The sequence below is a fragment of the Spea bombifrons genome, chromosome 10, assembly GCF_027358695.1.
Source record: "Spea bombifrons isolate aSpeBom1 chromosome 10, aSpeBom1.2.pri, whole genome shotgun sequence".
Taxonomy (NCBI): Eukaryota; Metazoa; Chordata; class Amphibia; order Anura; family Pelobatidae; genus Spea; species Spea bombifrons.
Window position 1 is genome coordinate 28,151,531 of NC_071096.1, and position 65,161 is coordinate 28,216,691.

General features: G+C 38.7%; 1 protein-coding gene across 2 annotated transcripts; it reads left to right on the forward strand.

Annotated features, from left to right (window-relative positions):
• The first annotated feature begins 1,723 nt into the window (after positions 1-1,723).
• On the forward strand, positions 1,724-35,157 carry NKD1 (NKD inhibitor of WNT signaling pathway 1). 2 transcript variants are annotated; one of them, XM_053449574.1, is made up of 10 exons: positions 1,724-2,025; positions 2,151-2,183; positions 4,955-5,070; positions 22,848-22,905; positions 25,774-25,868; positions 28,072-28,167; positions 29,290-29,437; positions 29,871-29,955; positions 32,685-32,815; positions 33,011-35,157. In XM_053449574.1, exons 1-10 carry the CDS (start codon positions 2,001-2,003, stop codon positions 33,586-33,588), a joined length of 1,365 nt encoding a protein of 454 aa, XP_053305549.1. In that variant the 5' UTR covers positions 1,724-2,000; the 3' UTR covers positions 33,589-35,157. The 2 variants fall into 2 exon arrangements, with proteins under 2 accessions (XP_053305549.1, XP_053305550.1); XM_053449575.1 differs by having other exon boundaries at positions 25,777-25,868.
• The last annotated feature ends 30,004 nt before the right edge of the window (positions 35,158-65,161 follow it).

Sequence of the window (65,161 nt, forward strand, 5' to 3'; positions counted from 1 at the left end):
TAGGCAAAATGAATCTGTAACATATTTGTAGGTCTGATGTGCAGGAAACCTACGGAATCTATTAAGTAATCTCTCTCGCGCACACAGCGAGGGTACATATTCAATTCAAAACTCCAGTATTTAAAGAGTTAAGCATGAGGTTTATATAGTATTTAAGAAATAGCCGACAAACGGGTAGATTTGATGTTTTTTTTTACAGCTCCCCTTGTTAGCGAGCTGGTTTTCTGCTGGAGCAATGTAAATACATTTTTCGCTACTAATTTAAATCCATAATTTAAGATCATTATTAGCTGCCTCTTTATTCTCTTCATTGTAGCCCTAATCTTCAGCATCAAAGGAATTTTTCCCCGTCCCTGCCGTGTGTTAGCCACAGTTTACACAACTGAATGCAGTTTAACGGTTTCCCCCTCTCTCCCTCTTTTTTTTTTGGTTGTCCCTCCTTGGGTTGATTGCCTGCGAGCATTGTTTTTAGATGCAGACATACACAACTTATTAGAACTGAACATCAAAGCCGATATCCCACAGTCTTTGCTGTCAAAGGCTCCATTGTGTTTCTGTGCAGGAAAAAGCTGCTGGAGAAGAAAAACACTCTGTTCAAAGAGACATCCAGAGGGGGCAGGAAGAGGAGTAGATGAGGTGGGGGGCTTCTGTTGGCAGAGGAGGGGTGCTTAACGTGTACCCCTAAACCTGTTTCTAGATCTACTCTAATAAGGAATGCATCACAGCATTCATAAGAGTATTCCTTTCAATTTACACTTACAAAGTGCCACTCATTGCCTTTATTTATGTAACAACCTACTACTTACATTCATTTACATACCCAAAGAACCACTTTGCATTCTTTATTAACTCATTTGATGCCAGTAACCTGGGACCGATCAGGGAAAGAAGTAGAAAAGTATTTATTTTCCCTACTAAGTTTATTTTGAAAGTGAATTTTCGTTACGCTGTTTTGTGTTTATAATATAAATATTGTCGTAAACTAGAGTACGGTACTTTTTGGTTACATTCATAGACGTAAAGTGAACGCTTATTTTTTTAAGGGTGTTGTCTAACTGGCGACCATTGATAAAAGGCTAAAGTCTAAAATGTTAAAACAATAATAAAAAAAATAATAAAGGGCTGACTTGGCTATGCGTGCAATGAGTTAGTTGGGGTACTGGCCACCCAAGACCCCAATGAGTTCCATTGAAAAGCATTTTACTTTATTTTCTCTAAATTCGTTCCCTGATCTTAATCTATGAGAATTGCCCTTCTTATACAGTTGCACTTACTGTATCACCACTTACCTCAAAGCAACTCATGGGACGCTGGATTTAAGTGGCCCCTGTCTACCTCAAAATGTCATAGTTACTGTTTTACGTCACTGATTTCATAGGTGTGATCTATATCTATAGCTATACACCATTTATCTATCAAGTTGTACCATTGCACAGGGTGCCAAATGTCCAGGTGTTAAGTTATACACCAGACAGCAATAGCTAAGAATTATATATATGAGAGAGAGAGAGAGAGAGAGAGAGAGAGAGAGAGAGGAGAGAGAGATAGCACCCATACTTTTTACTCCTCTCTATTATTCATTCTTTTCCCCAACTCCACTGTCTCCACGCTCCTTCTGGATCCCCCACCCCACACACACTTCTGTTACTCTACCCCCTCTCCTCTCTCTCCCCACCCTCTCTGCTCTCCCTGACTCCTCCTCACTCTCCCCAGCCTCTGTGTGTGTGTCTGCTTGTAGCAGTATGAGCTTCTCCTCTCTGTACTGGATATCACAGGGGACTGTCCTCTGTCCATGAGGTGTCACTTTCTCCAGGGATCTCTCTTCTGCTCACCCTGGTCTCTGGATTTCTTTGGGAGGGCACACTCATATACTATACTCGCTAAGGAGGATCTGTGGGGTCACAATCGAATTTATTGGGGTTTACACACATGGAATTTTAAGTAGACACTGGATTGTAATGTATCTCTGATGTCCTGGATCTGGGATCTCCTGCAGAGAGATGGGCAAACTTTATTCCAAACACGGTATGTGTTTTATTCTTCCTCACTATGTTTCTGATCTGTTATTTAGTCATCCTTGTTGGTTGTAATCTAATCATGTTTTTTTTTTCTTTTTCTATACTTTTTGGTTATTTTCTCCTGTCTGGCAGCCGCAGTTTGCAAAACCAGAGAGAGCCCTGAAGGTAGGAAATGAAATCCCTTCCAAACATATTTTCCTAGAACTTTCCTGTGCTGGACTTCTGTCTGGAGAAGTTCTTGTCCCAGTCTGTCTTGTTGTGTCCTGAATATTCCAAGCTCTGGCACATATTCCTACGTCTGTTATAAATATCTGGTTACATGTCCCCAGTGTGTCATGAAGTCTTGGTCCCATCATTCCTGTGTGTCTTATTGATCTCAGTTTCTAGGCTTCCCTTTATTTCCCATGTGTGTTGTGAAGCTTTGGTGACTTTGTCTGATGTCTCATAAACTTTCAAACACTTGATCTCTCTTGTGTGCTTTAAAGCTGTGGACCTCTGATCCTTCCCACCCCCTTTGGCTGTTGTGTCTAATGCACTTAGTGTGTTTTGTGTATGTTATAAAGCTTTGATCACCTTCTGTCACCTGGGAGTGTTATGGAGCTGTAGTCAAAGTTTGCCACCTCTGTGTTTTGATGGTCCTGGTCACTGATTCCCTTGTTTGTTATGAAAATGTGTTCATAGTTTTTTTTTCAGTGTCCAGCTTTGATCACAACCTGTCACCTGTGAATGTTGTGAAACACTGGATTAAGTTTTGTCACCTCTGCGTATGAAGTCATGGGGGTAGTTTTTCACATCTACAGCTAACAAGATGTGATCTCAAAATGTTGCTTTCTCATATGGCGAGCAGAACACATTTTCGGGTCTGTGTTTGGGTAATGTTTTGTGGCATGCTTGCCACAACATGTACTTTCCGAGTTACTAAACCTGGCTCTCTATTGAGTCTACTGTGTTTTCAAAAGTGACATTTGCATATTGGACCATTCATATGCTACCCCCATGGCCACTTTATCAGGGTGTTTTGGGTAACCTTCATCACAACTTATGCGAAGTACAAGACTTCATGGTGTTCTGAAACTTCTTATTCCTTCTTTGGGTTTGTGGAGATGAGATGGGTTTGCATGTTTTTTCTTTTGACGGGAAAGTTTTACCAGCTACACTTAAACTGTGGAGCATTAATGAAATTTAAAAGAAATGTTTTCTATTAGATTTGGATTTCATCTTGTATGTTGGAATGGACCTAGTTGTAGATGTTACATTGTGTCAGGCAGAATGTGAAATCTATTGGTGTATCAATGAATTTAAGAACAAAAAGGGTCCCTGTGCCCTAATTAATATATAAGCTCATATGTGCAGTGCTTTGGTGTAATGGCTGTAAGTTATGGTGATATTCGTAGTAAATTCTGCTTTTAGAAGGTTGCCTTTAGTAATGTTGGTGGGTAATGGAATGGTTTGATGATTGGACAATATTATCTTAATTGATGTTACTAAGATCTGGTTTCTTGTTTGTATAAAGGGAACATTAATTAAATGATGGGATATATTTCATTTTGGTAATATTATTGTGCATTTACATCGTTACCTTGAGATTTTTCTTTCTCAGTTTTACTTTTGATCTACCAAAGTTCCTGATTATACTGTGTCAGTAAAAAAAAAAAATCGGGTACTGATCAGCCATTATCTCCTGATAATGAATATACAAAAATAAGTTGTGTCAAAAAATCATATGTTTTTTTAGCTTGTTTGAGCTGAGAGCCAAAATAACACTTTTATACAAATACCAAAACGATTTTGCTCTGAGTTAATAGTTTCTTTGGTGATAATATCTAGTTGGACCTGCCTGTGACCACTGTTTGATATTGTTGTCAGCATGTCAGCATGCACCAACATGTCTTTTGACTTCAAAGGCTATCAAACTGTTCTGTAAAAAACCCCACAAAATTCATAACCTTACAATTGTTTATGTTGAATTCCATTTGCAATTGAGTAGCTCGTGTTCAAATTCTATGCAAGACCACCTGGAGTCAGCTTGGATTCTGGGAATAATTCAATCCAGTTACTTAGCTACGAAGAACAATTATCTCAGAAACCTTTACATATTTTCTGTGATAATTTCTCCATCAAATATTACATTATCTTTCTCTGAGGAACACCAAATTAACAAAAACACTGTGGATGTTGAAATTGAATAGAGAACGTCATTCAAGCACACATGGGGTCAACATAGAACCCATACTGACATCATTATAGACCAAGAATTTTGTGCAACTAGCAAAGAATAAGACCGTTTTCCTTGGAGTCATGGGTGACTTTCCGTTTGTTCTGAGTGAGTTTAATAGGCTTTATAGGTGAATGGAGACAGAGATATCTTAAGAAGACTGAAAATCATGGATTCATGTCTTTCTTGAAAATCACCTCGTAGCCATTGTGAACTTAATAACTATTTATAAACATTACATTCATATCACAGGCACTGTTGCAGTTGATCTTCTTGGTTTTGTTTGTTTGATGTACAATTGACGTATGTATCTGCGAGTACTGCCAGATTTAGTTGGATAAGAGATATTCCTTGGATTGGGTGACATCTAAACTGGCATTTTTGACTATGGACTCCAAGTTGTTCAACACAAAGTGTACAGTGTTCCTTAGATCTCATGAATATGATGTGCTTCCTTTTTGGGATTCATTGTCATTTAGTATACAAAAGTGGTTTGACTGATATGTAGTAACCCATTGGTTGTCATATTTCAACTAGTGAAAGATGGTTCCCTTTATCTAGTAGTGCCATGCATATGATGTTATGTGACCTTTGTAACAGATGTGGCCGGTGGACCCCCATACAGAAGCGCTCAGGCATCTGTCAGGCTTTGAGTTATGTTTTGTGACCTCTGGTGATCTCCATTTGCACAACCTCACAGCTTGTCTGTCTCTTTTTGTAGGTGACAGCTTTGCAGTCAATGCCTGTTTGGCTCGAAAGGGCATTGAAGACTGGATTGCAAAGCAAAAGTCTCCCACTGCCCCCAATCACAAGGGTGGGTGCAGATTCGCGCAGAGGGTAAGTGACCCGCTCCTCCTTTCACAGTTTTTAGCACCTGCCACATTTGCGCTGGATATATTAATTCATTTCCCCCACAAATATACATGTTAAGGATTTCCACAGGTATAGAATGTACTGCTTTTTGCCCCTTGTGTTGCCCCTTGGCTTGGGAAGCGATAATATTTCTCATATGTGTTACTAATGTTTGGAGATTTCTTGCCGCCTAAGATGTGGGTTTTGGCATAGTTTCCAGTTTTCTGGCAGAAGTCATGTGTTAACCCATTTGTGGCCATATGGGTTACAGGTTTTTTTTTTTTTCTTTCAAACATCAAATCCTGAATCCAGTTTTACTACTTTGTATCTGTTCAGTGTTCAAATATGTGCCACTCTCCTGCGGGAACCTTTATTTCAGCACTTCGGTTACTTCCATTTATCTGCGTGATTAATGACAGGTTTTTAAATACTTTGGAAACCAAAGAAAGAGCAGATACGTTTATATGAGGGCTGGTAAATAGATCAACCGATCAACAAAAGTTTCCAAAGGAAGATTGTAAAACAAAAAATAACCTTTGAAAGTGTTTTTTTTTCTTTTTTCCCCACAGCAAAGTGCTCTCTAAAAACACTCTGCTCTGTTTTCTTTTCTCTGTTTTTTTAAAGGTGTCAGACTATAATTACACGTTGGGATGTATGAATTTCTCCGTTTCATGCAATCGCTCACATTCACTATTTGCAAACTCGACCATCTGTTACATTTCAGTTCACAAGTTTGTCTTGGCGGAGCAAATTACAAATATACCCCTTTTTTTTAACCGCAAATGATAAAGACATTCATTTGGCTGATGTATAGCGCATCATTATGTGATGGTTTATACGAGTGTGTGATCAAGAACTGGGGCGTCCTCAGCCTTTTTTTTAATATTAAAGTCAATCTAAGACGACCTAAGGGATCATCTATTTCTAAAACAGCTAATTACACTTTACTTATTTGTATATGTTTTAAGAAAGCCGGGTCTGTTATGATCAGTGCATTGGGGTTTGAGAACTGTTAGAATGGGCAAGAAGGATGGGAATTCTAACACAGGGGACCCAGATTAAGAATATTTTGGCAGTCCTGTAAATGACAGCTCTGGGATATAGAGTTATGGTGTATAAAAGGCATGTATTCCCAACTGTTACGATGCAAAGGTAAAAAATACCAAGTAGCTATGCAGACCCAAAGGGTTTCATGTTGGGAATACATTGGCCTTTGACTATAGCCTTAAAGGTTAGGAAAAGCTGTATACATAATGGTTAGAGGGGATATCATTGCTAAATCAAACATTTCTAGAGGAGATAGATCATCTGCAATGACTATATAAAGCAGTATCGCAGCAAAAGTATGCACTAAAAGCGTTTACAAACCTGGAATCCTTGGAGGTAATGGCAGGTTTTATCTCTAGAGAGTGATAATGTCACTCAACAATCTATCGATGAGCTACACTGAAATGTGACAGTAAATAGAGGTATATCGATGAGATAACATTAGCAAACGCAGTGAAAAAATGTTGTATTCTATGAAAACATTTCTACAATGCCGCATTGTTTACAAACGTTGATTGATTCACCCTTTAAAGTCTTCCACTTCTCGGTATACTTTCACAAAGTCTGTAACTTTTCCCAAAAGAATAACAAAAGTGATTTTGATGTTTTAGGGCTTTTTTTTAGCAGAGGGCAGGTGAAGGGTTAAATCAGGGCAGTGTCTTTCCCCGGGAGAAAGTTTGTTAGTTGGCGAGAAGCTTGCAGGATATAATTTAAATAATGCTTTCATTAAAATTTAGGGTAAATACTTATGTCTGTTGGACCTAATGAAATGTCAACAGAATTTTATGTATGTTTAATCAAGTAACTGGAGCACCAGTGAAGCTCGGGAACTGTATGGTGAACTTAAACTGAAGCCGACCTGTTATTTTATTTCCAGGCAGAGAGACTGTTTATGTTTGCGTGTTCTATGGCAGATTCATTGTCGATCATGGTACAAAGATGGCCGTGACAGCTGGGTTGCCTTTTGGCTGTGCATTCCCAATGTGCATTCTGTAGTGAATTGGGATCTGCGCATGTGCACTTTGAGTAAGACGTGGGCAGGGTATGACGTGATACATACCATCACGTAACTTAGTCATGATGTCACAGGCACGGTTCTTTGCAGATGACATATTAGTATATGGCAACAGTAAGGGCAGTAGATATGCAGAAGTTAAGTGCCTTTCCGTAAGGTGCCTGATTTTATGCCCAATTATTTACATGTTCCTTTCTTATGATTTCATAGATTCACTACCTATTGCAAAGAGCATTCTTTATATTCTTGTACGCTCCAAGCTTTAATTGTCCTTTATTTGCCTATGACACCTTTATCTTACTGACAGCAAAGTGGTTAAACATGTCACTGTTGTTTACCCACTTTAGTGCTTGGTGGGAATGCCCCTTTAAAGAGACTAAATGCTCTTGTGACATAATGAAAGGGATTAGTCGGGCTGCCAGCTATGTAACAAAGCCGGATTCCAAGGAATTATCTCTGAGCGATACCAGTTGCTTCTTTAAACTTAGTTCAGCCCCATGTACAGAAAGTTTTTGGAGACTGAACCCCCTGCTCATAAATTCATTATTTTGGGCCCTGACGTGAAACAGATGCTTTGGCTGAAAGTTTCTTAAGGAACCATCTGGATCTCCAGCTGGTAGAAGCAAAACGGAAGTTCGGCTGCCTCAAAGTAGGGTGTTGGTCCTGCAATATGGAGGCCCCTATATAAACTTTAGTGTCCCAAAAATTAATACATATGAATACATATTAAAGTACTTTGGAAATACTTTAGTATGGATTATTTAACTATGGGGAAAAATAAAGTAGTTCTCTTTAGGAGAAGCTGCAGCACCAGAGCTGCAGAACACTGATATTTCAGTGGACTCATTTTTCACACCACCTGATTGGCTGCTGGCAGGAAAGTGTTCCCATTGGCCACAATACACGCTCGTGGGGGTTGTTGCGCCAGCCAGTGCTGCATCTGCCATTAAAGTGCATACGATGGCTGCCGTGTAACTTTAGCATAACACACCCTGTCCTACATAAGAAAAAAAAAAAGAAACATTGTACATCGCTGCGGAATATGATGGCACTACATAAATCAATAAACAATATAATTGTATGATATTCACGGCACACACTTAAAAGACGAGCCTGGGAGTTCTGCAAATACAATAAAACTTTGGATGGAAACCTAAGAAGGATCACCGCGCAATCTTTGCATGTGGATTTATAAGAATTGCTTGTGGCCCCGGGCAGTGAAGGAGTTAATCCAGCCGCTCAAGCACATAAACAGGCCGGGAAGGAAGTAGCTGAATAAATACAGACTCCCAGGGTGCTTTGAGGTAGTAGCCAATAAAGGCTTGGAAGAGGACTGAGAAGTGGTGGACAATCAGTCGTCTCTTCTATGCCCCGGCTTTCATGTGCGGGTTGTTAGCCGTTTTGGAGGGGGGTCGGGCTTTACCTCTGTGGTCTCCTTCATGTAAAAAAAAATAACATAAGAAGCTACTGGTGAAATTGCTACACTGTAAAAATAAATAGCAGCGCATATGTATGTATATATATATATATATATATATATATATATTTTTTTTTTACTTTAAAGGGCATTTGTATTACTTCTCTTTCATTTCCACATTCCCTTTCTGTAAGCGCAGGGAGAAAACAACCCGGCTTACACGGGCAGATCCAGTGCTAACGTTATTAGGATTCTTCATCAAAGGGATCTGGGACTGAATAAAAAAACAAATAATAAAAAAAAAACAAATATAAAAAAAAAACAAATTTGTTGCATTATTTCTTTTTGTTTATAAACAGATTATTTTGTGTACATTTCAGGCGTAAACAAAACTTGCAGTTTATAAGAATACGAGTAGGCTCAACTCTAAAAGTAAAATAGTAAAAACAGGAGGAAAAACTCCTTTTTCTTGTAGGTTGGGTAAAGTAATATTATCCTGTCCTGTTGTTGACTCGCTTGGCTTTATTGTAGGACGTTGTATCTGCTTTATACTTCTTTACTGGTCCCTTATTGCCTTGTAACATGGGTTTCAGGACAACGTCATTTCTTTCAGCGACAGAGCCGGGTAAACACAGCACTTGTTTGTACTGCAAATATACAATGTTTATATTTCATACAAATATGAATATCTGCCTTTGAAATAAAAAAAACACCATAGGAATTAATCTTTTTTAAAAAGCCAACAAAATAATTAGCACCTTTTCAAGGCAGTTATTAATATTATTATCTTTTATTTATATAGCGCCAACAATTTATGCAGTGCATCTTACAATACATATATTCAAGGGTTATGACAAGACGAGAAGTGATCTGTTAAGGATCGTCAAAGCAAGAGGAACAGTCTACTGTAGCCTTTAAATCTCACCAAAAAAAGATTATTTAAAGATTTTTATAGCGCCATCATATTCCTCAGAGCTCTATAACGGGTAAACAGTAATGCGTAATAAACGGTGAGGAAGCCCTGTTCTAACACGCTTACACACCATGACGAAGACATTGGCTCACCTAAGGCTTGCTATATAAGGCAGTCTCAGCTTAGGCCGACTAAAAATATTGTTACATTTAGTGGACAGTAACCAGAAACTGACCGGTTCCATCTCTGGCTTGTTGGCGGTGACTAGGATTATCCCAAGATACAGACGTTATGAAGACGTGCCTAAGCCTGTAGACAGTAGGCTTGCGAGCAGGGTCTTCTTTACCTATCGTATCGGTTCCTCTTAGTCTGTCAATTCTAGTTCTGTTAGACCCTTTGAATGTATAGAATCTAAGAAGCACTGCGGAAATTGCCGGCAATATGTAAATTAAACATAATAATGCGTTCTCTTTAAGGCACTTAGGGGGTTTCGGTTCAGCCCTTGGATACGCTTCATACGTAGCAATTATTTTAACTCTAGAGTACGGACCGCTTCTGATTATAGATATTTATCACAATCAGGATCCTGATTGACACATAAATAGAGACATTAGTGGATAACTAATGACTATTATTTAGACTAATCAGGGGACGTTCTTAATGCCCAGAGTTTGTATCAGCCCCTAGTGTTTTTTTTTTTACTGTAACAAAATAACACTGTTCACGGATCCTGTACACAATACTTGTCGATATGTGTGTCCTGGGAACCGGTACGTTCTTGCAATCTCTTTATAGTAATGGAGGGTCCAAAAGGATTTGAACTTCTTGTTCTTTAGATCTCTGCTAGAAATGTGGAAAGTCTTTTGAAATCCTGGCGTTCAACTCAGCCAAATTCTTCTGAAGTCCGCCGTGAATCCTAGCCATATAAAATACTTGTTTTTTTAGCCTGTCTCATTACACAGACGTCAAAAAATGCAGAGTCCTGGACGGAGATCCTCTTTATTTCCTTCATTCAGATGTGAGAAAGTTAATCTTTTTTTTTTTCTTTCTCTGGACTCCCTTTGACGTCTATTGTATTTTAGGGAAAACATCCAGCCTCTCTTACACAGACAAACCGCGCACAAAGGCCGCTCTGTTAACATCTTTTAAAGGTTCCGTTTGATGGGATTGAGAGGTTTTTGGCAGACAAGAACAAAGAGATCTTGAACACAAAGTTATTTTCTAACCCTTCAGATTTTATCATAACTTTTATGATTGTTGATTTAACGCTTACAGCAATATACAGATTCATTTTTCAGGGTACGGGTGGAGAGATACAAACATGGGCTCATGCCACTTTTTGAGACACCTAGGACCTTTTCAGAATAAGTCCCCCTCATCACTTAAAGGGCCAGTTTGAGATTAAGGCGAAACTGAGCACTTTAAGAGTTTTCCGACCACGGTTTAACCCTGCATTATTTGTGTTATGGAGCCTTGAAAACTATAGAGACTGGGGCATTTATTCGGATTTGCCCAAAAAACGTGACGGCTCTCTTTTTGTAATAATCACACACATTGCCCTCCTGTCGGCCTTATATATATATATATATATATATATATATATATATATATATATATATATATATATATATATATATATATGGGACCTGAATGATCATAGCATTGTATAGTACTGGGGCATTGGCCAGGCCAGCCGATACGCATAGGCAGCACTGTGGAGGCTTTACATATAGGTTTAGGCGTGTTGGCATTTATGCTAAGTGTGGGACCATGATACTCTACACCATTATATGCTATATCCTTTACACCCTTTGAGTAGGCAGTGCTTTATTTTTTTTTTGTTGAACACCTACTCTTTAGCTGAATGAATACTGCTATTGTAATACATTAAAATCGTCTTACTTTCCATTGGCATTTAAACAAAAAATTTAATTATGTAGGATTTTTGCCTTCAGTTTTTTCCGGCTTGTGGCTCGAGTCCCAGGCACAGAACCGACAATGCAGGAGGATGTTGGAATGTTGGAAGGTTGCTAATTAATGTTTATTTAATTAATACATTTGCAGCGAAACTTAGTCTTTAACCCACACTCTTCTTAAGCATATTTCAATACATTGTGTAGCAACAACGAGTCGTTATCAGATTAAGTTGTTACCATTGATATCTTCCTCTTCAAATAATAATCAGAGGAATAATGGAACGAGCCTCAAGAAAAGATGGTGAAATTATATTCATTACTCTCTTTTTTCCTATAGGGGAGAAACATTCTAAGTTTATTACAATCATTGTCCAGTATTGATAAACTTGAGCCCATATCACAAATAAATCAAGGGTTGAAAGCAATAAATAACAATCATATAATCAGATTTCCATATCATGTATAGCTTACGCTTTGTTAAATGCGGTAGCTAAAAATCCAACTTTTTGGACCACAAAAAAATGGTACTTTATTTTCCCCGACCACACATTGAACATATTTTGTAAATCCTATTAAATTAATTGTGAAGGAATCTGAAGTTAATACGAGTGGAATGTGTAGTCTCTGTGGGTCTCTGGTGTCCGCGTGGAATGTAACATGAAAAGAACACTCAGGATCCCACTTCCTCTCTGACATTATTGCAAAAATGCTCTTCTCGCCCCAGCTGTTCTTTTTTTTTTTTGACACTATGGTCTGGAGAAAGAAAATATGTCAACGTTTGGGCCTTTGAAGATATAAGAGGATCTCTTATTCTAAATTCAGTAATAAATCAGTAATATGCATGCCAATATACCCTGCTTGATATAATTACATAGTATTGGTCCGGTAATGAGACAGCTGCCAGTATCGGTTAGTCTAGATGACAATACCAAGCCTAACCTTCTGGAGACGTTTAAACGGACAGATTGTGTGGCAACAGGGAACATAGAGATATAGAGGCACAGGAAGGGCTGGATTTGATTTTGAATGCCGGCATTGTGAATCTAGTTGCCAAATTTCATACATCAAACATCATTCTGATGCTTTCTTTGAAGTAACAGCAACTAATATGGACACGAAAACAATCTCAAGTACAGTGAGATATAAACAAACAGTACTCGAAACATTCTGGTGTCTGTTTTTGTAGAGCAGAAGAAGACTTCTAAGTCTGTAGACTTAACAATGGCTACACAGTGGTGACAAAGATAAAAAAAAAACTATTTTGGATTGGGAGACCTTTTATTGTCCCTTGTTTGTTTATATGGCCCTGTTACCTTCTAGTATTCAAAGGTTTAATATTCCAGGAGATCTTCTTTTGAGATCGTTAAGATGTTTGAGTTCAATACTTCGGCTGCTGAATTTGCTCTTCCTAGACACGGAGCCGTTTCTTACCTCTTCAGTTTTTTTGTCTAGTGCTAGATAACATGTTTTTTTCTTTCTTTCTGGGTGTGTTAGAGAAAATTACTCTCGGTTTAAACATATAAACCCTTTGATGTTGACAAGGCTATCTCAGTCTCGCAGATACAAAAAGGATTTAATGGATTACTACCTTGGGCGTAACTTCCAGGTTCTCAGGTGGGGCTGCAGAAGTCAAGACTCAGATGCCTAAGGGGCTATATGATTTCAGTTATAATCTCTCCAAAAGAGAGTCAGTTTATCTCATTGTAGCGTGATCTAGAAAGGTCAGGGGAGATTATGTGGACAGCTTTACCTGTCTACCAGGGATCCAATGTGCCAAGAGGTAGCATTTCTGGAGGCTCAGACCGATGGGTGTGCATGTGAAAAAAGGACAGTGATTGTTCAAATAGTTGCAGTATTACATGAATATGTAAGCTCCAACATATATGCTTGTTGGGTAGGTTTTTTTAAAATGACGTTAAGTATACAATGTATTAATAAACATTTGCCATTTTAATATTATATATAATAGCACTAACATGCTTTCTTTGCCCACTTTGAACCTTTCATCTGAATGATTGTTGCAAGTTGCAGCCTATTAAAATTTTCTCCATTTATTTCACAGTCTTAACGTTTGTCGCTTTCAAAGAGAAATAAAACCAAGGCAATGTTTTTAAGAAAGACTGTGGCAGCCAAGCTAAACAGGGTCTTAGTAGTGAGTAGTTGATCAGCAAGTTGTTCATGACACGGTGGGATTTGGGTTTGCTGTATTGTACAGCGGTGTTGTGCACGTTAATGAGAACTTTGTACCATAACTGGTTTTTATGAGGTGTCCTACTCTACTTCTTGACTACTACTGATCTTTGCTTGCTGGCATATGACGACGTGTCTTCTACACACGTACAGCTAAATATTGCTGTTATAATTACTGCCTACGTTTGGGGGGGCCTAAAAAAATCAGTCCGCACTTCCTGTGGCCCACCTGGCGCTTGCCACTTGTGCCTAATGACTATTTCTAATTGCTTAATTCAGATCTTAATATATTGTACATATTGGGATGATGTGGTTTGGTTTTCTTAAATGGAGAACAAAACCTATCCACACTATATGATGTTCAAATCCTGGCGTGCTAGACATGAAACCTCGTACTTGAAAGAGTAGTGGATAGTTACGTGTTTTAGTTTCCTAGGCAAAGTTAAGAGTAGACTTTTTCTAGCGCTCAAAATGCATTGCCGGCCTCTCCAGAGGCTAAATAGTTACTCTGATCTTCAAAGCATGTTCACTTTATTGGAATATTTCCATTGCACTGCCCGGGGAGAGTTTATAGAAGTTAGAGAGAGTAAAAGACGTGGTATTATAATCCTCAGAAATGTTCCAGACACAAACTCAAATAAACAACCTTTAGTTCTGGAAGTCACTTGTGAGGCTCCGTTTTAGAAGACCGCTCTGAAATCAGATGAAGCATTGTTTTAGCCGGTAGCGTTTTTTTGTACAGTGATCGGATCATTCAGACTCCTTCCTGTGTCCTGGATAGCAAAGCCTACTCTTATTTATTTTGAATTATGTTGATATTTGTAGCTGGCACCGGCTTCTTATTGCCAAATATTTGTGTGAAGATAATATACGGGTCATGTCCTGATGTTCCATCTGTTTGAGGACCACATAGCCAAATCTGCGCCCATCTTGTCCCAGCAATCACGTGCTTTGGAAGGTCTTATAGAAGAAATGTATTTAAAAAAAAAAATAGGTGATCAAGTATGATAGTGATCAGTTTACTGAATTCCCCAGAATATTTTCATAATATCCTAGGAAATACGAAGTATTGTCTGCAAGATTCCGGTGGCTTTGGTTGGATTGTTGTGGGCAAACGAGCATGGCTGGATTTTACACTCACATTTGCACCTTTGCTTATCTATAGTATTTTGTCCAAGGGATATCTATTATCTTGCCTGGGTTTTAGCTATATAGTCTGATTTGGTATAATAGAACGCTTTGCCACCTCTGTTGCTGAGCTTCTAAAACAATGAATTCTATTTAGAGCTTCTTTTCTACAAGCCATTTAATAACTGTCTGATTTTTGAAGTTGCCATGTTTTTCAATTATTTAGTGGAACAAATAAATTGACTATTTTCCTTCTCACTATAGAGGCCCCATTAATCCCATAAACACACACCTGCAACAGTATCATAGCTCCATTCTGGTTGGATCCCAAGTGTACTTTAGTAGATTTCTGATAAGCAGCCAGGTTCTGATACTGAAATAGCCGCTGGGAGTAAGGCCAGTAATTGTTGGCTTTGGATCAATGAAATCAGTCGTTGTGTTTGTGGATTCCCGGTATGTGGAGTTAGATCTTCATAGCACGTCCCAGTTACTGCCACACAGATTTTGAGATTAGTGCTCTATCAACACGTCATCAGTGCATGTTATATTATATTTTCTGGCTATTATTTGGGCTACTGAAAGTGTTACATATTACAAGAACATGATAAAAACTAAATATTATCAACAGTATGAAGGAGTTCCAAAGTTCACAGATATTTGCAAAATAAATAGCCAATTTTTTCCCCAACAAAAAAAAAGCAAAGTTAACGGAGCTGGGGAAAAAAGGTCCTCCTGACCCACTTTTCCCCCTCAAACTACTGAAAACCGCAATATTGTAACATCTTGTTTTTCCTAATACTTAATTTTTAGGATGGACTTAAGGGTCAAGTACTTTTATGTAAAAATACTTTGACTTGCTTACCATTTTTGGCGGAGAATTTCTTCGGCATCATCGGCAATACCTTCCTTTCCAAAGATATATACATTTCGAGAGGATCGGAGTGATTTTATCATATTAGTCATGTTATCTAGTTGACAGAAAGTGTCTAAAGGTTGTGGGCCTCAGACTTATAGGAATAACGGAGAAGGGTGCCTCTTTTGTGGGGAACTTGAATTGGTGTTGTGTTTATAAGATGTGTGGAACACTTAATGGGGTTTATTAAGGGAACACAAAGCAAACAACGGTGCCTTCTGCCTTTGATCAGTGGAGTGGCCCATCCGGGAAGCTTGGAAGCCACAGACAATTCTTTCTTTCATCTGCTTGGCTCTCGCTGCTGCCCTGCTGATTACAAACACAGATGCCAGTGTGGAGGAGGATGGGGAGAGTGGGAGGACAAAGGAATTTAGAACAGGAGGGGGGATGGAATTAAAGGTACAGTTCCTTTTATCCGAGCACATAACTGAATTTAAGTCTCCTCCGTTTGGAAGGATCATCCATTTATCTTGGAAAGCACTCCATGCATGCTATTTTTTTTCGTCAAAGCTTTGGATGTTTTGGAAGCGCTTTTTCTATTCTTGATGAATCAGTAACTTTGGAGGAAATATTTCAAATCACCATATTCTGCCTCGTGAATTGTAGACTTAGGTAAACGACGGTTATGTATTTGCTTACAATTATATGTGTGCATACATTATACATCCCACGGCTCACCCCGCGGCAACGTTCGGCGTGACCTTGGTACAAAATTGTCATCTGGTTCTACACATAGATCCTAACTTATAAAAGAAATAATGCTGGAGTATGCACAGCTATGTTTTTCCCCTTACTTTCGGGAAATTAGACCATTTTGGCATATTATATTAAACAATAAACACTATTAAACCTTTTTAAAGTATCAAACGACATATGCCTTAACCCAGTATAGGTTAATTCATATACAGTTTAAGTATATACTGCAAGGTAATAGAGGCCCATCACTTTCCTGAATATCTAGAACTGGCTGTTTTAGCTGTCTTTTATTTAATCGTCTAGATTGTAAGCTCATTTGAGCTGGACCCTCCTCACCCGTTGTCCTGTCCACCCATTGTACAGGGCTACGGAATTTGATGGCGCTGTATAAAACAATAAATAATAATAATAATAATTGTCAGTTTATGTGGTTGTGCCTTTTACCTTATTTACCAGTTGGTCTTAATTTGTCAGTTCTAGTTTTGTCAGACCCTTTGAATGTATAGACTGCAAGAAGCTCTGCGGAGAATTGTTGGTGCTATATATAAAGTCTGTATATATATATATATATATATATATATATATATATACAGATAATAATTATAATCTTAAAGAAAACACAACAGAGAAACCGGGTGTTTCACCAATACTCCATGAGCATACAGGACCCGGTTTCATATAAAGACTTCCTACGGTGAATAAAAGCAATCCTGTTACGAATAAATCCCTAGGAGTCACTTCATTTGGCTGAAAGGGAGGAAAAACAAAAGCTGATTCTCTGCTCGGCCCCATTGAAGTTGCTGGTTATGAGCTCCCATTGAATTATTTTCACAGTCGCTTTGAGTTTAAAGGTTCTCTGGTCCCTTTAATGTTTATTTTAATGGATAAGGTTGTGCAGATTAACGAACATAGATATTTCACACCTGACTTCAATGTGATGGCTGCAGATGTTTGAAAATACATCAGTCCCCAAACAGATGATCCGTGCTTAAGAATCTAATTCGTTACACATTATCAATTGGTTACTAAATGTTCAAGAATATTACATTAAGGCATAATAAAAAATTTTGTTTTTACAATGTTTATTATATTTGCTTAGAGTATTATGAAAATAAAACACTAGTGTTCTAATAAACTGTGTCACCATGAGGCCATCCTGTCCATCTAGAGTTCCTGCCATTGTTCTGTCTAGCCTCTCTTTAATTATTATTATTATTTGTTTTATGTAGCACCATCATATTCTACTCTCCCCACTTCTACTTCTCCATACCTTATGTTTCTCTGCACCCCATCCCCTGTAGAATGTAAGCTTATGAGCAGGACCCTCTCTACCTAATGTTTCGGTTTGTCTGTTGGACCCTTTGTTTATATATATATATATATATATATATATATATATATATATATATATATATATATATATTGTGAGCAGTGCTGCATAGATTGTTGGCTCTATAGAAATACAAGATAATAATAATAATAATAAGAGGAAGAATTTGTATAATTAAGCCATTATTACGTAACCTGACAAGTCAAGCCAGATATGATAAGTGAATAATTATAACATGAGGGGGCAGTGAAAATCTGATAATAGGGAGCAGAAAAGCACAATGGCTTCTTAAGACATCTCTTAAATTTTCCTCTAAATTTCTAGCCCTCTGCCTCGGAATCCTCTCCCTGCCTGTCCATCTGTCTCTCCCCAGGTGATCTCAGGTGGCTGTTTAATTAGCTCTGATTGGTCCACCTGTATTCCCCCGAGGAGATCCTGAAACCTGCTGAAAGAGCCAGTTTACACATAATGCCCGACAAACCTCAAATGTGACAGCGCCGCTAGCCCTCGGTTACTGAAATGGTTAAGCACAGGGCAAATACCTCTGGCCTAGTGTTTGCTAATAAATTCATATTTACCAAAACATCCTTAGAAGTTTTAATAAATAAAACTTTTATGATAAGACGCTCTTAATCTCTGTGCAGCTGTGTAAATTATTAGTTATAACATTTGCTTTTCATGCTGGTGAATTCATTGCCTGGTTAAAATTAACCAGATCCATAAAGCGCAATCAGTAGCAGATAAGAATAAAACTACAAAGGAAATAGATGTTTATGTAAGCAGAAACAGAACACAGAAACAAGTCCATACTGTGGAAACTACTTAAAGGGGAGATGCTTCAGGACAAAAAAGATGTGATGTAAGGACTTTTCTGAGAGGGTTGTAGGTAGATGGAACAGTCTCCCAGCAGAAGTGGTAGAGGGTAATACAGTGAGGGAATTTGAACATGCATGGGACAGGCATATGGCTGCTGAATCTAAGAGGAGACAGAGGACTGATAAAGGTCTGTGTCCTTACAGCAGGGAAAAATGGGCAGACTAGATGGGTCTTATCTGCCATCGTGTTCTAGGTTTCTATTTTTCTTTGCGTTTTATACAGTGTTGTATAGAGTAATATAGAAGAACTCTGGAAAGAACAGTTTCTTTTCACATTGTTCCAGGTAACCTTGTTTATATGTTTATTGGATACATTCCAGTGTCCCTTCATCCATAGACATTAAAGGAGTAGTGGAAGCCCCACTCATTTCACCTCCTCCTTCTCCCCTTAAAAACATGAGGTCCTCAGGAAGAAGAAACTGTCCTATCCTAGCGTGACACAGTATTACATCACCGTAGTGTAATTATTCACATGACTTGTGGGTAAATAAGTCACTAGCTTACATTAAAAGGGACACATTCTATATCTTGTACCTTAAACTAAAAACTAGAACCGTCACTTTCTTACCTTCTGCGTTTTTTCCCACTTTTTCCCACTTTTGTTTATAGCTCTTTGCTTACTGTCTTCAGGATAGGAAAATCACCCGAATTGTGGTTTACTGATTTTTGGGTAAAAGCCTTTTACAGTTTATATAACTATTCAATTTATTATAAAACAGAAAGCCATAGCTGTCCTGTTCCACATGCATATCATTTAAACGTACCAACCCAACAAATTTTAATTGAGTTTGTTCGCTTTTGGCCCTTTAAATCCCTCGCCCAATTCCAGCTGTTTTATTCCTTAGCAAAGGACCCTACATCTGTTGGATTTCAGTCTCCCTCCCCCATCCTGGCTTCTAAACCAATTAAGAAATTATTTAAAGTCAGGAAGTGCGTTACAGGCTTGGACTCCAGGAGGACATAGAGGAGCAGGAGGAGATCTGTGGAATAAAGCGGCTCTGGTGAGGTATCAGTGCCAGATAAAAATACTTAACAAGAATCCAAAGAATGTTGATTCCCATTAAAGCGTTTTTGTGGTATGCAAGAAAGAAAGAGGAAAAAAATCCTTGAGAATGGGACTGAGGCTAAGGGATTAAGGCATTGTGCCTTGTGTGGCACGTTCTGCACGCTCCCGTAACAAGAGGAGTTAAAGGGCAAGAAAACCCACATGGGACATCCTCCAATATTTTTGCCCTTTGGCATGCACCATAATTATCTCGAGGCGCAGTACAGATATATAGCGGTTTAAAATGTGGAAAGGGCTGATTAACGTGCTTAAAAAGAATACCTTTTATTTTTTGATTGAGATAAAAAAAAATATCCAGTTTTTTAGTGAAAGACCAGTGACATAATTTTTTAGTGACATCATCCCATAGAAACACAGTTTCTCAGATTTTTTTTAATAAAAAAAAAAAACCCTCTCTATGTGTGCTTTTTTAGATATTAGTGGTATAGACTGTGTAGGTCTTTTCACTATACACAATGGTCTTCAGTTGGACAGAAGTTTAGCATTATTAATGGGGAGGGGGGGGGGGCGTAAAACTGTACTGTAACTTAAATATGGTGTTCCACTTACACAAAACATTAAGTAAACTCTTAGCAGATCTTTTTTTTTTGAAGATTTAATCATATATAACACAGAAACTTTTATGATGGCCTTTTCAAGTTCTATGTCTACAACCTTTAATTCCCTATTTTCCAAATGTTCCTGGCAACAATTTTAAACAAGGCGAAATATTTACAAGGTTAAGGAATCATTTCTTGGAATGTTTTGGGATGACGAGTTGGTGGAACAGCATCTTTAATACAGCTGATTTCAATAACATTTTCCATCTACGCACGTACTCAAGAAAACAGATGTCGCGTTTATTCAATTTATCATGAAATATTTCAAAGCAATACTATTTATGGCTCAGAAGTAGAGAGACAGAGGGTGTTATGATAAAAATGTAAAATATGTCAAGGAATTTAATAAAGTTCAGGAAGTGACATTATTCTAAGAAAAATAGTCGAAAAGAGAGACTATATTCTTAGGATGGAAAGTGGATAACTAAGGGAAATGGGAAAAATAACTTAAGGGACGGGATGAATGAAAAATACAAAGTTTATGTGGATGGAGCATATTAATAGTGGAGAATTGGTGGTGGATCTGCCAGAGAGAGAGTAAGGTAGTTTAATACAATGAACAGTGTTAGAATAGAGAGGGGGCAGGACGTGGTATGAGAAGGCACATAGGTCATTAACAGATGGATCCTTTGGAATGTGTAGAAATGGAGGTAACGAAAGACAGATGAGACTCAAAGACAATCCCCAGGAAGCTGAGTTGAAAGGTTAGAAGGGTTGCGGCATAGCAAAGTTTTTACGTGTAGAGGTCGTATTGCAAAGTTTGGTTACATTGGTTGTCTTGGGCAACTCATAATAACTGGACTGTGGAAAGGCTATGAGTAAAACTTAAACCCATTAATGGTCAGTCCTGTGGAACAAGGAACAGGGCAGTATCATTGAGGGTAAAGAAAATGATGGAGGAGCTTGTAGTTAGCCGTTTCTGAGCCCAAAGAAGAAATCCATAAGAATTTAGATGTAATCATCACATTATATAAAAAAAAAGTCTCAATACACCTTATTCCTTATACCACTGGTGATGCGATCAACTGCTATATGAGATATTAATGAAGTTCTTAGATGGCAATCATCTGGAACGTCACTGAACACAGTCTACCTCTGTTGTATTTTATTAGGGCATTTACCGTATTATGTTGGCATAACCGTATTGACAATTGTTGTTATTATTTAAAAAATATTGTAAATTATTTAAAAAATATAAAAAACTAATATTTTTCCTAATAGGCATATCATATTCAAGTACAACACTTTTGAAGTTTATACTTTTCACAAAGAATTAATATAATTGTGGACAGAAAAGTATATTTTCAAGTATATATCTCATATTTGTCCTTTCATTCTTATTTTCCATTTTGTTTTTATAAAAAAAAGGGATTTGAAGTAAATTAAGTAAGATGTGTTGATTTAGGGAAACATCAGAATTTCAAGTACAACGTGAATATTTGTATTTTTTTTCTTCAACTTTATTGTCTACACATTTCCAACACGTGAAATATATACATATATATGTACTTTTTTTTTTACAACACAACACTACCCTACTGTTTGCGGCTCAAGGTTTAAAGGCCCTTTTAGGAAGAAGGTCAAGAGGGTAAATAACAGAGTGGGAGGATGAGAGAAAAGACAAAGACCTTGTCTCCATCACAGTGGTAAATTTTGTGTGAGGAATGGGTTAGAGTAATTACGTGAAAATAGAGTTTATCTGATTATGTCAAAGTTTTGCCTTTGAAGTGTGTGCTTGGTCCCCGGGCAGTAAGATTGGGGTGGAAAAGTAGAGTAGGTTAAAACAGTCAACATGTCCCCTTAAATGTCAGAAATTATCGAATTTTAACATGGCCGAAATTGGCCCTGTAATTTGGAACTCCTAGTGGAATTATTATACAACATTTCATCGATTTCATCGAGACCTTAAAGAAGATATACTATTTTCCCAAAATACTTCACATTGAGTGAACATATATATATGTTATACTTAGAAACCACCTTATGTATATCAGGAAGCAGCCATAGTAACTTCCTGCTTTGGATCTAAACGATTGTCCCTCCTCGTTAGTTGTTATCTCTCCCCTATTGTTAAGTGTCTGAATGCTGTTAATGGTGTAGTGAGGAGAAGAACATTTTAGAATATGAAATTGATTTGGTTATGCTGTCTCCACAAGTTTTCTGCTAGATATCTCTGAAACACTTACAGGGATTGGCAAAAGCCACCAGCTTTAAATGAGTGCATCCGAGCTGGTGTTGGACTCTAATTACTGTACTTGAAAAAGGAATACAACTGGGAATCCGTCCCTGACGTTGGCAGGCATAGCATAGTGAAGTCAGTGTTGAAATCCCAACTGTCGGCCAACTACCTCTTTAGTGAATAGATAGCAAGTGCCGTCAAATTAATGGGGCCCTCACATCACCTTATAATAGCCCCTGTGGAAAGACAGATATCACATCTAGACTGACAGAGGGTTTGCCAGATTCCATGTACAGCATGTATTTTGGTACCACGTGTTTTCATACAGGTGGATAGTCAAGAGCTAAAAGCAGATCACACTTTGATAATGATGAGCCTGTGCGTTGTAAAAAAACTCAAGTACCACTCATGTAGGTTTTGTAGAACCCTACCGACATGTTTCTATGCTTAAACTTATCAGTATGTCCTCTTTTGGCAGGAACCATCGGGTGAGATTTGCAAAGAAAACATTGGCGATGAACATTTCCGACTGGAGGGTAAGTGGTCCAGCTATTTAGTCTACGTATATTCTGTATATTTTCACAAATAATCCTCCGTTTGTATTTTTAAGATAGTCTTTACCCCAGGGGTAAGTGACAGATTGGCCATTTAAAACAGGACACCAATACCCGAGACCAAGTGTGCAGAATGTGAAATCAAAACACTAACATCGTTATTTATCTGCATACATTTAATACATCTATTGGAGGGACTTTCTAAGGTTGGAGTGCAGCATGTATTAAAATACCTTTTTATTGTCCTATTAACCTTTAACACAGTCTGAAATCTCACATTGATTAAATTCACCAATTTAGATTTTAAACAGATTTTGGCATTTTAATATACTGATGTTATTGTGTCATTTATCTTGGTGCACTGTATACATCTACAAGCTTGTTGAAGATCCCAATATTAGATTTAAGCCAGTTTTACGTGGAATGCGGATTAAATCATTATTGGACGTCTTCTGCTGCCCCGTTAAGCATCTGTGTATCGTCACAACGTATTCTGGCCCCCAGCTCTCCTGACCCACTCAGCTCGTCGATGATGTTCATTTATTTCCTTCCTCCGAGTGTCTGCTTTTTTGACACTGAAAAGAAAATCCAATTTTGCTTGACCCTGGCTGCGTAATTGTAAGCTGGTCTCCCACAAAAATTGCTCTCTCCTTCATCGGTTTAGTTAAAAGCTAATGATCACAGCATAATTACATGTCTCCCTGTAATCAAGAATAGGAATATGACTCATATACGTTCACTGCGAAATGGATTGTATCTATAATCATAATGCTTAATAGGGAATAAATGTATTAAAGGTGCTGTTCCACCGGAATCGGAGAACCATCTTTTAACGCAGAATCTCAGAAACAAAAATGTTTAGCTGGTATTATTTCTTTCTCTCTAAACTGTACAGCTCAAATCATCTTTTTTTTGTAGAGGTTAACTCATTAATAAGTACCGTCCTTCAAAATCTTTTTTATATATGTGAAAATCACTTTTTAGCACTTTTGTAGCTATTTAATGATGTTGAGTTTAACAGATGGGAGCTACATTCACAGAATGTGGTCAGTGCTCCAAAATAAAGTCTTAACATTGGCAGTAGGCATTCTGATTTGGGTTTTAAATAATCAGGACCCAGAGCCATTTCTGCACCATCACCATTGTAAAACGGGTGCCCGGACCCAGTGTCTCCTGGAACGGAGATCCCGTCCCAGCTGCATATGTCATAACAGAGGTTATGATTTAACCACCTGTTCCCAATGGCAGCAAGCCCTACTAGCGTCCTTTCAAGTAAGCGCCGCGAGATTTATTTACTTTTTATTAACTTTCATACGGTATCCTCTTTTGTATCCAGTTGAATCTTCCGAGATGTAAATAATGCTGGTATTCATTAATCATCCACCGTTACGTTAAACACTAGCCTGGTTGTTTTCAGCAACTTACAAAGACTGTGCCTTAAAATATTGCAGTCCTAGCATATTGTAGTATTCCACTAATAAAAAAAAAAAAAGTCCACATCCACGCTGATCAAAAGCGAATCTTGCTGCTATTTGTACATAGAATCCCAGCTAAAGCTGATAAGATCCCACATCTTTTTATAGTTGGTGGAGAAGAAAGTCCTTTGATGTTTCCAGGGAGAGGTGGGGAGGGGTAAGATTTTCCGTATGGGTGTTTGGCTAGCACAACAAACACTGTTTAAAAATGTAACTTTGCTTAATTAATTAGCGATTCTGTTTAATGCCTGTCTGATCTCCGTCCAACAAGGTATTTTGAGCCTTGAGAAAAGGAACTTCAAAGTGGTGGTTAAGATGGTCAGAATAAGGGTTTTAACCTCTTCCTTGATGGAAAATGGCCAGCATCTTACCAGGCAAAAAAAAAACAAGTTACTAGACGGCAAGAATCATCAATGCTCGGCTGACAAATTTGCATTCAAAAAAGTTCATTAACAGTAAATGCATATGTCAACATTTAATAATGGCAGTCAGCTATTTAAAAGCATCCCATAGAACTATTTTATCTTCAAAACCAAGCACAGCTTCTTACTTGTGGGTCGTTGATGCTCATCGTGTTAAGATATCTGTATTTAGCAGGCAAGCGACCTATTAACCATCATTACATAGTGTTTTAGATTATTTTCTGCAATTCTTACATATTTTTCCATTGATTTCTTCGGTAAAGTGGTAGCTGTGTGTGATTACATCGGTTCCATAGCTTGAGCGTATCCAGTGCTCATGAAGCATAAGTTAGTTTATTGTGTTATCCGAACTAATTGATACGGGCAGTCACACTAAACAGCGGGATAATAAAGAGTAGTAAAGATAATAAAGTATTCAGAGTTCCAAGCTCCGCTAGGACCTTAGCATTGAGGTTTCCTTTTGTTGCAAATGTAATTAATATGTTGCCAAACGTATACATCATCAGCTACAGACACTTAGTAGCCATGGAATTTCCACCTGTATAGAAAAGACTTGAGCTCCCTAGCTCTTCTTATAGAGATCGATGGGTAAATGGAATAGCCTTTAGGTATGAGATAGGCGTAGGGAAATTCTATATATATTAGACAACGCTTTTGAGATCAAAAGCAAGTGAACAAATATGCGGAGAATAGAAGAAACAATTGGTTCTTATCGGGCATTAAAATTCTACGGTTAAGGTCGTCATCAAATTGCAACTGGTCGAGGAATCATTCCAGCTTTCCTTGGAATCATAAGCAAGTTAAACTTCATGGATTTATATATTTTTTAAGCCTATGTAACCATGTAATTCTCCGCTATATGTTTATGGTGTGTATTATTCTTGTCTTAGTATCATAGATAATAATCCAGGTGAGTCTGTGTATTGGTAACGCTCTTTCCGTTCTATTTCCAGTAGGTTTATCATCTTTGAAAGGTGATGGTCTTTTTACCAGCGATGAAAAGAAAGCAGACACAGACGGACGAGTTAAGAAACAGCTGAAATTTGAAGTATGTTTTCCACCTTTTTTTTTTCTATTGCAGAGAACTTCTGTTAAATTTCACATAAATGTTCTCATATGTATGTTTAATCCAAGCTGAACAAGCCTTCTGTGAAATTCCGAACACTTAGAATAATATTATCGTACAGAGCTATACAGAGCTGGTTTTCCTAAAGGTCCTGCCTTTAAAACGGAGTTTAGTGACCTTAAGTTTTTTTCCAACCTGTAATCAAAGTCTAGCAGTCTTACTTTATTTCCTATACTATATTCGACAGCCCATAACTGTGTTTCCATAAGGACATCAAAGGGAGCTGTCATACAAGCTGCCTAATGTTGGGCTCCTTATACAAGGTTCTTTAGCGTCATCTGGGTTGCATTCCAGCCAGTTCTTGAATATTATTATCCCATTAGATGGGAGCTGCAAGGCATTTTGTGAGCATACACAACCAATATTTTGCTGGGATCACTTAACCTTATAAAATCCTCAGCAGTGTATTCTTGGCAAAATAATAAAAATATATATATATTAAATATATATATAAAAGCACAAGAGTAGAACTATATTTAAGGGTACTCACGCAACCTGAAAGTAATATTCCCAAACAAGTGAACAAGAAGTAGCTATCAGAGAACTCTTGCCCAAGAATTAATGAAAAGGGCTTAGTTTGGTCTTTCAGATAAAATTTGAAAGAGCTTTTTCCTTTTTTTTTTTTTTTTTTTTTTTAGAATAAATTCAATAAAAAAATTTCAATTTTTACTGAAAATCTGTATAATCAATCTCTGTAAACAATCTATGAAGAACTGAATTCTATCGACAGAAATATAAAATGGACCGTACTAGCGTTCAGAAGCAAAAACCGGTAATCCTATGGATTAACATGCCAGTTTCCATGTCGTATGTGATCCGTTTACTTCTTAGAGGTCAGTGTACCTTTAAGACATGTTTTATCTGTAGTCCAGACCTCCCAAGCTCCTTTCAGTTCTCGCTTCAGTTTGGTATCCTTGAAGAGAAACAGTTTCCTAACAAGTACCGTGTAATGTGAGACTGGTACCGCTTGCAAAATCTCAGGCTGGCTTATTACAGGCAGGAGTCTTTGAACTCAGTAGGGGACACTGGATCTTTAACTGCCAGAGGGAATGGATTTCCCCGTCAGCAAATCTAGCAGGTAACCGGGCTACATGTAGCCCAAGGTTATTTTCAGCAGTTTGATTTTGCTAGTTTCATCTCTATGACTTTAAGTCACTTTTTCCACCAACATTTTAATAGCAGGTATTGATGCAGAAAAGGAGAATTCTGCTCTGGATCTTCAGAGAGCACCGTTTTTGTGAGCCACACATTTCAGGGGATCACATTTAAGGGCTTCTGTCTTTATGAAACGCAGTTGGCAATTAAAAACTAAAATAAGATACACCCGTAGAGGATTATGTTAATGTGAATGCATTGTGTATGGACTATGGGCCATTCTGTTTTGAAATAAGGTGATTTTGAAAGTGTGTTATTGTGTTACATAACTGCCAACTTTTTGTCCTGGACTGTTGGATAGTATAATTTTGTGTCACCCTCTTGCCACATTATACCTAACATAACTTTGTAAAACGTATTATTGATACAAAATATATTGACTGGTGACGGTTGTATTATATTATTGTAAGGATGCAAACTATAGTAGCTATATCATATGGTATTAAAAGTAATAGACTAGGATATTTGTGAAATATGTCTTATAAAACCATGTATTTATGAAAACGTGCCAGTCGCGGTGGCACTTGTAAAGATGAACCTGTCCTTGCCTACCTAGCTTGGCACCGGCAATATATGTCGGATGGAAGGTTCCAGGTTGGGCAGTCAATACGTATTAAGTGTAATAGCATATGGCAAAAGTAAGTAAACGGTAACATATGGCCACTGAGGAAAGGGGGAAGGGTCTCGATTTCACCTTGACCTTATATTGAATCATTCAACGCAGCTGTGCCTGCAAGGATCCGGCTTATCTGCTCCGTCTGTGCCAAAGCATTAGCCAAACATCAAACAATGACATCACTAAATAGCTTAAGATGTACAAAAACAGCCACAAAAAAGGAAAGAATGATGAAAAAATGGAAATGTCATAGGTCAACGTGAAAAATAAAAATATCGATCTATTTCTGAAATATCGTGAATATTTGGGTACAGTTCTATGGTTGTTAACAATGTGCTCTCATTTTTTGGTAAGGAGCTGCAGTGCGATGTTTCGGTGGAAGAAGACAACAGACAGGAATGGACCTTCACATTGTACGATTTTGATAACAGTGGAAGAGTTAGTCGAGAGGTAAGAAGTCAAAATGGATTATTGTTTATAAAGAGACCACTTATGCGGAGGTCCCGTCCCAAAGATTAGCACCTTTATTTCTTGTGTAACAGACCTTCAACTCCCTCCTCAAGCAGGGATCTCCTTACCTTTTAGTAGTGGTGACCTGAAGTGGCGAGCAGATTCAGTAAGCCATGTGCCTTGTGTGTGAACATTGGTATCAGCAGGTTATACCTAAGGAAAAAGCAAAAACATGGGGTTCGTATTGAGATAAAAAAAACAGCTTCCTACATGCAGAGGACCATAAAAATATCACTCTGATAGTTGCTTGAATGCTTTGGTTGCATTAATGCATCTCTGTCTTTTTACGTGGTTTATTACACGGGTCATGGTCATCAGTACAGTTTGGGTCCACCAAAGTCATGACTCTTTGTTAATAACAGTGGAAAGGTTACAACCACTAACACATTTAAGGGCTGTATCACTTGGATTGACCTTTAAAATGTCTTTGCCTCTGATCTGTATATTACGGTCATCAAAATTCTGTATTCCGAATAGTTTGTCACGGAAGTGACACGTTTTGTGACTGTCTTGCCAAATCTCTGTATAAAACATTCTGCTTCTAATGGCTTTGATGAGCCGTTCATCGCTGGCTTTGTGCGTGCGTTAAGATAACAGCGCGACTTTAATACTCATGTTGAAAAGAATTAGCTAATAGAGTGTTTTCCTCCATTGACAGTCCAATTTATTTTGCTCTTGAGGTCTTTCTACAACTGACAGCCTGCCCTGTAATTATCTTCATAGGGAAAATAGCTAATCGGACTTCAGACTCGTATAATTGAACTAATGTGTTGTGATCCGTGAAGTGTTGTAAGTCCGATTGAGGTTTAAAATACCCAGATCATCCTTTTCTCTTGCGACCTTTTCTCCATTTCTTTTTTTTTCCTTTATGTTTTAACCCTTTTGCCACTGCGGTGAAAAAGGACAGATTTGCATGTTTATAGTTTATATTTTTACAATTGGCGCTTATTTATATAGACATGGGTTATGTAGCAAAATGTGCGTACCAAAAACTTTAAGGCATTTTTATTGATTACCATAAAAATGACTCAAATGATTATTTCTGTTTTATTTTTTTTTTAGGATATAACAAGTTTACTGCAAACAATATATGAAGTATTTGATGCATCAGTGAATCATTCCTCAAGTTCCAGCAAAACTTTGCGAGTAAAGCTGTCTGTGGCCCCTGATGCTACTCTGAAGAAGAGGAATGCTGTTCTCAACCAAGCAGGTAAAACAAGGAGTTCACACTTTAAAGTACCTAAAAATTCTGGTATCAGAATAGTGGCATCTCGTCTTTCTTAATTATATACACCAGCAATGACATGCTCTTTTCCAGAAGTAAAAAGTAAATATTCCAGGAAGCTGCACTATTGGTTGGAGTTTAGTTTCCGAATTATTTGACGGCTCTCCTTACGTTTTAGGAGCCATCATCGGAACACTTTGTTCAGATACAATTCTTACTGTTTTAAATTAGAGAACCATGTGCAATTTTAGAAATTGTGCCTCCTCCTGGATGCTCGTGGTCTTGTACTTTCTTTCTCTCATCAGAGATTGAATAATTTTGCTTATGGGTATCGTTACTTATGGGTATCGTTACTGTTGGAAAAGAAGCATATTATACTCAATAACCTTCTCTGCTTTTCCAATTTGTCTGTTTTCAGAAATGCAGAGTGGAAGACACAGGAGTGAGAGCAAAGTCAACGAAGATTTGCGGACTTCCGAGAAGAAACAACGTTGTACCGGGAGGTAAAAATGACTACTAATAGTGTGAATTTAGGGAAAGCCCCTATAGCCCATTACAAATACCTGTCTAGATTAAGCAGTAAACATCAAAGTAGAAGCCCAGGGCTTCCTCTCACTGATTTTTGAAGAGGCTTAAAACAGCAATCAACAAAAAAGTGTTTTTGCTGTTGGGAATTCTAAACCTTTTCCATAAACTTTTGAGAATAGTTCTTAAAAGCTCTTATAGCCATTGTAATTATCTTGGAGAAAAAAGGACACAGGAAAAAGGGAAAGCAAAAACAAAAGCTTTCACACCTGAATGTTAAATTACTATATAATATCGACTAACAATCAAAGAAAAAAAATACATGGCCTAATTGCATGGCCTAAGATTTTGAGGCAATAAACCTGTCCGCAGGGGTTTTCGACTTTAAACTTTTGGTTGAGGGATAAAACAACCTGATGGTTCCTTGAGATTGGCAATGTTTCTTTAGGCTTATTTTTGTTGGCAGCTGAAGCCTCCTCTCCCACCCAAACCTCATAGTCCTGCATTCCAAGGATGGCTGTAGCCCTTGTCTCTGAACTGACTCTCGGAAAGATCAGGGCTGGATTAGTGCTTTGCTTGTGAGAGTTAAAAAAAAAAAATCCGACAGCCTCCAACAGGCAAACTGTTTGGCAGTTCTAAGGTCTGCTGTGTAGAGGATATATGGGAGGTGTAGACAGACAGAGAAAAAGATAAAAGGGAGTGCTATGTCTCAGGATTAAAAATGTCATACACATAGTGATACTGGTGCCAGGAGAGGCATTAGGAATACGTTGTTAAGAGTCAGTTTACTGCAATTCCTCAATCATTTTGTCCCCGAAGAGCTACGCAATTTAAGAAGTACTTAAGTTTAACCGGGGGGGGGGGGTTGAATACAAGTTGCTGTTAAGAAGGTAGTTGTCAGGACTCGGGTGATCAGGTCGGGTAGGAGCCCATGCGCAGGGGATACTTGGGGTTCAGTATGTAACCCACGGTGCATGATTATGCAAACAAAGACACCACAAACAGAAATCCAGGTAAAGCAGTGTATATTATGTATATAACAGGACCAGCAAATAAGGGTAATAGTCTAAGCAAGTAACCGGACGTATGGCAAAATAAAATACAGGTAATAAGTCTTTTGGCAGGGAGCCCGCTTGGAAGGGCACGACAGACAGAGAGCCCGCTTGGAAGGGCACAAAAGGCACACAGCCCGCTTGGAAGGGCACAATAGCAGGGAGTCCACTTGGAAGGACACAATAGCAGGGAGTCCACTTGGAAGGACACAATAGCAGGGAGTCTACTTGGAAGGACACAATAGCAGGGAGTCCACTTGGAAGGACACAATAGCAGGGAGTCCACTTGGAAGGACACAATAGCAGGGAGTCCACTTGGAAGGACACAATAGCAGGGAGTCCACTTGGAAGGACACAATAGCAGGGAGTCCACTTGGAAGGACACAATAGCAGGGAGTCCACTTGGAAGGACACAATAGCAGGGAGTCCACTTGGAAGGACACAATAGCAGGGAGTCCACTTGGAAGGACACAATAGCAGGGAGTCCACTTGGAAGGACACAATAGCAGGGAGTCCACTTGGAAGGACACAAAAGCAGGGAGTCCACTTGGAAGGACACAAAAGCAGGGAGTCCACTTGGAAGGACACAAAAGCAGGGAGTCCACTTGGAAGGACACAAAAGCAGGGAGTCCACTTGGAAGGACACAATAGCAGGGAGTCCACTTGGAAGGACACAAAAGCAGGGAGTCCACTTGGAAGGACACAAAAGCAGGGAGTCCACTTGGAAGGACACAAAAGCAGGGAGTCCACTTGGAAGGACACAATAGCAGGGAGTCCACTTGGAAGGACACAATAGCAGGGAACCAGGAACAGTACAGGTGCAGAGCCACAGCAGGAAGGTCCATAGACTTCAATACAAAGGCCCTGAGTCAAGGGCAGGGCAGGTTCATAAAGGTAGGGCAATCCAGGTAACAAGGCCCAGCTGGATGTATTCACTAGGGCTCAACCCAGGTAACAAGGCACACCTGAGTTCTGAGTGCTCCAGAGGGCGGAGGGTGGCCACTAGTGGTAGCAGATGTAAATGGCACAGGTATGAAAAAGTCATGGTTCAGGCAGCAAAAAGTGGTTCCTGACAGTAGTTTAATGTGGAAAAAAATATTACTATAGTATTGTGTGCTGTTTAATTAGCTTCAGCTCCTTTACTGCCAAAGCCAATTCTCACAGATGAACTGTATAGTCTGCGTGGTATTCTAGGAAATGCAACCAGGTGGCCCCTTATGAAAATTAGGCTGCACAATGGAAGAATAAATTATTTCCACGCTGAACTGCACATAATGAGTGAAGCAGGCGAAACTGAAACATTTTCATGTAGGATGAGACATTTTCTGGGAATTCTGCAGATTAGAACCATTCAGTCCATCTAGTCTGCCCATTTTTTCCTGCTATAAGAGCCTCAAATTTTATGAGGTCCTTGGCTTTGTCTCTTATTCAGGATAGCATTATGTCTGCCCCACGGTATGATAATAAATAATAAATAAATTGTATTTGTCAATCTGGTTAAAAATGAAAGACCCGCCATTAGACTGGTGATGGTCAAACAACCTGTCTTAAATGATGTGCTATAGATGTTTTATAGAACATAAACAACTAAACATAATGTAATCTCTTGTGTACGGGCTTCCAAACATATCTTGTTTTTTCTTTTTTTCTTCCAGACATACCTCAGCTGAGAATGAAACCGAACAGACAGAATGTCTCAGACAATGTGTAGATGAGAATATTGAACGAAGAAACCACTATTTGGATCTCGCAGGAATAGAAAATTACACCTCGAGATTTGGCCCAGGTGTGTTAAACTTAAGCATTACCATTTTCAGCATTAACAAAGTGACTTTAGTATCCTCACAGCATCTTAATTCTCATACATCATCTGCATTATCTAAAACATATACATTGAAGATTTCTTCCATAACCAGTACTGCCTCTATGTATAGGTTTGTCTTTTTTAGTTATTTAAGTATATTATGCTTGCCTTTTCTAGGCTCCCCTGCTACGGGTGAACAGCAAGAATCGCAAACCAGAGCTTCTAATCAGATGAGGTCTCGTTCACATGAACCAGAGACCATCCATGTACACCATCGGAGATCACAGGCTTTAGATCCTGGCCATTTCAATATGGCTGATTTTTCTTACTCCAGAATGCCAGATGTTCAGCAAAGGCATCGAGGTCCAGAGTTTGGCAAGCACTCTGTCAGATCTCCCAAGATCTCATCTAAAAATGCAGCCTTTACAACTAGCCAGCCTGGAAGAACAAGGAACAAACCCAGCCACGCTGTGTCCATTCCAGTTACTTCCCCGACTGCACTTATGGGTCAGAGCTACCCCTACCACCCCATACCACCTCAACAACCTTATAGGAAGAGCAAGCAAAAGATGAAGGAAGGTCATCAGATGTGCAAAGCTTTCCAGTCTCCTGTGAATGTGGTAGAGAAAGAGCATGTAAGGGATCTGCCCAGCATGGTATTGTATGAAGGTCACGCTGGACACATGGTACAAAGACACGAGCACCACCACCATCATGAACATCACCACCACTATCACCATTTCTACCAAACATAGATGAAAAATGTGCATCGCAAGCCTGGGCGGACAGTTTGAGCAATGGGAGCCTTTCATATAAAGGAAGGTGTTATCACTAACAGTAGCTAACTTTGGAAACCTGTTGATGCCTAACGTAGTATGCAGTGGATCTATAGAAGGAACCCAAGTGCACATTTTTTTTGGATACAGTTATAGATTTGGAACTCCAATAAAAGCCACCAAGCACTTCTTTTAAACCAAGACCTATGGATGGATAGATTTCTATCAAGTGTTCTATATACATTTGACAAACAAACTTATTGCACAGGAACCTTTTTCAGGGCAAACAGTTGTGAACAATTTGGACACCATAAAATGTTAAATACATTTTACTAATGGAAAACAAAACCCCCACAAACAGCGTGCTACCTCTAGTATTATTCAGACATTATTTTCTTTTACTGATGTAATCATCTATTGGACTTATAATTTTCATATAGTATTGTGCTGTATATTAATAACCTAAAATACCATCTTAATGAACACAAAGAAAAGATAGCTGTAATTGACAACATAATCATGTTACTGAAGTAAATATGCTAATCTTTGGTTAATATTTATATATATGTATATGGCATTTTAGGGTTTCAATTTTCTCTTTCTTGTTTCACATGGAGATATTACAAAGTGCTTTAGAAGTTGGCACTTGACTCAATATCTCTATGAAACATTAAAGAGCTATTTCTGTACCATTCACTTAAAGTTGGACCTGCAACATATGTAGCTGAAACGTGTCACAATTCCATCTGGCAGCCAAACGATTTATTTGAATTAAACCCCCCACCACCTTGAACATAGAAAAAAAAAAAGACCTCACATTACTCTCTGAATACACATCACGGTTTCCAAAATCGGAAGGCAACGCCTTGCTAGATTTCTTGTTTTTTCTTCCTGATTCATCTGGATTTTTTTTTCCTTTTTAATTTTGTTTTGCTTTTTTTTTTTTTTTTAAATTTTCACTTTAAAGTTGGCAAGTGCTTATATAATTATATATATAAATATATTATCTATACACTCAGGTACAAATTTTGTGTTAAAGAAATCTGTGGTTTAGTTATGTGTAGCATTTTTTGTTATTACTATTTTATTTCAAAGAGTTTCTACTTAATGTATTATAACAGATGGAATTTTGTGTAAAAAACGCCCTTTTGGGGTTTTTTTCCCCCAGGGCAATACTCCCTTTTTAAGCTGACATTGTGAAGGAGCTTGTTTATCCTTTTTTTTAAAAAATGTTTTTATGTTAAATATAATAAAAATAAACCAGATGGTAGGGTCGGTTCTTGTTCTATAGGCTATTGGTGACACGGGACAAGTTGATTGTAAGAAGGAAGCATTATTTTTTTTTCAGTGAAAAGTGTTATTTTAATAATGGTTTGCTCATTTTCTCTGATCACCCGCTCATTTTAGCTAAAATAAATAAATAAAAAATAAAGCAAAAAATAAAAACATTTGTTCTCACTTGCAGTGTTACATGGTCAGCAGAAAGTTTTTAGGTATCAGTACCGCACAGGTACTGAATGGATTAATATACAACCTAGTGAAACTATGCAGGTGATCTCTTTTCTAGTAATATTACCGCTTTCATCATTTGATTGCGGTATAAAATATAGGGTTTTTTTGCCTCAAAAATATTATACCTCCCCTTTAACATCTGGTACTTTTTTTAAGGTAATCTGTCATTAAAAAAATACGTTCTGTACCTTTAGAAGTTCTGCTTTGTATAATATCTCCAGAGTTATCGGTTTAACTTCTTCTCTCCTTAGCAGCAACATGCTAGATTAGCCATGTATATCCTCAGCTCAGGCCATGTTATCCCCTAAGTCTGTAACTTTTTTTTACTAAATCATTGATTTCCAGATAAAAGATTCCATTGGAACATAACTGAGGATGCTTTAAGGATGCCATGTAGTCACAGCTTTCTGTGTTATTAATACATACATTTTTGAGAAGGTGAGACCGCACCATGGATTGACTAAGCTAATAATGCCTTTAGGGGAAACTAACTTCATTTTTGTTTAACGTGTGACCATAGTTAGTTTGTATGCACTTAGAATTCCAAATAACACTCGTTGCTGTAGTTAAGCGGATATTCTGGTTGGATTTCCTGCATTACGGAGGGCAGAACACATACCTGAAGGCCTTTCTTTCTGATTGTCATTAACAGAAAACAACTGAGATGGGCGGTGGTCAACTCTATGATACCTCTCTATGATCTTATAAAAGAGCAGAGAAAGTAGGTCCTCCGCCTTTCAGGGACTGGTAACACCAGAGGACTTGCAATGGCTACAGACAAGCAGTTGTTTAGGAAGAAGGGGGGAATAGCCATTGCACCCTCTTTAAGGTGGGCTTGAAAGGTGGATATTGGTGTTATTGCTGTTTATTTCCATGCTGACAGCAACCATTTTGCCTCCATGTGTTAATTTATGACAAACTTGGCTTTTTACTCTAGGTTAATTGACATTGATCGTATATGTACCCAGAAATGTAGGGCTTGCACTTACTGTATATAAGGTATATCTGGTAAGCAGAAGCTGCTTGCTCCCAAGTTTTAACATTTATAACTGGAGGCCTAAATTCTCACCGCAGGCTGCTTATAATGCCCATTGGCAATGCTGATAAATTGTCTGGTTACAAAGAGGTATATAGATAATAATTTCCCTACAAGGTGTGTTCTAAATTACAAGCCATATGACTGTCTGTGCTTACTTTAAACAGATGGATGTCCCTTTGGCAAAAAAAAGGTAAATCCTGTTTTGGAGTCTAAAGTAATGTTGTACATAATGGCACTGAGAGCTAAGGGTGAGGTTATAGTTAATGCAGTATTTGCTTTTCTTAATTACACCTGCATTTGGTTGGCTTGTTCTGATTTAACCCCTTGCAAGATGCAGTGATTGCCAAGTTCAGTCTTTAAACCTTACCTGCGGGGCATGTTGTGCCGACGCCCTTCACCTGCTTAATCACAGGTGTGTCTGTCCTTGATTTAAGAGCTAGAATTGGGAAGCATGCTATCCGTGCAGCTCCCAGTACTTTCAGTTGGTTAGACTATCTAATGTTGCAGTATATTTAAGATAAGTTGTGAGGCTTTTAAATACAGAATGGTAGCCCTTTTGGTGATGGAATGAATATTTATCTGAAATTAGGTGAATATACTGATCAACCAGTCCATTTGTATCAGGAGTGTGTAAGTTGATACTGAATGCCTTAAGAGGTTGATAATTGCTATAAGTATTCAGTGGGTTTAACTTTTTGTGTGCCAGAGGGATGAGAGATGCTCAACATCTGATGCCCACGCCTCTGGCGCTAAGGAGGTTAAAAAAAATGATGTCGTATCATATTGGAAAATGATTATAAAATGGGTTGAGTGCCACAGAGGCAGTAATACACTTTGCTATGTTGTGCTCTCCTTGTAGACATCTGAAGGGTTAAATGTGTATGTGAAACTGAGTAGGAAGGAAGGATGGTGGTTTGGATGCTTCAGTTTTTGTTAAGAAAGTGAAGTTCCAGTTAAACGCAATGCTGTGGGTTTTGGAAGAAATTCAGGTAATATTATGTAAAATGCAGTTAATATAAATATTTTGAATTCTAAAGTGAGTGGTGAGTTAGGTCTTGTGTTTTTGTTTTGTTGGTATTTGGTTGCCATTTTTTCTGCCTATGGTTCGAACGATTGTCATCCACTAGCTGCTTTAATTTTGAGTTGGCAGATGTACAATAAATAGCTGGTGATTGCATATACTTAAAACACAGATTCATGCACCCATGTGCAGTTACCTTACAGCTACCTTTTTTACATTGCCAGGAAAGACTGTCAAACACTATGGTTGTCTTTAATATGATTATGGTGCATAATTTGAAAATAGGCCTTATTGCCATGGTAACTAAACTGATCAGCAATCAGCAATATTCCATTGATTGCTTTATTGATATGACTAGCGCTTCAGTGTTAAATAGTCCCCTTGATGCAAAACTGGGAGGGGGGGCAGATCGCCCTTGTGGGCAATCAGGCAATGGAGGAGGCAGCTTGTGGCCATTATTGCCTCATTATCTCTAATACTGCTTTTATAAAAATCACCCCTAAAATATGTTAACGTTGTAGTAGTCTATCCGTATTAATGCCTCAGGCAGCCACAATGGAACCTGTTTTACTTATTTAAAGGGAAACCATTGAGAAACTTGCTGGTTTTGTATGTCTGCTTTGCAACGTTTCCAGGTGTGAAAAGAATCTGCTAATTTAGAATTCCTAGATCTCTTTGAATGTTTAAGAGGAATCTTACTGATGTGCAATTGAGTTTTATTCAGTGGCACCTGTGAAATCGCATTGCATTGGATTGGCATCCATGCTAAATGCTTCACCTGTTAATAAATTACCCATTGATCGCGATCAAGAATGATTGTCTGCCTAAATGTGATAGTGGCACTTATCTGAAAGGGACAGACAAATGACCATCAAACCTTTGTCAACTTTCCCAGGCTTTCTGTTATCACAGCTTTGTTTTTATCACATTAAAACAAGGCAGTTTGGCACGTTTTAAAAAACCTGAAAAAAAACAGTGTAAAGGCATAGTAATGACTAAAAGGAAGGTATGTACTGATGGAATAGCACATGTCAATTCCCTATAGAGAAGGATAGCTAGGGCACTGTTCATCTTGGCTGGTATGACTTAAAGCTATTGACTGCCAAATATTTTGTCCTTGCATTTCTACATGTGTCCACTAGGGGTATAAAATGTCATTACTTTGTTTTACAATGACAGGGTGAAACCTGTTTTAATGTAAATAAAGATTCTACTGTAACATTTAATGCGCATTGGTTTGGCATCTATTGTCAATGGAAGCACATGGGTATTTTTTTGTTTACGTAGATTTGCCTGGAAGCGAACACTTCTGTACATGAATACCCTTGCCATCCTGACTTATAATCCCCTATGTTGAATCAATACAAATCTTTTATATTATACATTTTCTCCTGTTGTAATACGTGGTCAGATTTGCCAAACATCTTAAAATATAAATAAAAAAGAAACATGCTTTGAGTAGAACTTTTCCTTATCTGCTCTAATTGCTCTACGCGTTATCTCTATCAACAGGGATAGACGTTCATAATAAAGGTAATCCTATGAAAAATGTTGGATGCCAAAACAATATTTGTGTATTAACATCTTTTTTGTGACACATCTGTAAATCCATGCTATCATTTTTATTTTTTAGACCATCATAATGATAGATTCCCATTTAAAACATGACCACAGTTGAGAATTTCAAGATGTAAAGGTAATTTAAAAGTGAAAAATGACGTATCTTTCTATTGTTAAACCACTGGTCTAAACAAATACAATGAACTTAAATGTTTATGTAATAATCAGGCAAATTGCTACAAATTTGTTAGTTAAAATGAATTAGATGTAACTATACAATGAGATGCTATCATTGTTATAGTATTTTTTTTTTTTCATTTACATGTTGTGCAGAATTCATGTTTGGGGAAAACTACATTTTTCATTTATGGTTTTTTTTTTGTCTGCTCTGTCTGCTTCCTCTCTGATAAAATTAGTCGCATATAGTGTTGCTTTCTTTGAGGCTTACCTGAGTTCTGAGAACTCCTGCTCACAATGTTTCTCAAAGGAAATGTTTAAATGTGATGCCTCTTTAAAAGTACATCTGAAATAAAGCAATAATATCCAACACCAAGTTAACTTTAGGAATCGAAATGTATGGTGATCCCCCCCAGGGATCTGTTCTCTAGTGATCAAGGGATCTGTAAAACGCATAGGGGGATATTTAGTAAGATATAAAGATTCATTTTTACATTGGACAGCATGAGCAGATTGTTTCTCCAGGTTAATATTTCCAATAAAGTTCTGAAATCATTGAATATGAGCATAAAAAAAATTGTTTTGTTTTTACACCTATCTGGATAATGCATAAAAATGGTAACTTATGTTTACTTGTTCCTCTGAAAAAACAAGCTGGCTATATTTTTTTCCACGTTTGCTCCTCCATTCGGAATGTGCTATAGAAAGTGGTGTTCGTTAATACAAAGGACTCATTAGATATTCCACTCTGTCATTTGATATGTAGATGGTAATTCCATAAGTAGGTAGGTCATGTACATGCAGGTCGTGGGATGGGTCACACACTTGTATTTGTTATGTCTGAAATAGATTCACAGCTGTTGTCGAAGACTAGATGAGAAGACACCTAAAAATGACGGCAGACGGTCTCCAATTACTACTGTACTTGAAGCTAAATGTAACTGGCGAGATGCGTTTTGGAAATGTTATTTTAAGGAGAGACAGCCACTGAATGACCTGCATTCCTTGCCAAGCTTTTAGGAGTTAATGACAACGTTTCATAAGCAGGGTAAATTGGGTTTAGTGGCTTTTTTTTTTTTACAGCGCTGCTCTAGGAAAAACACTCCTGTGTCTTAGATGTGCTCTCAAATATCGCAATACATCATACGTTCTACATGTTAAGGCTTTTCAGATGTAAGGTTCCAATTAAAATAAGGGATTTGTGTATTAGAAGCTTGGCTGATGTGTTTTCAATGGGTACGATCTTAACTTTGTGTTTGCGTAATTATTGCAAATGATTTGGTTCTATCCACTTCTTAGACGCAACAACATCCCAGCAGGCGTGGTAGAGGTAGGCATATGGCTCTTTAATCTAAGATTAGACCAAGGACTGATTAGAGTGAGTCTTTAAAGCGGGAAAAATGGGCAGACTGCATTGACCAAGTGAGTCTTATCTGAGGCCAGATTGTGTTTGGTGTCTCACCCCCCCCAACAAATGCGTAGGGGATTTCAGCAGAACTACCCCCTCTTAATATACTCACCACCAGTCACTTCCAGCGCTGCCCCAGAGATCTGCGGAGAGTCTAATAAGTTGCCCCTTCCCCGTGTGGCAAGTGCTCCCATTCATCTCAGTGCAATGGAGGTGTTCTGTTGCAGCTCTGGAGCTGCAGATTCCCATGTGTCGAGTATTCAATTTTAAATGTATTCTAAGGCACTCCCAGAGTACTTTATTATGCTTTCTCTGATGAAGCTGCCTAGGACATTAAAATGTCTCTTTAACTTGGTGCTCTGCCTCTGTAGAAGCTCTTCCATTAAAACAATCCCTGACTTATAAAGCAGCTACAAGCTATGGGAAGTTTAAAATTATTTTTGCCAAAACTCCCAACATATGTGTTGTACTATAGTAGGTAAAGCGTCCAGAATCGGGTGGTGGGTGCATTGAAGGAAGAGAAAGGCGAGAAGGCCGTGCTTGCCAGAGCTCCCATTCTACAGGATATGCCGTTGGCTTCATAAATATCCTCTTGTACCCTTCCTTGAGGCCCACATGTTTTTCGTAACTCGATTTCTAGGTTTCTGCTGCTCTGTATGGAATCCAAGTCTCTGATTCATGTGGTTCCTGTTCTGTAACCTTTTAAAGTAAATACTGGCAAACGTACATCTGCCTGTAAACATTCTTCTTGACGGCTATAAAGTAGACATTTTCCTGACAGATGTACCTATAGTGACTTCTCTGCAACACAAACTCCCTTCAGGCTGAATATAAATAATGGTCCTCCACAAGCAGAATGCCAAAGCAGATGATCAAACACATGTGAGGGAACGTGGAAATACTAGGATAAGTTGTTTCCACTTGGGGTCAGGGCCCCCTACGGCAATGTTTACAAAGACGGGAGGTGGAAGATCTGAGCCTACTGAAACCGTACAAACAAATCACGCAATCATGTTTCTGACAGTATAATTGGCATATTAAGGAATGATCCTGAGAATTGGTACTATACTTGAGGATGTCCTAAACAATCCGACTTTAATATTGTCCTTATGAAAACCATTACTATTCTAAATCACCTGTTTCAAGCAGGGTTTTCAGATGTGGGTTCTTGCATATTGTTAATTGAGCCCCTTGAGACTGCCCCCCCCAAAAAGTGGCGGACATTACTATATTCTATTAGTAGTAATGATCTTTATTTATAGAAATGGTTAAAGTAGGATGACCCTCTCGTAATTGCATAACAGCAAAGCAGCCCCTGATAGACTATGATGACCACAAACTTCTTAAAACTTTTCTGTGACTCATGTGCCTACAATGCTTGGTTAATGATAGATCAGGAAGGGAGGGACATGCCTGCTTTTATTTTTCTTTTGGTTTACATGCCAGAGATCTGTTCTAATCGCCTTTCACAGATGACTGTAATAAAAGATCAAACGTATACAAACGGTTTAATGTAGCCAGGTTTCCATGGTTAAAGGGAAATTCTGTTTCTTGAACTTATTGCTTAAAGAAACTTTTTTTTCTCATGACGCTCCCCCTTACATACATGCTGTGTTTGTACATCCGTATGAGTGTGTGTGTTCTACACACTTGTGCATTTGTTTCCTATTGATAACAGAGTGCATGGGAGCTAATCTCAAAAAGTTATGATTCTATGGTGCATCAGGTTTTATAACTAGCTGCCAAACCTTTAATGATGTTCTTGCCCGGCATTTTTAGATTGTTTTTAACCTTTACATAGTAGGCTAATCACCTAAGGATAGCAAGTGATATAAATATATAATACTTTTAGCTAATTTCTGCTCTGGGTGGCTGGTAAAGCAATATAACAAATCCCCCATAGCGGAGTTTTTTTTTTTTTTTTTTTTTTTCTTTTTGAGGGACGGTTCAAAGCAATCCAGACTGCACTTGAACATCCTCTAACTTTGATCTCAAATGCACTAGGATCTGAATTTCATGTGCTTCGTTGATTCTGTGAATATTTGGATAGATATTAACCACAAGACATCCCTCTTAATAAATTATTGACTTCCAACCCCGTGTCTCTGTATACAGGAAATGAGCATAAACTTTCTAATGTAATATGCTTATTTGTTTAATGCGTCCCATGTCGGTAATTGCTTTCTATATTTAAAAAAATCTCTTGTGGTCATAAGCAAAAAATATTAAATTTTTCACTATTTTTTATTCTTAATATCGACTTAACTAAATACTTTATTCGTTTTAATAGCAGAACTGTGCGAAGAAGCCACTGTTTAATTAAAATTTTATTAGCTCATAAAGTATGTTTGCCGTTTCTCTCAGAGTGAATTTGTCAGTATATATCACATACAGTATTTCTCCATCTAATGACCATTACACAGTGACTGGGGAGGTCCCCACTCGTTCCCATTTCCCCCTCGTGCCCCTTACAAATTGAATGCGTTTGGAGCTAGCCCCACCTGCAGTATAATTAGGCCCCATCCACTGACGACCTGCCAACCCACATCCTGAATGTTCCCAGGTATGTTGCTATGGCGATCACTTTGCATTAGAATTTCAGACTCAAACTTTTGAAAATCAATGTTTCTGTAAATTTTGTTTTGTTTCTACATTCTTTGAGTCTTGGTTCAACTTCACATTGGTTCTAAGATGACCTAAAGTGTAAGATACAAGTTTGACTTCTAGAGCTCGATGTAAGAGTGGTTTTGCTGAATATATAACCTTTTTCTTAATTGGAAAACATTTCCGTTTTTAATTTAGGGAATTTTAATTTTAGCAATGCGCAAAGCTTGCTCACGATAATTGTCTAGATATACTGGAAGCCAGGGGCTTATATGGGGGTTTGATCTTTGTATCCAATTGTGCCCTTTTGTCAATTCAATCTTTCATCCATGGGATTTTGCAGATTATACTATTGAGATTTCACATTCAACAAAGTTAAAGATTATTTACATAAAGGGCAGTGCGCACGTTGGATTATTTACAAATCAAAGCTGTGTTATGGGCCTCAAAGAAAAGGTCAACAAAAAGTCTTGGGAAATGTAATACCTATTTTATTGACTCAACATGCCCAATGTGTCCATCTTTCCTGTAAATGCAGTCCTGTCGTTTACAAATACTTTAAAACTACGTGCCTGTATATAGACACTTATTTGTTTAATGTACACATAGATCCATGGACCCTGAGAAGTTTTGGTTCTAGATAAAATATATTGACAATATGTAGCTCGCTTGTACTACTAAAGTGTTATACTTGGTGATCAGGGCTGCCTGGTACAAACCAGCTTAACTCATCCATCACACCTCATCCATCTCAACAGGCCTACTAGATCTCAGGTGTCCATAGAGGGGCCACCCCGGCTTGGCTGATGGGCCACCCCGGCTTGGCTGATGGGCCACAAGGGCCATTGAGGGAACATGTGACAAATCAGGCAGGCCAGGTCCCCTTGCTTTCCAGGACCCATACTGGGGTACAGGTCCCCCCCTTCCTTGGTAGTGACCATGGCAGTGATAAACTTGCTGGGCAGGATGACCCCATTGTACCCCGCAGTGTTTTCACTTAAAAGACTAGATTAAAAGATGGTGCCCTTTTTAAGAATATATTGTCAGATATGAAGATTCTCTGGGCCTCATGATAAACACTTTAACAAATGACACTTATGTTTTTATTTTCAAATTGTGGTCACCAAGCTACTTCAAGGTGGTCCAGAAGAGACAGACAAGAAGCCAAAGTAGGTTTTTTGGAGAATAAAATTATTTGTAGAAGAAAAAGGAAGCAGGGTTTATTAAAGTGACACGTGGATGTGCCATCTAGCCTCACCAACATAGAATGCGTTATAAATTTACCTTGTAAGTTTTTAATGCATTCATTAAATCTGTTGAGGGGGGTTAAATCACTTAGCTTAAGGAGAAGCTGCAGCTTCAGAGTGACACCTTCCTGCTGTCCCTGTTTATATGCCACTGATTGACTCCTTAACACATATATAGGTGTAGGCAGCTTAGCACCTCCTTGAAGACAGTAGCTGGGTGGGGGGGATTCTGCAAAATCACTCAATTAGCAAGGAGAAAATCTGAAAATTACAGGGACCTCTCGGCAATCGTATGCATTACAATTGAGACAGAGCCGGATTGACTTAGGGGGAATGTGGTGCAATTTGTCGTAGCCACAGTTGCTCCTGTGAGCTCTGGATTAATGTAAGGAGCCGCTTTGCATCAGGTATGGATATTACCGGATTATGTGGGAATGCTTAATTTTCATATGACTCAAAAGCAGATTCTGTATGGTTGTTGCAATAGAAAGAGGAAACATACTTAAAAGTTAGTGCCTCCCCCCCCAAACACCTTGTATACAAAAGAGTGAAATACATGTCTAAGTGGAACAGCACCTTTAGCTGTGACCATAGCTATATGCTAACTAATATTTTTCAGGAAGGCTGTTGCCCAGCAACCCACGTGACTGACACAAGGAACCGGCTCATCTGTCCCGGCATCCATCTGGACCCAGGCAGGAATATGGGAGGGATTTCGCTCAGTGTGCTCTGATTGGCTGTTCCTTTCTTTTCCCGCCATTTTGTTAATAGACTTGTGTTTCTGGTCACAGGCTGCGCGGGAGCTTGTACCCTGCTGCTGACAGTCATTGAGTGCAATGGCTGAGGGGTCAGTTAAATACCTTCTTTTCCCCACCCCTGTGTTGTGTGGTAATATAGTAATACAGTATAATTTATATTATGGACATGTGTGACACAATGAAGGCATGTAGCTGAATCTGCAATAAACTTTAGGGAAAGAGGGGCCCTTTCTGTATAGGTGCTCCAGGGCCCCAACCTTAATCTGGCCTTGGCTGGAGAGACTTTTTAACTATGAATATTTAATTAGGCTAATCCCTTTGACACAAAGTAGCCTGTTCTTGGAATCCAAAAAGTACTGTTCTGGGTCAACATGTTTGAGAAGCTTTTGCTACAACACCAAATAAAACAGTTCTAACTCCTTCAGTTAATGGTTCTGTAAATAAAAACCATATTCTCTTTTGAGGATTAAAATTAATTCTGTGCACTTTGAGGCCAAATTGGAAATGACATAAATGTATTTTTGTTCGTCTTTTTATTACTTTTTTCCCAATCTGTTCCGCTAGCGACTGGGTAGCTGTGCGTAGAGTGTAGTCTTTTATGAGCTGTCTATGGAAAAATCTCCAAACGGCAGTCTCGTAAAATCGGAAACTACATTTCCTGATGAAAGCTAACTGGAATTATTAGACAAAATGTAGATATATTTAAAAAAAAAATTGTTCTGAATGACATCTTACACGTTAAAGAAAGTAATGATTGTAAAGTAATAAGGACTAATTATCTTTTTATGGCTTTCTTTAGAATGGATTACCATTCTTCCTGTCTTCTTAGCTTTATTTTTCTTATCAAGATGAAAGTTTAACAGCAAAAATCTATACAGATGAGTGTGTTTGTGTGTTGTGTTGTGCTGTGTTTGTACGTACGTGTGTGTGTGTGTGTAAATTGGACTTGTAAACATCCCTATCCCTACTTTTAACCTCGGGAATTAATAGGATTTTAAGTTTAAGTGCTCCCTTTTCTTTACTTTACGACTGTAATTTAGTATTTTCCCTCAGAACTTGCCAAAGTTTAACCCCTTTGAAGGGGCAATAAAACACGCTCTATACTCTCTGCCAAAAGCATACCTCTTCAGCACTGGCAATCCTCCATGTTTTAAAATTGGACTTCAATTTGTTTCCTATGAGTATTTTCATATATTCTTTTCCACAGCATGGGATTTAAAACTGCCTAATGCAATGTTTTATGCAGTATTTTAGTGTCCCTTTATGCAACCTTTTCTCAAATATCGAGCAAGCCCATCAGAATGGTGGAACAAGACATCAGAAACCCCCTAGAACAATTGGCCAGCAAGGCTTAACTACTTGTTGGCGTGTGTCTACTAAGAGGGTAGCTGCCGTCTATGCTCAGCTTGCTAAAGTTGCTGCTGAAAGAGTGGCATATAGCCATTCTGGAACAGCCTCCCAATAGAAGTGGTAGTGGTTAACACAGTAAGGGACATGTCTAAATGCATGGGGTAGCTATATGGCTACCCTGAATTTAAGGTATTTAGTAAATGCGGAAACCCTACTCAGTTTAACACTGCAAGTGTGATCGGACCCTCATTTGATTTTGTCTAAATATAAATGTTTGATTTTTTAAATTGGCAATGGCGTGATTGAAATGGCAATCTCAACAGCTTATAGGCTACAGGGGGGCATTGTCCCAATGACACTTATCTAGATGAAAACCCAAAAGGGACAACACAAGGGCCAACAATAAGATTTGGGTGCACGTTAACAATTCAAGGCAGGATTATGCAAACCATGAGGTTTTGGTATCCTCAGGGCAGACATTGAGTACGATGTCCCAGCGCCACAGGTTGCCCATTCTGCTATATACTATACTAAACAGCCACAGTTGACAATGTGGCACACACCTGCAGCTTCTGTTTAAAAATATGGCTTTTACTTCCAGTCCTGGGTGGTTTTAATCAAGCCAGAAGTTTAGGATATCAAAGCCTGAGCACATGTGGGTTAATTACGGTTTAGATGGTGACCCACGTGTTCAGTCTTCATATTCTTGATATGTGGTCTGTGTGCAGCCACCCCAAAGCCACCCCAAAGATAAAACCAGATAAACGCCATGTTTTGGATGTAATTTAAGGTCGTCATTTTTACTTTACTGAGAAAGTGGTAGACAAGTGGAATAGCCTGTCAGCACAGTGGTAGAGGTTCATCCAGTGACAGAATCTAAAATGAAATTAGGATTGGTTTACTGCAGGAAAAGCAGACTCGATCGGTTGATTATCTGTGACCAATAAATATATTGGTTATTCTATACTAGACTTTAAGCTCACAAGAGTTTACTCATCTCCCCTCTTAAATGCATGCAAAACCCTGCAGGGTGAAACAAGTTTGTTTGTTTTTTGTTTATTTTAAAAGCCAGTGTACTATTTCTTTTGTATTTTTCTTAATTTTTGCAAATGAAACAGTTTGCAAATTAGACACTAGATAAGAGGTGGCAGGGGAAGGGGCGATAAACCTTTTATTTCTTTTTTGTGTTTGTGTGCCTTTGCAGAAGAAGAAAAGAAATGATATTGACTTAAATGTGGGAAATTTAAAAGGGGGCATATGTTCTCACTTTGTGCTTTGTTTCTATGTTTCTGGTAGATAGGGAGAAATCTTTGAAGTGTGGATTGGCACAGCAGGGAGAATCTTTCAGTAAAGAGAAGATTGTAAAGCGAGAAGGGGAGGTAGGATGTGAATGGGGTTGGGATACAATATTACCCATGCAGCCCAAAAGACACAAGAAAATCCAATGATAATATACATCTGTTTCAGGGAATTTATAAGCTTTGAACATTTTTATGTGCAGATAAGTGGATCCTTCTCTTGCCATAACTTAGAACTTCAAAGCAGATTTTGTGGATAATGCAAATTGCTGAAATATAAGATTTTTCTACAAAGAGGTTCGGGAAAAAAGAGGAATTAGGCCTAATTGATGCAACAGCCTTTAATGTGCCGTGCAAAAGAATGTTACAAAAATTGATTTTTTTTTTTTAAATCAAATGTGGTCTCGTATCCTGTTTTGCTAGAACTTTGCCTCGGTTGCAGTGTTCTCTAAATGATATACTTGTCACTTTCAGCAAAGGACAGATTGTAATTTAAATGGAAACATCATTCAAAGTCGTAATGCATCGGATTTTCATGGCGTTTATGTAAGGGGAGAAAAACGTCATTTTATAATGAAAGGGTGAATGTTGGGTTATTGAAATAGTCAGATGTGGAATACATCCAGTAGAACCCTTCACTTTTTTTACTTTGTTCCTGTTTTGTCAAGACTCAGGCATTTTTGATCTTTTATATCATGGGATATTTTTCTGTTTTAATCTGCTGCAATCTCTGGGTGTCTAATCCATGTATTTACAGTCTCTGAACAGTAGCCTTCATGCTTATATCTGAGTTTAATATGAATGCGTGGCCTGATTTTTTTTTCTATTTTTAAAACATATGGTTCTCATACTTTAATCACATTAATCATGTCAATTGCTTTATTTAAATCCTTAAAAGGGGATCTGATCTCTTAATCGTAATATAACTAAATACGTTTTTGCTATAGTTTGTACTTTTTCAGGCAGCGTAAATATTTTTTTAATAACTCTGCCTTCAGGAAGCTGACATCTGTGGCAGTAGGTGATACGATTTGTTTGTACGTATTGGTCATTTCCTGCAACACCCTCAAATCAGAGTTTATATGCTTTTTAGGTTGATCCCTTTCCTTTCTGAGTGTGTATTTTACCAGACCTTAGGGTTCATCACGCTGCCTGTGTTAAACTGTTAAATTTCAAAGGAGTTCCACTGATTTAGCATTTAGAATTTGATAGGTCACATCACAATTGACAATCGTTTTTGGGTTTTGCATTTCCTGGAGTTCTCAGGAGCATTACTTGTGGTAAAATGGGCATATAGGGAGTTGAGTACCTTAGAGGAATTACTTATACATCCTGAAATAACTTTCACTGCCTTGAGTGCATATAATAAACTCTGCTAAATCCAGTCCATCTATTGGTCTGAGCTGAGTCAGCGAAATGTTCTAGAAAATAAATATTACTTGTCTGGTCCACTCTGTCCATGGAATAAACCAATATGAATAAGTGGGAACCAACTTCTGTTTAAATGAATGACTACGTGGAGTGACGGCAGTAAAGCTCTGGAATGCACTGCATGCGGAGGAGTTGGTGATGGATAGTATAAAGGCTTCCTGCTTGATATAAAACTGGAATCCAATACAGGGCACCTCCAAACAGTGGTTGATCCTGAGACAATCCTGGGTGTCCTTGGAATCATAAGTGATGTTTCCTGTAATGAGTTGACATCTGTTTGTCTGCGTCAATGTGTTCCTGCGGCGTAACATTTCTTTTTATGCTCATTGGCTATTGGCTTTATCACAGTGCCAATTAGTGCAACAATCTTTTAAAAATCTGCAAAATGTAATGTGACCTCATTTTTTGTTGCTTAGAAACAACCTTAGTGTTATTGGATTGTCCCTCTTGACATGTTGATTGAATGCTATGTGGGGCAGGAACAGCTGTCCTCCAATGCTATAGAAGCCTTGTCATTTCAGTTTCATTCCCCCTTACTATGTTGTAATATTTGTACAACTTATAAAACGCATTCCCTGCAGCTCTACAAAAAAATCACAAAGGGTTTGTAATATGTTATGCTGGATTAAAGTGAAGCATGTGTTTTATTTTTAACATTTTTGTTTTTGTGTCCGGAGGGAAGGTGACAGTGTCCCTTTAAGAATGTAAAACGAAAAGGATACAAAGTCCTCTCATTCTCTACAAATCATAAGGCGTTTTTTCATTTTGTTACATCAAAGCCAGCAGCTCTGCTTTGAAGTCCTTGCAAGCTGTTTAAGGTAGCGCATGAATGAAGAAATGTCAATCTAGCGGGCGTCCGTGTAGTTTATGCTGAACACTGATGCAGAGTTGATACATTAAAGGCGAACAGAAGCCTTGATAATGAATGTCCTACATGGAAGTTTGCATATCTAAAAGAGAGGACTCAGCTGGAGAACGCTTTTCCAAACCTCAAACTGAAGCTCAGGCCAGGTCTGTGAGATTAGCAACAAAGCATAGAATAGAGGGGGAAAAAACAGAATTATTTTATTTCCACCCGTCGTATATATCTTTGAGCAAAAAGATATACGGAAGAAAATGTGCGACCTATATGCTTTTATTTTGGCTTTGATTGTGTAAGCGCAGTGGGCATCTGACTGGCTGCAGGTTGAGAGAGATAGCTAACCAAAAAGAAATACCGTATTGGCTCGAATATAGGCCGCACTTTTTTCCCCCACTTTAAGTTTTTAAAGTGGGGGTGCGGCCTATATTCGGGCTCTAGCGCCCGACGCCTGGGACATGCAGTCCCGGGCGCCGGGCAGGCATCGGGGTTAAGATACAGATCCCCCGCAGCGGTGCAGGGGACCTGCATCCTTCTCCCCGATATGCTCAGACAGCCTCCCCTGCCAGCACTTCCCACGGGGGGGGGTGCCGGCACGGGAGGTTATCTAAGCGTTTTACCTCTGCCCACCCCCGACTTACCGGAGCAGACTCCCGGGTGTCTTGCGGGGCCGGCGGGAGACATTTACGCAATACGCGCATGCAACTTCCGGTACCGGAAGTTGCATACGTGTATTGCGTAGATGTCCCTCGCCGGCCCCGCAAGACACCCGGGAGTCTGCTCCGGTAAGTCGAGGAGGGGGGGGCAGAGGAGGACAGCGGCAGCGTATCGCGGGGAGGGAGGACAGCGGCAGCGTATCGCGGGGAGGGAGGACAGCGGCAGCGTATCGCGGGGAGGGAGGACAGCGGCAGCGTATCGCGGGGAGGGAGGACAGCGGCAGCGTATCGCGGGGAGGGAGGACAGCGGCAGCGTATCGCGGGGAGGGAGGACAGCGGCAGCGTATCGCGGGGAGGGAGGACAGCGGCAGCGGATCTCGGGGAGGGAGGACAGCGGCAGCGGATCGCGGGGAGGGAGGACAGCGGCAGCGTATCTCGGGGAGGGAGGACAGTGGCAGCATATCTCGGGGGGGGGGACAGAGTGGCAGCATGTTTTTTTTGGTGCTTTTTTAAAGAAAAAAACTTTTTCTTTAAAAAAGCACCAAACTTTTAGGGTGCGGCCTATATACGGGGGCGGCCTATATCCGAGCCAATACGGTAGATATCTGTGCAGATAATTTTTTTGCTGGGAGAGGCTTATTACATTAGAGCCAAACATAATAATTATGCTATTAACCCTTTTCTGCTTTCAGATGAGCAGTTGTAAGATACTTGCCATTAAAACACCAAATCTTTTGGGTCAACATGCTGTTGACTTAATGATTGGCCTGAAATAAGCTACAAAAGATTAGTTGGTTTTCTGTAGGCAGATGCATTGCCCCATATTTTTTTTTTTTCATATGTACACAAACTATGGACTCTTACTGTTTTAAAATGACTACAGAAACAAAAGGAGTGTTCCAATCTTATTTCAGTAGTAGTTTCATTGTTCTTGTTTTAGTTCAGAAACTAAGTTGAAGAATGGTGTATATTGATCTTAAATATCAACTCAACCAAACTCCAAGGGGGGGCGCAGAGCCTAACTTGACAGCACCCAATTTTTTTGTGAGTAGACGTTGTCAGTCAAATTAAAACAATGTATAAGTTTCTATATATGGCCCTTGTTTTACTTCAATATATTTGTCATTTGTGTGACTGCCCCAGAATTTAATACATTACCCCAATAATGACATATAATCACCAATATGGGGTGAGGGCATTAACACACCTATGCACCCCAGTTCTACAGGCCCCCCAGAATGCTGGTCTCCTCAAGCCACTATGGCACATCTTCATTAACCATGTCCAATGTGTGCTGACCAAATGGAGTTAATGTCCACAGCTGTAACTATGAAAATAAACTAGGTGTAGGCATTTGATAGTCCATCACAAAGATTCTTGCAGTGACTGATAAAAACCAAATGGTTCTCAAACTGATCCTTCTAGGAAGAAGAGACTTCAAATGGGAGACACCAACTGGCAGCTTGGTTCTTTCAATTGAAGTGAAATAAGTAGTCGGGTCCGCATTGTGACCTCCAGGAATTTGCCCATTCAATCGCAATTCTGAGAATGCCCAAATATGCAAATGACCTGTTTGTTACTGTACAAGTGTTAATGGCATTTAAAAATTATGAAACACCCTGGGGACAGACAATCATCATGTCAAACTATAATGGGAACAGCTGGACCATAATTTCTTTATATATATATAAAAAAAATTTGTCGTATCAGAACATCTTCAAAACCAGAACTTTTATGGTACGCGTGGTGGGATTAAACAAGAACAAAAAAATGTAAGTTTACAGATAAAATGAAACTGATTAACTTAATAGAGGATAATTTTGCCAATTTGAAGGCTGTAATTAATAGGAATTAATTGCTTACTTAGAAGTTGTGCTTCAAAACCAATATCAAAATGTGCTAAGGGCAATATAGAAATAACGGCAAAGAGAAAAATAGATTAGATGTTTTTTTCTTTAAAAAATAAAAAACATAAAACTCTCTAGAATGGATAATGAAAAGAGGTTTGCTGCAAGACGTAATGATAAAAAGATGCCGCTTGCTGTTGAACTACACTTTTAACTGCATCTTTTCTGAAATAATGATTATCATTTCCCCTTTCATCTTAAGTTAAATAGCATATGGCTTTGCCTGATTAACACCCCCTCCTGTTATTAATCAGTATCTTGCTATCATGCTTCTTCTGTAGACTTTAGTAGCCCTGCTGGTGCTATAAGGTTTTCACCGTCTGAGCCTATGGATCTATGCTAGAGGCAGAATAGACTTTGCTTCTGTAAGCAAAAGTAATAGAGGGGGGTGTTTCAGGCACCCTCAAAGTGAGCTTTACTTTGCGTTTATTAGTTAAAAAGGAACTAAAAGACACAAAAATGTGTTCATCTCTTGCTTAGCTATTTTTTCTGTTATGAATCTCTTCTTTCAATCAGTCTCTTTGAATTATTACAATACTTTGGAATGTGGCAAAAACTCCATGGCCTTGGTATGCTGGTCTTTTTGATCTATGGATTATTTACTTATGTGGCTTAATATGAGCTATAATGGGGAGTACAGTTCATAAAGCTATATAGGCAGTGGCGACTCTAGAAACAATATATAGAGGGGCACACAAGATACCAGTCAAACGGGGGGGGGGGGGCATTCATCATTTCCAAAAGTAATGTGCTATGGAATTATACTTTTGTTATTGGGCTAAAATAATACTTGATCATTCAACATGGGAAGCCTGAAGCCACAATTGAGTGCGACTAATCCTTGAAATAAATATTATAACACAATAAATAACTTTTCCACTAAATGATTTCAGGGCCTTGAACGTTTTGTCCCCTGAAGTCACTACAACGTTAGGAGGGCATTTTATCTCTGGATAAATATAAATTAAAAAATTCCTACTGTAAGTTAAGTGCCAGGAAACAGATGACCAAACACACACACCAACACAGGCTCTGTCACACCGACACCCAGACACACACACCAGGACAGGCTCTGCCACACTGACAACCAAACACACACACACACACACTCACCAGGACAGGCTCTGCCACACAGACACCCACACACATCAGGACAGGCTTTGCCACACCCACATCCAAGCACACACCAGGACAGGCTCTGACAGACACCCAAACACACAGCCTAGGACAGGCTCTGCCACACTGAAAACCGAACACACACACCAGGACAGGCTCTGCCACACCAACACCCAAACACACATCAGGACAGGCTCTGCCACACCAACACCTATACACACACACCCGAGGACAGGCTCTGCTACACTGATAACCAAAAACACACAAACAGCAGGACACATTCTATGTCGGACGTCTACATCAGGATGGATTTTTCACACTGCATTGTCGTTTATACCCCCTTAGTGTTTTTGCCCCTTGTGTATTGATGCCCTTGCTGCCCATATATATTAGCCCCAGTTGCCGATAGCAGGTATAGATCAACACATTAACACACAAACCAAGCTTTGCATGTATAGATCAACTGAAATTCACTTGTGATCTCAGCACTGAAGGTATATATCAAATAAACAGAATCAGACACAAATCCTGTATTTGCAGTTATACAATAGTATATGAAACGTAGCATTGCAGGTATAGATCAAATAAATACATGGAAACCGCATTGCAGGTATTAATCAACTGAATAAGACATACAAACTCATAAATAATGTATGGATATATATAGATATGGATCTACAGAATAACTCAAAAACCCAGCTTTGCAGGTATAGATCAATTGGAATTCACATAAACACGTCATTAAAAGGTATATTTAAAACCCCCTAAATTACAGGCATAGATCACAGGTTGCACACCCCAAAGCCAGCCCTGGCATCCACACAGCAATCACACTCCTATCATACCCAGGCAACCAGTAAATTCTGGTACCTAGGCATGATGGGACTGTGCTTGCTGTGATTGCTGTTGGCAATCACACTCCTATCATGCCAGGTCAGCCAGTACATGCTGGTACAGGGTGGCTGTAAGTGATGTGTAGACCCCATACTGCTGGCAGCATCAATACACAAGGGGGGCAGCTAGCTAGGTTTCAGCGTGTACTGGCTGACTTGGCATGATAGGAGTGTGATTGCTAACTGCAATCAAAGTCCCATCATGCCTAGGTTCCAGCACTTACACATCCATGCTATCACACACTCATTCATTCATATACTCATTCATTCACAGATTAATTCCCTCAATCACGCATACTCATTCAAACACCCTCCCCACCCCCTTACCTGCACTGCAGCTTCTCGATGCCACTCAGACTTCAGCAGAGGGCGCAGCTTCCCTCTGCGTTCTCTGGTACTGCACAGAGGAAGCAGGACTGGAGCAGAGTCATGTGATGTCACGTGAACTCTGTTGGGTTCTGTTTCCTCTATGCAGTATAGAAAACCCTCCCACAGGTAAGTAGCAGGGCTCGAGGTGCGGCCCGCATAAGATCGGTTGCCGTGGCTCTCTGCATTAAAAATAAATAAATAAAAAAAGACGGGATTTAAAGTTGCATTGCGACTTTATTCCAAATTTGGCAGGGGGGCAACAGGGGGGGGGCAAGGATTAACCTAGGGGGGGGCAATTGCCCCCCTGTAGCGACGCCACTGTATATAGGACACTGGAGGCACCAGTACCACCCGGTATATTCCTACCACATTCTTATATTGAATTCTGATGTACTATTTGTTCTAAATTGGTACTTGTAATTTTAGGTGCCCCAGGAAGTGGTGGATGGGTCATTTTAGTGCACTTTAGGGAATTAATGATTCAATGCAATGGGCTGGAGGCCCTAAGTTAATATTGAGCCTGAATATTTCTGAATCTGGTGCTGTAGGCTACCTTCAGAAACTCTGAAATTGTGCTATGCTAAAACGATATTGTACATTAAAGAGTTACAAGCAGAAATGTCAAATATTATGACTCAAATACTAAAAAGGCTTTCCTGCATTTATTATAGTTTGGCTGTTGCACAGTGACAGATTTGTCTATCCATCTATGTCTGTATACCTATTTAAAGATTATTTGAGAGAGAACCCTGAATATCAGTAATTTCACCATCAAGCCCCTTAACCCGTTCTAAGGTGTGCATTTTTCAAAATTATGATCCACGTGCATTTTCCTGCTCAAACACATGAATAACTTTTGCAAGCTTGGCTTTTGTATTCTTTCGATGTGGAAGCCATAAAGGAAGTTTTACTCACTGGGATTAATTTAAATTGGGATTTCATTGTTTTGATGTTATACCATCTAGAATAGCCCTGAGTTTTAGCGTTTGTTTTGGAATGGTACAGGTTAGACACAGGTAAAATCTTTACAACAGAAAAGGATGGCAAGATGACCTCTCAGGAATCGCAAGCAATAGAGATGCAAAGGTGTGTTGGTGTGGGCCGAGGTTCAACATAAGGAATAAAACGGTCCAATAGGCTGTAAGCTTGAAAAATCGGGGACAATTTTTTTGATGTCATAGTTGTAACAGGTTAAGAGCAAGAGAGCTATGGATTTGGCGAAAGTATTTTCATTGTCTCTTTATTTAACCTTTCCAATGCAGTTGAAAGATTCAGATACTAATCTGTATTTTAAAAGTAACTTTCATTAAAATAGGTTCTAAGAATCAGATGATTACAGCTGCATATTTAATATTATGTATGCCGTATGCTTCAAACCCCATTACTGTGTGAAACTTTTTTCAGAATCAAATTATTTAAACAAAGGCTTTCAAATATATTTATATGTAACTCACCTGTCACAGCCCAAATCCACTGGGTTCTTTTACAACCACTTGAAAGACACATGCATGTTATAGCTTTGAAACTGAGGCTTAACATGTCAAGGAGGTTGCATGCATATCTCATGCAGAGTTATGGCTTGTTCTGCTGTAGCTTACGTTTCTATGGTTGAATCACAGATCTAAACCGTGCCACACATTTATATAGAATTGTACAGCAGTTGCATACATGGCATAAATAATGGAAAAGCATATCTTTTAGAAAATGTACAAAAAAGTTGGCTTTAAGTCCACAAGCCTAAAGTAAATAAAGCTAGAAAATTACAAATTTAAATCGGGAAAATTGGTACTCTAGACAGCAAAGGGTGTATTCTGGCCCATGTCAACAAGGAGTGGGACTTATGTTACCAGGTTACCATATTGGTCAATCTGATACCTCCACCCCGTGTGCTCTTCCTACTCTCTGGGATTCTTTCTACAGCACGGCATGTTCCGGCACTCAGAACAGAGAGAAAGCATTTTATGGGTGGGGTGGGGAGTTTAGGTTGATATAAAGCATGTGGAGATTTTTAGCACTTAAATATTCTGTGGCTGCCTATTGTAAATTGAAAGAGGGCATTGATGGATGAGGTAATGTCCCAGATACAGTGCTTCTGATTTATTTAAATAGTGAACCCAACCTCTCTTGTATGTCCATTACAGCTGGATTTTGAGATAGAAAGCAGTATGGCATCAGTAAATGTCAGTACCTATTTTAATCACTGAAATGCCAAGGTGAATAAAATGCCTTTGATAGGGGTCCAATAGCAAAGGAGACAATGGGCATGCCTAAATATTTTCAGGGCACAGTCCTTTTCTGTTGATGGTGATACTGGTGCAGATGGTGATGGCTTTCTAATTTTTTTCAATTGGTTGGACTTTGTCTATTCCTCTTGTCAATCGTGTAATTTTTATTGCAGATGGTAGCAGCTATGTTTAGTCAATAGTATCAAGGATCACAACAGTCATTTAATCAGAATGCATTTATTATAAGATTAAGAGCTAAGCATGGTGAGAACCACCTCTGGACCCAGTCACCCTTCAGCACTCAGGAGAGGAAAAACTTCACCTGGTGGGGAAACCTCTGGGGAACCATGGCTTGAAGGAATTGTCCTTCCCTCTGGACACTAAGAGGTTAACTGCAGCAAGAGGAGACCTAATTGGCCAATGGTTTAATATAAGGCACACAGCTTTGAGTAATTCCCCTCCAGGCTGATTAATATGGCATTTTAAGACTGGCGGCCCCCTAATATTAGTGCAGCTAGTGACTGGATATGGTAGGCTGCCTGTAAATAAGAGTACCATATAAATAGTAGATGGAAATTTTGAATCCCTCTGTAAATTTGAAAGTACACTTATAGTTAGTTCTGTTATACACCAAAGGAAGAGATGTATTAATGTGCTCTAACATAATGTCTATTATGCTGTTCTTTTGTTTAAGATGTGAGAGATTCAATATACAAGAAAGAGGCGCTGATGTAACCTTTTTCCTGACTATCATTAGATGCCTTAATATCCCATGCAGGGGCAGGAAGATGTCCCTGGTATGGGAAAATGTGGCCATGCTGAAATGTCCAGAGATATCTTGGCACACCAATACTAGGGAGCCAATAGGAACCTGAACCAGTTAAAGGGAAACTTAAATCATATGTACTTGAATGAACATGATGGCAAAAGGACCCTTTAATTGTACATAGTGTTTCCCTTGCAAATGCATAGGGTATACTATTTTCAGTGCAGGGTGTGTTCAGCAGAACACATTTAAGTCGTTTAATTACCCCAGACAGCGCTAACACTGCCTCTGGAAACATTGCTGAGGGGGTCTAATAAGACCCTCTGTGTGCATGTGTATTAAATGGAGGGGGGAGAGGGAAATGGAGTATATAAGTGAGGGGCTGGTAGATAAATGGGATAGCCTTCCATTAGTAGTGGCAGAGGTTAAACTAGTAAGGTGTTTATACATGCATAGGATAGGCATAGTTATTCTGAATCTAAGACATTAGCAGAGTCCTTACAATTTATAAATGGGCCGAATGGCTCTGATCTGCCATCAAACTCCATGTTTCTATGTATATGATTTGAAAGTGTCTGTGTGTGTGTGTGTGTGTAATGTTATAGTGAGTATGAGCATGTGTATTTATAGTGTAAGCATTTGGTGTTGGTATATTTTGTATGTACGCATGTGGTGTTATAGTGTATGTTTATGTGAACCAGTAATGTTATTGTGAGTATTGCTGTTTAAATAGCATTATCATATTCTGCAGAGTTGTACAACATCTAAGCCTAGGCTCACCTCTGCAGTGGAGGGAATTGTCTGTTAATGGATGAAGCGAGTAGATGCATGTTCTCCCAGATGCAAGTACTTATATTTTATTTTAAGAATGCATAATGAAGTAAACTGTCCCTTAAAGGCCTGAAGCGATCTGAGATTTTTAAAAACACCAATTTGTCATTCTGAATCAATGGCAAAACATTTGCTGATTATCATCCTTTTGTGAAGCTGCAGCAGTCAAATTAACTAAGTACTTTTGTATGCATTTATCAAACCTAGAAAAAGCAGTTTCAGGTGAAGCTGCAGCTCCAAAACTCAAACAAAACCTTTCATCCGTTATCCGCCATTCTCGGCTTATGTGGCTGTGACGAGATCTCATTGATTATGCGTGTATTATGATTGTACATGTGCACGGGTGGTCTTGTTGGGCCCCCTCCTTCTGAATGCTTGCCAATACAGCACTGGAGCTGACCAAAGCTAAGTTTATCACTGGCAGGAGATGTGCTCAATCTATAGCCTTACTGCTTGAAACATTGAGGTAAATGAGGTGACTCGGATGAACGGTGCATCTCTATGGCTATCTAGAATTATACTAAGCCTTTCTGTTTTTTTACTGCACTGCATACTTGGGTCATATCTTTTTTTTTGGCAAACTGAAGAGGGTTAACTTTTTTGTAAAATACACAAATCTTTTGAAACCTTACATGCATATAGTTAAACAAGATTCAATTAAACATCGCACTGTGTTTAAAGATGTCCAACTTACTAATAATGCTTAAAGAAAGTATAAATGTATGTTTTAACACCATTACAGTTGATAGTATTACGATTAAAATAAAATGTTATATTGCACTACTGACTGGCTGATACCTTTTTTTTTTAATTGGACTAACATTTCAAAGACAATCTTGAGTACTAACCTTTATCAAGCCAAAAGCAATTTTGACTCCAAAACAAGTGAGACGTGTGTGTGTGTTAATGAGAACAATAGCAAATGGTAAGGTACAGGTTACAGCAGCTAGTCTAATAAAAAGGCATTACTCTGTATTATATATTTACACTACTGGACTATCACTGCTATCCTGATCTACATAATATTGCTAAACACTGATACTTTACCATTTGTTACCTTTAAGCAGGAAAACTTAGTAATTAGTAATTAGTTGTCTATCCTGTTTTTTTTTTTTTTTTTTATTTGAGGGTATTTTCATGCATTGTACAGTGGCAAGAAAAAGTGAACTTGTTTGGAATTACCAGTATTTATGTATAAATCTGTTAACTAATATCACAAATTGTATTGCTGTTCATATTGATTAAATCATTCAAACACTTACATTGTGGGATGGAAAAAGTATGTGAACCCCCCAGGCTAACAAATTCAACGAAAGCTAATTGAGATCAGGAGTTGGCAATTCTGAAGTCCAAGCAATGAAACCAAATTGGATGTATGTTAGAGCTACTTTAATGTTAAAAACAACTTCAAGCATTTGGGGTTTGCTATTCTTGAGGACCATCTGCTGGCATGAACCATACCTTACAAATAAACAAATCTTGGAATCCTTACAATCAAGAATTGTTTTGTATAAAGCTGGAAAGTGTCACAAAAAAACTAGAGTAACAACTTGAAGGTATCATTGGAACTGGTTAACATCTGAGTCTACCATATGCAAAACATTGAACAGGCATGGAATACATGGCTGCTTTAAAATTTAACATTGCTGTTTTGCTTGAATTTTCCCAAAAATCCCCTTGACACTCCACTTCGCACTAAGGTTGAATTATTTGGGAAGAACATGCAGCACTATGTATGATGTAAAAAGTTACCACATACCAACATGAAAACCTCATCCCAATGGTGGAAGGAGTACCGTATTTGCTCGATTATAAGACGAGGTTTTTTTCAGAGCAAATGCTCTGAAAAAAACCCCTCGTCTTATAATCGGGGTCGTCTTCTAATCAGACCTCAAATAGAAGTCTGATTAGGAGACTAAGATCCAGATCCCCCGCACCGCTGCAGGGGACCTGGATCCTCCTGTCGTCGCCCCCCCACACACACACACTTACCGGTGCTTCCGGAGGTGAAGTTGGCAGCGGGGGTTTGTATGCGTCCGTCGCAAATACCTTCCCCGACTGTCAGAGATCAGAGTTCAAGAGTTCCTGATCTCTGAGAGCCGGGGAAGGTATTTGCGACGGACGCATACAAACCCCCGCTGCCAACTCCACCTCCTTCCGGCTGCCGCGGAATGAGACGTCAACCCGCTGCCCCGGCAATACAGCAGGAAATTGGAAGCACCGGTAAGTAAGTGTGTGCGCGTGTGTGCGTGTGTGCGCGTGTGTGCGTGTGTGCGCGTCATTTCTGGAATGCCTTACACCCCTATATGCCACTCTGGCACTTAGGGGGTTAAAAGGCATATTATGGGGCAGAGTGGCATATAGGGAGGTATAAGGCATTTCAGGAGGCAGAGTGGCGTTAAGGGGGCATTTAATAGAGCACTCTGCCTCCTGAAATGCCTTATACCTCCCTATATGCCACTCTGCCCCATAATATGCCTTTTAACCCCCTAAATGCCAGAGTGGCATATAGGGGTATAAGGCATTTCTGGAGGCAGAGTGCTCTATATAATGCCTTTTAACTCCCTTAATGCCACTCTGCCTCCTGGAATGCCTTATACCTCCCTATATGCCACTCTGCCCCATAATATGCATTTTAACCCCCTAAATGCCAGAATGGGATATAGGGGTATAAGGCATTTCTGGAGGCAGAGTGGCACATAGGGGGTCAAAAGGCATACCATGGGGCACAGTGGCATATAGAGGGTTAAAAGGCATATCATGGGCCACAGTGCCATATTGGTGTGGCAAGCCTGGGGGCAGATGTGCGTAACTGGGGGACAGGTTGGAAAATACAAGAAATAAAAACAAAAAAAAAATATTTTTCTCAATCATAGCTTTTATTAAAAAAAATAGTTTACATGAATTAACATTTACTGGTAAAACTTTTTTCCTTTAGGGTCGTCTTATATTCAGGCTTTTTCTTTTTTTCCTAAGTTAATATTCAGATTTTGGGGGGTCGTCTTATAATCAGGGTCGTCTTATAATCGAGCAAATACGGTATTATAATTTAGAAATACTTTACTGCCTCAGGGCCTGGACAGCTTGCCATCAAGGGGACAATGAATTCCCAAGTGTATCAAGGTATCGCACGCAATGTCAGCAGAAGAAAAGTTGTCAGGCAACATTACTTTCTATTCGGTCTTATGATATGACTAATTTCTATGGAGCTTGAATTTTATTTTTTGACTACTCTTCATTGGCTGAGTGAGTATGCAAAATCTATCTGCTCGTAGCTACAACACTTGACCTCCTGCCCCATGCATATTAATGAAGCCGAGACGACAACAGAGGGCCTAACTGATGTGTCTACCACAGAAGCTAATTAGAAGTTGTGTAATGCAGCAGGAGAATGACTCAAACGATCCAAGTAAATATACTACATAATGGTTTCAAAAAATAAACTTGGAACGGAGCAGTCAGAGCTTAACACATTTGAGCTGCTGTGAAATGACCTTGAGAGCTGTTTTAGGCCAGACATCCTAGGAATATAGCTGAGCTTAAGCAGTTCTGTAAGAAAGTGGTCAAATTCCTCAATGTTGTGCAGGTCGGCTCTGCAGCTATCAGAAGCACTTGTTTGAGGTTATTGCTGCCAAAAGAGCTTCGACCAGTTATTAAATCAAAGGCTTCATTTACCTTTTCCACCAGCACTGTGAACGCTTGTTGGGCATATTCAATAGACATGAAAGATTATCATTGTTTGCATGTTATCTTAAGAATATTGTCTATACTTGATTGAGACTTAAATGTACATCAGATCGCATTTTATGAACAATTAATGCAGAAGTCCAGGTCATTCCAAAGTGTTCCCTTTTTCTTGCCACTACTGCTACATTGTACAAGATTCTTGTACTGATTTCTTCTTAAATACAGCCACTGTAACTAATACAAAGCAGAGAAGAGTGGCAGTTATCCACTCATTGTCAGACCTCGGCTCCCAAGATACGTAAGGTCTTACAATATGGACAAAGCCTAGATGAGGTTCATGAGTGCCTGCTGAATACCCTTATATTTTGCAACAGTCTTCCATAAAACACATCGTTAAAGTGTTAAAACATGAAAATATTTCAACTAATATAAATAACACATAATTTAAACAAGTTCACGGACATTTTTCAAGCAAAAAAGTGTTTCAGGATGCATAGGGTCGGGCTGGTGTTGGCACTTCTAGGCCAGTGGTAACCCAAAGACATGTGTGGCCACTGGCTTGTTTGTGCTGTTGTGTGTATTCAGCCTCATGCCACATACACAAGCAACCAATCTGTTTTTGAGAATATTGCCCTATGAGCCACCAGCCCATCATTCATTTGATTGGTAGAACCTGCTGCCTGTGATTCTAACATGTTATAAACGGACTGTAGTTTGAGGAGACTGCACCAGGCTAAAGAAGAGAGATATATATTATATATAATTGTATACACACACTGTCATGGTATGAAACATTTTGCACTGATGGTCTGTCATCGATCTAATCTGATTCCGCTACACATATATATCTTTGTCTTTCTTTCTTTCTTCCCACAGAAGGCGGTAGGTTTGATAGTACTTTGCGATTCTTCTTCTACAGGGTTCATGAAAGAAGCTAGAGGCATTTCTCATTAGTTTCCCTGACATCTTTTATCACTTATCAGAGGAACAAGCAAACCGGGAGAAGCTGCTTTGATCATAGCAAAAGTAGAAAGAATGCTTAAAAACCCTATGAAGATTCCGAAAGTGGGATAGACTTTTCTGTGGCCTGTTTCAAAGAACTAACATGATTTAAACTTGCTGGAATTTCATGTATTAAAGAATTGTTAACGACGCACAATTTTGTTTCTTGATTTAAAAAAAAAATAAAAAAATAATCCTCATACAACACTTTAAAGTTGCATTCTTTTTTAGTCCATTCCTAACTCTGACATTCTTCTTACAGTTTCAAACTTCGTTATATACAGTTGTCTTCTGTTATGGACATTATATGTAACCCAAGTAATTTATGCCCCCCTTTTTTTTCGGATTTGTCAGTTTACCTTACATTAAGATATATAAACAAGCCAAGAATTAAATTTATGGTTAAATTAAACAGCGAGCTGTGCATGGTCCGGAATTGTTTTCAAAGCTATTATCACTATCCACTTGCTTTTGGGACTCATTATTCCAAGGTAGACTAGTTATTCCCTCTTGACTCAAGGGCAATAACCAACCACTCTTCTTACCTGCAGTTTTGTATTGTTGGGTCAGATGTTTGTTTAAATATTTAAATGGTCAAATATGATAGTTTTAGACAAATTAAGGTTTGCCAACTAGGTAATATAGCTTCAACATTGCAGTTAAGGTCCATTATAGGTTCAATTTCTTTATGTTCATTTTATATTCAGGATCTTGTCTTCTCACACCAGGAGACTTTCTTTGTTCGTGCTTTTAACTTTCAAATGTTATGGGCACGCATGGATTGTGTCTGCATGTTTCCAAGCTCTCCTTCCCAGTTTACTAGATAATTGAACGTCAGTGAGGGGGGAAAAAAAGGAAAAACGTCCAATCTGATAATGGGCATGTAATCGGCCAAATAAGACAATCCCTTTTTCTTTCTTTTAAATTGCAGCTTTTATTAAAACTACTTTGTCCATTTTATAATGCAATTGAAAATATTTTGAATATTTAGATATGCAACAAGCTATTCATGTTATAAAACAAAAATAACAAATACGTTTTCACCCTTTCATGGGCATCCACATGTTAGATCGCTCCAACTCCATGCACAGCTAGGTCTGTTAAGTATGTTAATTACTCCTGTAAGGAGCAGAGAGCTTGGGGGCCCAGCCATGGCCACTGTCGTATCTAGTGTCTGACTTTTCTTAGAAAAGTCCTTCTGCTTACTCTGCTTAATTTAACACCTGTATAACTAAATGGTGCACTCAAACATAATTACTAGTACCGTTCAATGCCCAACCCTTCAGGGAATTCTACATTTGATTGTATTTTACTGCTTTTTTATTTATTTGTTTTGCCAAATGAAGGCACTGATGGTTTTTAAGTCTATCCCATTTCTTCTTAGGTGGAAGTAAATGCTGATGGTGTTGAACATGGTTCTAGTAAGGAGAGAACCAGCTGTTTGGCTTCTGCTTTTGTACTTTTCCACTTGCTTATCTGTCACCTTCATAGAAAACCAACTTTTTTTTTTCTGTAGCATGTGTGGAATTCTTTTACAAATGACCAGGCAATATTACCATTCATAGTTTATGAAACCAAAAATTTTAAGCTCAGTCTCCACTGCCGCCACTGCTGTTTTTTAAATAAATACTTTGGCCCCATCTAGTGGTTCCTGCATATATATATATATATATATATATATATATATATATATATATATATATATATATATATATATATATATATATATATATATATATATATATTTGTCCTGAAATATAGTACAGAAATATTGTATGTAAATGTTTTTTTTACCTCTCTAACAAATGTACGTATAACTCATGCTAACTGTCAAAT

Bases quoted from the DNA above. Each gene is read 5' to 3' on its own strand.
- NKD1 (XM_053449574.1), top strand. From the start codon at position 2,001: ATGGGCAAACTTTATTCCAAACACG. The intron at 2,184-4,954 runs GTAGGAAATGAA...CTCTTTTTGTAG, and splicing joins AACCAGAGAGAGCCCTGAAG to GTGACAGCTTTGCAGTCAAT. The intron at 25,869-28,071 runs GTATGTTTTCCA...TTTTTTGGTAAG, and splicing joins AGAAACAGCTGAAATTTGAA to GAGCTGCAGTGCGATGTTTC.